At 30.7% G+C, this 60,948-nt stretch overlaps 3 protein-coding genes across 6 annotated transcripts; 1 reads left to right on the top strand and 2 right to left on the bottom strand.

Moving 5' to 3' along the window:
* Positions 1 to 2,741: 2,741 nt before the first annotated feature.
* Positions 2,742 to 4,901, bottom strand: LOC129311754 (L-type lectin-domain containing receptor kinase IX.1-like). The gene has a single exon (XM_054954204.1). The coding sequence runs from the start codon at positions 4,810 to 4,812 to the stop codon at positions 2,863 to 2,865; it is 1,950 nt and encodes a 649-aa protein (XP_054810179.1). The 5' UTR covers positions 4,813 to 4,901; the 3' UTR covers positions 2,742 to 2,862.
* A 21,527-nt stretch (positions 4,902 to 26,428) lies between these two features.
* LOC129311032 (L-type lectin-domain containing receptor kinase IX.1-like) lies at positions 26,429 to 28,554 on the bottom strand. The gene is made up of 2 exons (XM_054952971.1): positions 28,201 to 28,554; positions 26,429 to 28,113 (listed from the first exon to the last, which is right to left on the bottom strand). Exons 1-2 carry the CDS (start codon positions 28,502 to 28,504, stop codon positions 26,546 to 26,548), a joined length of 1,872 nt encoding a protein of 623 aa, XP_054808946.1. The 5' UTR covers positions 28,505 to 28,554; the 3' UTR covers positions 26,429 to 26,545.
* Positions 28,555 to 48,049: 19,495 nt separating this feature from the next.
* On the top strand, positions 48,050 to 59,649 carry LOC129311731 (MADS-box transcription factor 27-like). 4 transcript variants are annotated; one of them, XR_008593386.1, is made up of 9 exons: positions 48,050 to 48,211; positions 48,305 to 48,518; positions 57,582 to 57,660; positions 58,030 to 58,091; positions 58,669 to 58,768; positions 58,852 to 58,893; positions 58,984 to 59,067; positions 59,161 to 59,331; positions 59,404 to 59,649. XR_008593386.1 is itself a non-coding variant. In XM_054954155.1 (9 exons), the coding sequence occupies exons 2-8, from the start codon at positions 48,337 to 48,339 to the stop codon at positions 59,327 to 59,329; spliced, it is 705 nt and encodes a 234-aa protein (XP_054810130.1). In that variant the 5' UTR covers positions 48,050 to 48,211; positions 48,305 to 48,336; the 3' UTR covers positions 59,330 to 59,331; positions 59,404 to 59,649. The 4 variants fall into 4 exon arrangements, 3 of the variants coding, with proteins under 3 accessions (XP_054810130.1, XP_054810131.1, XP_054810132.1); XM_054954155.1 differs by having other exon boundaries at positions 59,174 to 59,331; XM_054954156.1 differs by having other exon boundaries at positions 59,161 to 59,649.
* Positions 59,650 to 60,948: the final 1,299 nt, after the last annotated feature.

Below are 60,948 nucleotides of genomic sequence, written 5' to 3' on the forward strand. Positions count from 1 at the left end.
TTAATGTGTTATGTTGAGTTGGCATCACTTGAACATTATCATGCTCTACTGGACTTCGTTAGATTAACTTTATAATAGATTAATGGACCAAAGACCAAGAGTTTAAATGATTGTAACTGTAGGGAGTGATTTAAAAAAATAGAAACTATAAAGATCAAATTGACAACTATATAAAATTATAAGGACCAAAATAAAACTAGAAGATTATTTTATCTTTTTGTTTAACACTGTGTAGTTAGCATCACTTTTTGCTTTAGTGAGACACCATAATAACTTATAGATAGGATGGGATCAAAGTACGTACTATTTTACTATGTAAATTGATGATGATTAAATTGACCATGGGTATATGGAGGTAACTGATTCATATTAAATGGACCATGGGTATATGGAGGTAACTTAATTAGAATTAGTGGTCGCCAGACTTTCGAAAGTTTACACTTTCTCTTGTAGTTTTCTTCTAACTTGATAGACTTAATTTCTGCCTAATAATTTATTAAATGTCTATTCTTGAACTTAGATGTCATATATATAGGTTGAGTCATGTATAAATTTAACATGCTTTCACGTATTTTGGTATTTTGTGGTGAAAGAAAGAAAATTAACGCTTATGTTTAGTCCGCCCACAGATAAGGGCACTCTGATGTTTTCCCGCGTCGGAACACCGCGGACGCGCTTCTATCAGAGTCGACCAGATCTGTAAAGAGAGAAGTCGTGGACGCTGCTGGAAATGGAGGAAGGAAGTGACGCGAGTTCGACTTGCTTGGCTACGAAGGAGGAGAGAGTACGAAGCGTGATACATAGCGTGAGTTTCAGAAGACAGAACAGAGACAGATGCCCCGAGGAGGGCCCTCGGCGGGGGCGGGGGTTGGGGGTGGGGGCGGTGGAGGAAAAATATTTAAAAGGGGAAGAGACGAAGGGTAATGCGTGACTATCACGCAGAAATCTATTTTTATTTAAAAGCCTCCAAAGCTATTTTATTTAAATTATCCAGAATACTAGTTTTTTAATCCTTTGTTTAACACTTATAAATTTATGTCTGAATTTTGATTAACATAGTATCTAATTAATGGATAAAGCTGATAAAGAGAAAATCTAGATTTAAAGAGATAAATACAAATAACTGAGGTAGAGATATATTTATGAATGTGTGATAATTGGCTCATATTTATAGTGCCTGATGATAATTCGAACAAGATTATCTTTAATAAAAAAAATACTTTTAAATTACAAAAAAAATTATAATTTCATACTTTGATAATAATTTTAGGTTGCATAAGGGTAAATTCAATAATAATTGATAAAAAAGTTAATTCATTAAATAAAAATTAGTAACCTATAGAATAAATCTTCAATTTCAATGCTTCTATTAATTGAAAAATATTTGCATATTTATTATTGATTTTTTATTATTTTTAATTTTCTTCTTTAATTCATAGTTTTCTCTTATTTTTACTATTTTTAAAAATAAAATTTATTGAAATAGAAAAACATTCACCTCTATGTGAGTTTTGACACATGAAATACTCTAAGTTATTTTATTACTGTGATCTCATACAGTTGTAAAACTGATCATAATCTAATGTAAAATAAAGGTGTTCATTGGCTTAATTTAGTTTGGTTTTGGACAAAAATCAAACCAACCCAAATCATTTGGTTTATTCATAATTGAGACTTTATCAATTCTTGTAAAAATTGGTTTGGTTTGGTTTTATTTTTTGTTTGGTTTAGGTTGGTTAAAGTCCAAATCAAGCTTCAATACGCTTATTTAATTTTTTTTCTTTTTTCATCTTAATAATGGTGTTATGCATTAAAATTAAGCCTAATTCTTTTTGGCTCTTTTTTTATAAATAGAGGTATAAAATTATAATAAAATTTCTATGTGCTAACAATAATTAATCATAAAAATTGATATTAGTTTTTAAGATTAAAATTATTTAATATCATGCATTTTTGTTTGAATCCTTTGAAAATGTTTATCTATGTATCTATGTTTTAATATACAATGAAAAAATTATAATAAAAAATTTTAAATAAAATGCTTCTTGTAGATAAATTAAATACATTAGGCTTTTAAATTGTAAATAATTAAAAATATGATCATAGCATATGTGATAAATATATATAATGAAACTTCTCAAGTTGTTGATCCCATCTCGTAAGGGTTTGCTTGATCTCATTCTCAACTCTCTGGTTAAGTCTCACCCATTTGTGACTCTCACCTCTTTCTTTCTTTCTTTCTTTCTATGTTTTTTTTTTTGGATATAATGCAACAGTCACTTCTCAGACTCTTCATCTCCTCTATCTAATTTCATTTGGGCTATGGGAAGTGGGCTAATAGGTTTATTTAATAGGTAATGGGTTTAGGCAAGGGGTTTGGATTTATTTGTAAACTCATATTGGATTAGGATTAAAGTTAGATATTTTATAAATAAATAGTATTTTTTTAATCAAATCTAGTTCAGGTTCAATTTGGTTTTTAGTGCTCAAAACCAAATCCTAAACTAAACCAATTAGTTTCCACATTATAAAAATTGAACCTAACTTGATTGTTGGCAGATGTGGGTTAGTTCTTTTGGTTTTGATCAGTTTTGAACACTCTTAATTGTTGTAAAGGATGTAATAAATTGTATGTACAACTAGGGAAAAAAATACATGTTATAACCATAATGCATTGTCAAGGATAAAAGTAGCAAACATAGAATATTTTTTCATACTAATGGAACAAATTTAGATTTGTCTTAATTAGCAAAATATACAAAGCAACACAACCAAGAATCAAAATACTTATAGTAATTTGTATTCCTATGTATACCACACCATGAGATTGAACAAAAGAGTATTGACTAATTTTGAATATAATCAACGACCAGTTTGTAAAGTTGTAGTTAAAGAAGTTATTTCAGAAATAACTTTTGGTTTGGGAGCATGATATATTGGAATAGGCCTCTTTGAAGGAAGATAGGGCAGGGCAACCTCAAAACACAACACTTGAATTGCTTGCCTAATAGATGGCCTCATGTTCTTATCTGGGTGGGCACACCACAAACCCACAATCATCAAATACTCCACTTCTCTCTTATTATAGTCCTCCTGCAACTTTTCATCCATGGCTAAAGCTAGCTCTCCCCTCCCATAATGATTCCAAACCCACTCAATCAATCCTATTACCCCATCTCCATCCTTCATAAGATCATTTGCCTTTCTTCCTGTAACAATCTCTAAGGCAACTACTCCAAAACTATAAACATCTGATTCCTTGCTGGCCCTGCCTGTACTTACATATTCTGGAGCCATATAACCCATTGTGCCTGCCAATCCTGTTGTTTGGGGTCCCAAATCATGGTCCACAAGCTTAGCCAACCCAAAGTCTCCAAGTTTTGCATTGAAACTAGAATCTAGCATGACATTACTTGTTTTGACATCCCGGTGAACCACACATTGTTGCCATTCTTCATGAAGGTAGAGCACTCCTGAGGCCAATCCCAGAGCTATCTTGTGCCTCACGTTCCATGGAAGAGGAGGCTTCTTCCCTGACAAATGAGCGTCAAGGCTACCATTTGGCATGAACTCGTAAACAAGTAGGAACTCGCCTCTTTCATGACACCAACCGATGAGCTGCACAAGATTCCTGTGTCTTAGCTGACTAATGACCCTGACCTCAGTTACGTACTCTCTTTTCCCTTGCCTTGATCCTCTTGATATCTTCTTCACAGCAACTGTTAAATCTATGTCAGGAAAATAACCTCGGTAAACAGCGCCAAACCCACCTTGACCCAGTTTCCTATCTTCAGAGAAATTGTTGGTAGCTTTAGCAAGCTCTCTGCGAGAGAACCTTCTCGGTCCTGCTTCTCTTTCGAGGACATCATTCATTGATGTTAAGTTCATATCTTCCTTTTTGCTTCTCGTTTTCTTCTTTCTCCAGAGTAAAGCATACGCTACAATTGCTCCTCCAACTATCAAAACAACACTCACTAAAACGGTACTCAGAACCACCGTAAGTGAAGTCTTGTTTTTACTCTGTTCTGTGTCATCCAAAGTTGAGTTGAACTCCCAAGAGAGAAGAGTATGGAGTTCTTTAAAGGGTCCCGTTGCTGCAGAAAATCCAACTGTAACCCATTCTGGTAGTGCCTTGGATAAATCAATTAGATAAGAAAGACTAGTGTTCTCTTGAGGACTATGCGTGTTCTGGTATTTCCACGATACACTAAAGTTTTTCGAAGTAGAGTTGTAGGTAATCCACACGTCTGCAGGATCATTGCTGTGTAGAGTTGTATTCCAATACGTAGATACTGATGAAATAACAGAATTATTGTTGATTCCCACATGTGTCATGGTCTCGCCCCATTCAGCGTTTGCGTAAGAGTCAAATTCCACATGAACAATCTGGCTCTCACGTGATAGACCTGTTGAGGCGTTGTATATGCCCAGAAAGCCACTAGCAGAATTTGGAGGGATTTTAAAACCAAAAGGAGCAAGGAAGAAGCATAGCCCATAGCCATAATTAATGTTATCTTGAGTGTCTATAGTGAAGGAATAGTGAGAGGTGAAGTCAGTGACGCGTCCAGTATTTGAGTCCCAAAGTTTAACCCTTCTGGCATAGATGGCCCATCCTACTTGACAAGTATACCTTGCATTCATGTTGAACTGAACAGCACCAGCTCGAGATCCTGCAGATCCCAGGTACAGTATGTCGGCATCATCAGATCCAAATCCAGACCTTTGAATGTAAACTGAATCAACAAAGAGGACTAAGGAGAAGAAGGACAGCAACATGGGAAGAAGATGAGGATAGCAGTGAGTATTGGTCATGTCTTTTGCTTGGAAAGGAAGTCTACAATGGATAGGAAAGGTTAAAGATTTCAGCGAATTTGTAAATTGGTGTTCACTGGTTATGCACAGATCATTATGAATCACTCAAAGGGGAATCCATCTGGAATGAAGATATAATAATTGAGAAAGTTTAGTGCAGAACAGACTGGTGGGTTCTCCATGCTGTACTGTGGTCAATGATATTATTTTAATTAATTAGGATAATATGATAAGGCAAAGTCCAACTTTGCAAGCGTAGATCCTGGAAAATGTCGGGACAGTTTCTTGGGTTGATCTGAAACTGTTAACATATGAGTGGACTTGAAAATTGTTGTGCCAGATACATTCATGCAGGTTTTTGTCTATTTTTCAATTTTTATTTTCAATTATTTGTTAATACTGAATAGATTTTTAGCAAAAACGGTTAAAAAATGGGGTTTGCTAAACAATTTTATCTGTTGCCGTATTTGACAGTTGTTTAGATAGAAGTTCTTGTTATTTAAATTAAAATTGAAAATGATATTTTTTTTAAATGATTAAATATTCTAAATATTCTTAACTTTAATTTTGATCAAATTAACTTTAAAAGTCGATATCTCGAAAATATATGAAAATCGATATTACAACCAGGATATATAACATATTTAATTAAAGTAAATATGAAATATGACATACAAAATTAAAATAAATATTTAATGTTTTTGAAAACTCTGACAAAGAATGGCAATCACTTCTACGAACTTCATTACAAGAGGAAAGATTTTGCATTATTACATTTTTGTGAATATAGTTATGATAATTAATAATTTTGATACTTTTTTAACATAACTTTATTACACAACAAGAATGTTTAAATCCTAGATCTTTACCCCCACCCTATTTTTATCGTGTAAATTAGTCTCGAATAATGGTGGTTTCATATGTTTGAGAGGGGGAAAAATCAATTTTCTGTTTTTTATATTAATAAAATTGCTTTACAATTACTTAGAAGATTTTTTTTAAAAAAAGCTAATTAATTAAAACATCAAAAAAATTAAACTCTAATTTTTTAAATATATTGATCTCCCTAACAAACATTGCCAAAATCATGTCAACTTACACAATTCTTGTAAACTATCACTACTAGAAAAATGCAAATTAGCAAGAAAATTTAGCGAGGAATCATCTATTCCTCTCTAAAATACCAAGTTAGCGAGAAAATTACTGAGGGATGTTGATTTCGTAGCTTGACTTAAAATTAGCGAGGAAATTAGCGAGGGACTGTCAATCCCTCTCTAAAATGAGAGAATTGGTGAGGAAAATAGTGAGGGACTGTCAATCCCTCTCTAAAATAAGATAATTAGTAAGGAATTTAGCGAGGGATTCTATCCCTAGCTAATTACTACAAAAAAATTACCTTTTGACAATGACTTTTAATTATACATTTAATTATTTTCATTTAAAAATAATAGTTAAATTTAAAAATTAACTAAAATATTCATAATAAAATTATTTAATATTTTCTTTATTTTAAGTTGATTTTCATTAATAAAATACTATTTTATTAAAAATATAATATAAAGAATAATTTAAGTAAAATATAAATATTTTTAACATATTAATAATTAAAAATAAAATTTAATATGTATATGTGTGTATTTTTATAATATATTGTTTGATATATTTATGTAGTTAAATAATATATATATATATATATTTAATTTATCATATAATGCTTGTAGGTGCCTTTTAGTTCAACTAACAAAGAAGGAGAGCACAAAACTTGGAAGGTATGAGGTCAAGGGTTCAAACCTTGGCTTTGGCATAAACATGATGAATATATGATATAGTAAGGAGCAAGTGACATGGCACAAGGTGGACAATGATGTGTCATGAGTTGTCGCACATGTAGTGAGTGATAGGACACGAGATGGTAGGTGACATGGTGGTTGATAAAATATAAGGTTGTTGATGACATGTCACAAGTTGACATCACATATGGTGGGTGATATGGCATAATTATTTTTAAATATAAACATATTTAGCGAGGGATTAGTGAGGGATTCAATCCCTAGCTAATTTTAGCGAGGGATTCAATCCCTCGCTAAATCCCTCACTAATTAGCGAGTGAAATATAATTCCTCACTAAATTTAGCGAGCTCTTTTTTAGTTACGAATTTAGTGAGGAATAAAATTCATAGCTAAAATGCAATTCAACTATGAAAAAGGGCATTTAGCGAGGAATTCATTCCTCGCTAAATTCAATTTTTCTAGTAGTGTATATATCATTCACAAATATATAACACAATTTTATCTTTTTATCATAATTTTATGAATCAGTTACATTTATGTTAAATCAAAATCATGACCGGATGCGCGCGTTAAAAACAATAATTAATGTGAAAAAAAGAATAATCAATGGGTATCAATCAATAATTCATCCTTAGACCCTACATGAGGTGACGCTGATGTACCTGAGAGGGACTTTCATATATGTAACATATTATTTATATTACGATTACTGGTTAACGCACAAGAAAATCGGTAAACACAAAATATAAATAATATTGTATGATAATTTCACAGTAGTTTGTAAAATATATTACTACTTCATTTTCAAGTTTGAAGAAGCATTTATCATATTTTCTTCAAATTGTCCCTTATAAAGTCAATGTTTATTTTCACTAAACAAGTGAAACATATTAATTACTGTAATAATTTAGTCCAATTTTTAAATTTTTAGATATAATAATTATACTTAACTAACTTTTTTAAACTATATGAATTAGTAGGACGGAGACAGTATGCCATTATAATTATATTTATAACACATTATTTTATTGAAATCAAGAAAATTTTTAAAATTCATTAATCAAATCTAAAAATTAAATAAATTTTCAACTTTTTGTCCTGATTAAATATATCTATTTTAATAATATACTTTCTTTACAAAAAATATAAATTTTTTTACTAATATTTAATGAGAATAAAAAAAATTTGTAACATGCAAAAATATTTTTCTCTCCCCACTTTATCAATAGGACAAGAGGGAGTAATTAAATTACTAGGCTGGCCAAAAAAATATTGTAATTAAATTGACCATGGATATAAGGTAACTGAATTCGTACCGTACGTGTAACAAACCTTTTGGACTTTTTCATGGATAAGATCTAATGTTTTTGTTGAAGTTCCGTACGTAGTTTGAATTCCTCGCCGGCGTGACTTGATTAGAGACCTTACAATAAAAAACTGAACAATCATTCTTAATCATGTTTATAAAACAATCAATAATTGTGCTGATTAGCTTACTCGATATGTTCTCAGAGATAGTCTGAATATTAAAATTTTAGGTAAATCATCTTTAGGGTGTAATAATTTTTTGACCGCTGATATAACTTAATTGTTATTTTTGCACAGTTTCTGTCATGGCCTTTCTCATTCCAACCAAATAAAAAAAAAAAAAAAGAATTCCTCGCCCGCGGTGTTTAATTTTTGCTCCCAAGCGTTCCATGTTTATAGATATATGGACAATTTTATTTGTACATTGTATGAATTTTCAATGATCAGCTTTATCATCGATTTGAATGGTTAACCACAAAATTTATTTGAAGACATTTTCTAGAAGCTTATATTTGCAAAAATATAAGGTATTGATTAGTTGTTATACTTTTTTTAATTATATTTCTTTTTTTTTCTTTTGAGATTACAAGTGGAGGCAAAAGCTTAATTATTGAACAAGCAAAATGTAAAAAATCAACCTATATCCGTGGAACGGTGATCGAGATCGTAGTCCCGTGAGAGCAATATACTCATCAGCAGGTGATTCCATAAACGTGCTTAATTATTGGTTTGAATTGTGTGCATTTCGAGCAAGCCAATCACTACATGTATTTATTTATCTAAATATATGGTCGTATAATGCCTCTTTATCTTGCATGAGCAGTTTTCTAATGTCTTTTGAAACTCCAAAAGTAGGATATAATACATCTTGAAATTTTTATGTTCTCAATATAGCTTTCCTTGAATCTGAAAACAATTTAACCTCTTTGAAGCCAATGTTCGAATTAAGTTTAAACCTTTTCTTATGCTCATTCCAGCCGTAATGTAAGGGTAATATCCGAGCTTTATCTTAACTCTACCTCTCCAATTATTGTGTATTCACCTCATATAATTCAATAAGTTCTCTGACTATACCCTACTTCATATATTATTTTTTTTGAAAGAAAATGGTTATTCCAAATTTCAATTATCATTGTATAAAAATATAAATATTTAAAAATATCCTTCATTTAATAACCTTAAATCTACATTTAGTTAGAATTAAATAAGGAGAGATAAAGAATAATATTAAAATAAACCTATTTAATAAAATTTTAATATTCTCAAAATGTCTTATATTTTAGACATTAAATCTCTTTTAAAGTGTCTTATAATTTAGTTTGGAAGGAATATCTTTCAATTTTACCCATGTACAAATGATTAAAGAAAGAATTTAATTCTAATTTAGTGTTTACATTGATTAGTGGTGGACTGAAGACCTTAGCTCAGTGGGGGCAATATTTATCATTTTTTAAAAGATTAATATTAATAATTATTATATAAAGATATATTTAAATTTTATATTAAGTATGTTATAAAAATTATATTTTCCGTTAAAAATTATAAAATTTATAATCTTATACTATACTAAATCATTTTTATCAACTTTTAACTAATTACAAACAGCTATATAATCATAAACTCATGCTCATTCCATAATATTTTTTAATTATATTCTCATTAAATATTTTATATAAGTATCTTAATAATAACAAGTAAAATTGGAATGAACCATCTTTTAAAAGAAATAATAAATAATATAAGGATAAAATTAAAAAAAAAAAACTACCCCATACTTTATATTTTAGATCATGACTTCAAAAGTCCTATATTAAAAATCTACTCACTTATTATCATTTTTTTACCAACAAAGAGAAACTCATTAAGCAAAAGCAAAGAAATCCAAGTGCAACAAACAAAATAGAAGGCGTAAGTAATGACAACTACAGACTGGAAAATTACAGAGAGAAAACAAATCATTAGTCACTGCCTTCTGTTTTTATTTTTAAAAAATGTATTTTGCTTCTCACGCAATCTGTCCCTCGCACACTATTCATCTTCTTCAAACATCATAGTCTGGAATCAACGGTCCCTCCCATACTGTTCTTTTTCTAGCCCAAAAAAAAACAAAGAAAGAAAGAAAGGAAACCAACAGTCTCTCATTTCCAGCCTAAAAAATTAATTTCGAACCTACTATTGAAACATAAATCCTTTGAAAGAGAATCCAATGTATCATTCATCATCTCCCATTCTCAAATCCCCCCTCTCTTTCTTCAATCTTGTTCACAGTGGGTTCAAATTTGCAGAGGAATTGGGGGCATCATGTAAATTTATTACTCATTAACTTGGTAATTTTAGAAATTAAGGAAAGGCACTTGCTCACCCTCAATTGAATGTAGATTCATCACTGACATTGATTATCGAACATTGCGTTTCCTCTATTTAAGAGTAAAATTAGAATCCTTTTTTAATTTTAGGACAAATTTAATGATTTAATCACTTTTTCTTAATTTCAGAAAGGTGATTAAAAATGACTTATAACAAAAATTGAAGAAAATACAATTTTTTTTAAAAAATAAAATTTCAATTAACGTCTTTAAAAATTATAAAATAGTTATTAATGCTCTATGTTATGAATGGGAGGGAGTAGGTTGACCAAGATACTCTTAATTGGAAATAGACTAAAAAAGATACTCGAGTTTTACATGATGGGATTAATACTATTTGTACATGTAATTGAGATGGAAAAAAGATATATGAAAAAAAAAAGTCACTATCAGTATTCATGGTAGAAGCTTTGGCCCTAAAAAAAAAAACTTTAATAATTATAGTCGACTTACTCAATGCAAATGTAATTTTTTGGAGTGATTGTTTGTCTCTTATGAACTGTGTGAAGGAGCAAAGGTCTAACCTTAGTGAATGGATCTGTAGAGGTTTGATCTTAAATTTAATTGATCTTATGACATCAAATGCTAGGTTTTCTCTTTCTTTCACTTAGCATGAAGGTTATAGTCGAGAATAAAGGCTAGACCTGATAAATTGCCCATTTAAGTCACTTTTAATAAGAGTTTAGGCTTGAAAAATAGCCTATTTTTAAGGAAACCAAACTTCAAAGCCCAGCCCTTTTAAAGCCCAATAAAAATAAGCTTGAGCCCAGGCAGCTCGTCAAGCCAAATTCTCTTTTATTTTTTTTCATTTTTCTTCCAAAAAGCAGCATTTTGTTTGTGTTAAAAAAACCCCAACCAAAGCTTAAGTCAGACTCACCTCTCGTCGTCTCTGCTCACTATAAACTTACAGTTACAGCCTCTTACACACAACTCTTGGCCTCTGTCTCACTGATAAGACATTACCTTTCCTCCTTGTCTCTGCTCTGCTCTACTTTCCTCCATCTCTCTTCTCAGTGCATGATGAGTATGACTCGCTTCTCAGCTTTCCTCCTTCCCTAGCCTCTTATCTCTCCTTCTCCCATACTCCATCATGCATGCATGATGAAGGACATACCTAGAGATCTCACGCATAGATTGCTTCAGGTCACGGTGCTTGCTCTTTAACTCATAGATTGCTTCAACTTCACTTGTGATGCTCACTCTTTAACTTGCAGTAGTCAAGATTTAAGTCACTGCTTCAAGTCTCACAGTGCTCCTAATTTAGCCTTTAGTATCTCTGTTTCTCTGATTCAGGTCTCTCTAACTTGAATTACGGCATATCTCTCTCTGTCTCTTTGATTCACATTCAAGTTCGTTCTTACTGTTCATGGACTTCAAATATAATCCTCTATAAGTCTTCTTATTGCTATAATTGTAATGTCTGCCTTGACATTATCAAGACAATGCTTATACACATCGTTGTGATAACTAGGATTAAATAAAATCCTATAAAAAAGTTATCACAACCCAATGATTTAAAGTTAATTAGTTTAGAGTATTAGGATCTCAAGAAAACTCTTTTTAAAATATCGTTTGAACTCAAACCATGGTTAACAATTAATTTAGAACAATTACGGAAGCATAGAAATCAAATCACATCAAATTAAGCTAAAACAAGTCACTTTTCAAAAATTCTAGCCCGTCCGCTACATCGGATGGCACAGAAGAATGAGTCCCTCGAAGGCCCTTTACGTCGCGGCGGGCACTTACTATCATGACAATCCTTTAAACTTATGAAGCATGCTATTTTTTCGTCTGATGTCCGATTTGAGTGGTTCAAGTGTCCACACGACTCTTTGAACCCTTTAGCTAATGACACCGGTTTCATACTCAAACAATTATTCATTTAAAAGATGGACACCCGAACCCAAAATAGTTTGTTTTCACCTTAAAACACACACAATGATGTCTAACTCACAATATCAAATGCCATTAGCCCCAGAGACACTTTGACCACCTCAAATAGACCATACATAACGTGACAACTCATTCATATTACACAAATAAGTATTCACACCCAAAATGACCATTAAAACCCATTTGACAATAACACAAAGGGGTGGATTGTGTTTAACACACACATCAACTTGGTCATTTCAGGCACATAATTCACTTCAAATTCATCACTTGTAATTGTAATTTGGCCTAATACATACATATAATTCACCACATTAACCTTAGATTAAGATACGCACACTTATAACAAATCTATACAAGTAATCTCCAAAATAATGTCATGTTCCTAAGTTGGCATTATATATTGATAATATTCATTACAATACCCAAAAAGAGAAAAGGAAAGAGCTATATAACTAGGCTCTTCACTTTTCAAATGCTCCTTCTTTCCCCTTACCCCTACTAGAACCCTCACTTGTAAAATATAACTAGAGGGTGAGATAAACATCTCAGTAATCAATATAGTTCATCAAATGCTTATTGCTATAAATAACCATGATAAAGTACTAAAACTAAGGTAATATCAAGTATACCATATTTATGAGATAAGTGCATCTTTTCACAACCATTCCATATAATTTCATACTAGCATGATCATCTAACCACTGAACCTCTAATGCTTCCCGACATGAAACTATAGTCTCTCCTAGTCAATTACTTACTATCCCAAGCACACTTTCGGTGGTAGAAATACCCGGCCAAAGGTAATCTAACCCACCTACAGATTATAATTTTTCCCTCTCACGCACTTGTGAAAGAGGCATCATTGACTCCTAATTGTACCCTAATGGGTACTAGGGAGTTGTTAGGCTGCCTAGGTGTCCCTATAGTAACAGTCCCATATAATGTTGTACCAGATGTCCCATGGTGCCAGCTTGACTATATGAATTTTTTACTCACATATCTTCATACATACACATCTCCATATATCTTAGATGAACTCCTACCTTTTATGATCATGCTTTTTTACACTTATTACTGCTTATCCATATTTCCACCACATTTACTCTCATATCATATATATATATATATATACACACATATATACATATCCATTGTAATCAATGACTTTTTGAAATTCATTTCACAAACTAATGTTCATGCTAAAAATTCATTTTTTAATATCAAATCATGCACAAAATTTGTAAACAACAAGTTCATCAATTTTGTATTTATTTCTGCATAGTTATAATAGTTAATAAACATAATAAACTATACGATTACCTCAACCCTTTGTTGCACAAAAGGGTTACCGTGGCTCAATATTAGTACCACACATTTTATACACATGATATAGCTTAAGCAATACTCAATCTACACAATCAAGTGACAATAATCATTTACCACTCCGGTTAACCTGAATTCACTAAGTTCTAAGTGCCTATAACACCCAAATTCCTCTTCTAACAATATCAACCATTCCCAAACACTCTAACCATCCTATTAAACATCCCCACATACTAAAATGACTAATCAATATCCCACATTGTCTCAAAATCTTTAAATTATGCCTCGCGTTTGTTCAAACCCTTACTAAAAATACTCAATCACCACAAAACTCATAAACTTAGGGTTAGAGGCTTGATTTACTTAAATAAACCAATAGGTTCGGTCTAAACCTAAGAGAACTGAAATCAAAGCCCCCATTGCCCTAAATGTCCAGATTTTTGCATAGGGAGAGGAAGAAGAAAGGAAGGCTTACCCAATGTATATGAAGTTTGAAAGGCCTCTAAAATCACGTTGGAAGCAATTCCTCGTAGCCACAAGTCTCCCTTCATCGCTGCTCTTAAGTTCCTTCTTTTTCTCTTCTATTTTTCGAGTCTGATTCGTGATCTAATAAGTGTAGATTTCGCATGTGTGCCGTGGCACATTGACACTCCCACTGTGGTGTATGGCACAAAAAGTCTCACAAAATTTTAAACTCTTTTCCGTGCCATGGCCAACTCAAACATCGACCTAGCCCTTTTCTAAGGCTGTCTAAGGATTTAAAAACTATATTAATCTCCCACAAACCTCACTAAATCAATAATTTATCTAAATTAACCAATTTACCTTTGGAAGTATCAAATTTTATGAATTGAAAAAACTTAAAATATTACAGCAATCATGGCATATTTTATTTAAATTTGATCCACTATATTGTTTAAATTTAATTCAAGTCTCCTTATTTCTACAATTAAGGCATGTTTGTTTAAAATTGATCTAGTGTCTTGTTTAATTAATTTATAGTGTTTAATTTTATTTTAATTTTTTTGGAACAAGGCTAGTAGGCCTTGGCTTGAACCCTTCAAATAAGAGCCAAGCTTCATAAAAGGGGTGAAAAATGGAAAACAAGGCTTAAGGGCTCAAGTCCTTATGGGCTAGGCCGATAAGGGCGGAGCTCACCTGTTTCCTAACTCTAATGAAGGTAACAAGCCAACTGATCATTTAGCTGTTGTTACTTGTAAGGATGCGTGCCCTCTATGGTGGATGGTGACACCATCACTTCCCTTGTCTAATATTCTAGCTATTAAAGTCATGGGGCCTCTTTGAATTTAAATCAACCTTCTTCTGGGATTGACAGACTAGGCATTGGGTGATGATTGAAGCTTCTCGCTTTTATTTCTTTTTGTTTATGCCCTGTCATTTTTTCCTATGTGGTTTTGGTTTCGGTTATCTTTATTTTCAGTATTGCTAATATATTGTTATGATCCCTTTTGATTTGGTTATGGAATGCATATTTTTTTGGTAAAAAAAACCATAGCACTTCATCATCAAAAAGTCAAAAACAAGAGTCGCCAAACAAAGGACACCCTCTATGTACTTTAAATATTAGTAAAACAAGTTTAATTTGAATTCTCTTGCATGAAAAGGGAAAGTCTCTTAATGTATTCAAGACCTTTAAAGCAGCAGTTGAATTAAAATCTAGCAAGTTGATCAAATGTGTGAGATCTAACGGAGGAGGAGAATTTTATGGGAGATATACTGAGACTGGCAGGAACCCTAGACCATTCGCTTTGTACCTTTAAGAGCATGGCATTGAAGCTTAGTATACTATGTCTGGCACCTCGCAACAGAATGGGTTGCAGAAAGGCGAAATTGTACTCTTATGGATATGGTTAGAAGCATGATCAGTCACTCCTCATTGTTGAAATTCTTGTAGGGTGATGCACTTAAAACTACTGTTTATATTTTGAATCAAGTTCCTAGCAAGTCAGTTCTAAAGACTTTATATGAGTTGTATTTTGAAAGGACTCTTGTGTTGAAGCATATGCGAGTTTGAGATTGTAAAGCATAGGTAAAAGCTTACAATCCACAATAGATGAAGCTTGATGCTAAAACTGTTGATGGTTTTTTCATTGACTATTGCATCAGATCTCATGGGTACAGATTCTATTATCCAAATCACACTATTAGGATAATTAAATCTGACCGAGCTTATTTCTTTAAAGATGCCTTAGATAGTGGGAGCTCTGTGCCTAGGTATATTACTTTACATGACGAAAGTAGTATTTTGCCTATGTCTATCTTGACAACCCCTCATATTAACAAAAATAATGTCGTAGATCAAGATGAAGCTAAAGATGAACTATCTTTAGAGGGTGATAGGGATCTGGTTATTGAACTAAGATGGTCCTACAGGGTTCGTAGGTCTGCTATTCCAGATGATTACATGGTGTATTTGTAGGAATTTGATTCAGATGCTATTGATAGTTTAGACTCAATATCTTACCAAGAGGCTATTTCTAACTCATATTCTTCTAAATGGTTGGAGGCTATGAATGAAGAAATCACCTCTATGTATCATAATCACGTATGGGAGCTTGTAGAGCTGTCAAAAGGTTTTAAACCAGTGGGTTGCAAATGGGTCTTTAAAACAAAATAAGGAGTTAGAGGTGAAATTGATAGATATAAAACTAGACTTATAGCTAAGGGCTACAACTAGAAAGAAGGTATTGATTACACAAAGACCTTCTTGTCGATATCCACCAAAGATGCCTTTAGAGTAGTAATGGCTTTAATTGCACAGTTTAATCTTGATCTTCACCAGATGGATGTCAAGACTGCATTCTTGAATGGTGATTTGTATGAAGAAGTCCACATGACATGACCTGATAGTTTTGTTGAATCTGATAAAGAACATCTAGTGTACAGATTGAAGAGATCCATCTATGGGCTAAAACAGGCCTCTAAGCAGTGGTATCTAAAATTTGATGAAGTTATCACCTCGCTCGATTTTGTTGAGAATGTCTTAGATCAGTGTATCTATCAGAAGTTTGATGAGAACAATTTTGCCATTCTTGTTCTCTATATTAATGATATCTTGTTAGCTAGAAATTCAATGAATTTTCTTAATGAGTAAAACACCTATTGTCTTACATTTTGATATGAAGGACATAGGTGAAGCCTCCTTCATTCTTGGGATACAAATTTATCGTGATAGATCTCATGGTATTCTTGATTTATCATAAACCACTTATATTGAGCGGGTACTTAAGAGATTCAGAATGGATTCATGTTCTCCCTCACCTGCTCCTGTATAGAAAGGGGAGCTATTGTCAAAGTTACAGTGTCTCAAGGATGATAAGAAAAGGGCTGAAATGAGAAAGATACCATACACTTTCACTGTCGACAGCCTTATGTATGTTCAAGTATGTACTCAACCAGATATAGCCTTTGCCATTGGAGTGCTGGGTTGATACTTAAATGATCCAGGTCCGAATCATTGGAAGGCTATTAAGAAAGTTATAAGGTATCTTTAAGGTATAAAGATTCATATGTTGACTTATAGAAGGTCAAATTCTCTTGAGGTTGTTGGGTATTCTGATTATGACTTTAAGGGATCAAAAGATCTTGAAATTGTTGGCTTTTCAGATTCAGATTTTGCCTCTTGTTTGGATGATTGTAAATCCACGATCGACTATATTTTCATGTTGTTTGGAGGAGCTATCTCTTGGAAAAGTGTGAAACAGACACTTACAACAGTTTCATCTATGGAAGCTGAGTATATTGCTTGTTTTGAGACTACACATCACGCTATGGCTGAGGAAATTGATATCTAGCATGCACCTAGTTGAGTCAATATCACGTCCTCTAACAATTTACTGTGATAACAAATCGACATTATACTATGCTAACAACTATAGAAATTCTAGTCGTACAAAGCATTTTGATATCAAACTTATGTTTGTGAAAGAGAAAATTGCTAAGTCTCAGGCTCGTGTGGTACACATTCTGGCACGCAGATGTTTGTAGATCCACTGACCAAGGGCTTACCTGTAGAAGTTTTTTAAAATCATGTAACTTATATGGGTATTGTGAATTCCTTTGATGCCCTGGTTTAGTGAGAGTTTGAGAACCTTTTGTATTGTTGTTTCTCTTTAAGCTTTATTTTCTCCTATGAGTTATGTTCAGTTTAGTTAGATATATCTATATCATTTATATCCTTATAGGATTCAATGATTATGTTGTGGTATGCTATGCATGTCACTTGTTTCCCCATAGGAATCAGTGATTTATGTTGTTATCTTACTGAGTTATGTTTGAAATAAAATTTCATATTTTATTTAGATTATGAGACATTATATCACTTGTTTCCCCATAAGATCCAGTGATTTTGTGGTGTTTCATTTTCTGAATTTTGTTTGTGGTTTATTTATACAACTTGCTTAATTAATACAATCCAAGTAGGAGATTGTTGGAATATTTATTTATTTATATATTAACATTAATTAATAAGTCCAAATAGATTGGTCTTTATGATCTTGTGTGGATTGTGATAGGAGGACCACACAAGTGAGCTTAATGGGCAGAAGCCCAACCCACAACCTAGTAGCTATTAATTATTCTCTATCTCTTAACTGACTAAGTCAGAGATAATAAAATATATAATTATTTATTATTTAAAAAAGCAGTTACCGATCTGATTCATATAAGTCGATCAATCGATAACCACCACACACACGACTCATTCTCTACTGCTTCGTTATCTCTACACTCTTTGAAGACTCTAGGAACCAGTGGGTTGTGCACTTGTTTACACTTGAGGTAATCGAGATTTCTCAAGCGCTCATAAATTTTTCAGATACACATATATTCTTTACTTATTTATATGAATTGAGATACGCAAAGTTAACAAATTCTTCTTGCTATGCGCGTTAGAGGCGTACAAATTGTGCCGTTTAATTCATTTACTTAATTGCTGATGTGAGAATTAATAATTATTCTCTTTTTGTACACACACACACACACACACACACACACACACACACATAACGGGTTAATAAGTATTCTAACATTATTTGGCTGCCAGGATTCTGGCGATAAAGGAAGCTCCGTATTAAATTTCAACACGTAAGGGAAAAAAAAATAGAACAAGGCCAATGGTGGCCAAGCCATTAACCCCACCCCCCGGTTTTTTTTTTTTTTTTTTTTGCCTTTTTCCCGTTGTCTTTATTCTGTGAATGATATGACACAATAATAGATTGCGTGTTAAAAAAAAGGGGGCAAAATAAAAGTTGTATATCTCTGTGATGAATCGAATGAAGAATTTTATATGCGCATAGCTATTATTTTTTTATCAAAAATAATTCTATTTAAAATATTATTAAATATTAAATGTACGCATCTTAAAATTAAGTATTAAATATAAGTATTTTTTTTAAATAAGTATTTAAACTTTGATTTATCATGTTACAAAAGAGTATCCTTTTTGTCAGACTCAACCTCTTTAGTAGTGGTTTATACTTTTGGTAATAAACTATACTCAATGTATATGCACAGGAATAATGATTTTAAAACGTTAAATTATTGAACATTTAAAGGCATTGTTGTTCCTCAACTATTCACTCACAACATTTAGTATCTTAAACTTTTATATAGTATAGTTTCCCCCTTCAATATTTAAAAATGGTGAATTGAGCATCACATGGTTAAAAAATTTAACTTTAATTGTTAGTTGACTTAAAAACTATAAAAAAGAACTTTGAAAATTATAGAAACAGATCCATAAAATTACATATAAGTACTCTATAATAAAATTAATATCAATTAAGTCTCCTAAATTGATTATAAATAACATGATATAAATATTATTTTTTACCCATATAAAATGTCAAAATATGATTCTTACCAACCATTATTTTATGAATTTAATTGATATTAATTTTTTTAAAAATTAAGGTATTTATTTGTAGTTTTATAAGTCATTTTTATTATTTTTAAATTTATTTTTTATTTTTTAGTTAACTAATAGTTAAAGGCAACTGCAATGTGTTCAGTATATCATTTTTAAATATTAAAAAAAACATTACATCACATCAAAATTTAAGATACATAACGCTGAGTAAATAGTGGATGGGCAAAAGTAAGTTAATTATTAATGAAGACTCCGGGCATTTACATGCGCCAGGGTGAATTTTTGTATTTATTAATTTAATCCTCGTCACCTTGTTTGCCTAGGAATTATGTGCAGCTTTTTCATTGAAATTTCTGTCCCTCAAGAGATGCGCGCCCTTTGAGGTGGATGGTGACACCATCCCTTCCCTTATTTAATATTCTAGCTATTGATGTCATTGGAAGCCTCTTTGAATTTGTATCAGCCTTCTTCTAGGACTGACAGGCTAGGCATCGGGTGATGGTTGAAGCTTCGCCCTTTTTATTTCTTTTTGTTTGTGCCCCAGCATTTTTTTCCCCATGTGGTTTTGGTTTCGCTTATCTTTGTTTTCAGCTTTGCTGATATATATGTTGTTATGGTCCCTTTTGATTTGGTTATGGAATGCATATTCTGTTGGTTTTTTTTTTTTTTTTAAAAAAACTATAACACTTCATGACCAAAAAGTCAAAAACAAGAGTCGCCAAACAAAGGACGTCCTCTATGTATTTTAAATATTAGTGGAACAAGTTTAATTTGACTTCTTCTTACTATACTCCTCTAATTCAATATATAAATTACTTTTTAAAAATATAATTTGTTCTATTTTATAAGTCATTTATTAATAAAATTATTTTATTTTAAATTAAAATTTTTAAATTATCTTTAAAAAGTAAAAAAAAAGATAGAAAAAATAATATTACATGATTAATTTATTTTTTATTTTTTACTTGAGAGTTATGTTTAGAACTTTTATTATATTAATATTGATGAGATTGACAAAATAATTTATAAATAGAACTAGAGGGAATTCAGGGACATACAAATTGTACCATTCAATTCATTTATTTAATTGCTGATGTGAGAATTAATAATTATTCTCTTTTATATATATATATATATATAACGAAAAATAGAACAAGGCCAATGGTGGCTAAGCCATTAACACCACCCCAACCCCCCGGCCGGTTGTTTTGTTTTGTTTTTTTGTTCTGGCCTTTTTCCTGTTGTCTTTATTCCGTGAATGATATGACACAATAATAGACTCTGTTAAAAAAAATGGGGCAAAATAAAAGTTGTATATCTTTGTAATGAATCGAATGAAGAATTTTATACACCCACAGCTCTTATTTTTTTTATTAAAAATAATTCTATTCAAAGTATTATTAGATATTAAATGTAAGCATCTTAAGATTAAGTACTAAATATAAATATCTTTCTTAATGAAGATTCGAACCTTAATTTATTATGTTGTAAGAAAGTGGTGCTTTTTGCTAAACTCAACCTCATTAGTAGTGGTTAATATTTTTGATAATAGACTATAGTCAATATATATGCACATAAATAATGATTTTAAAACATTAAATTATTGAACATTTAAAGGCATTTTTGTTCCTCACCTATTCACTCACAAACATCTAGTCTCTTAAACATTTATATGGTATAATTTCTCTCTTCAACATTTAAAAATGGTACATTGAGTATCACATGGTTAAAAAATTTAACTTTAATTGTTAATTGACTTAAAAATTATAAAAAAGAACTTTGAAAATTATGGAAACGGATCCATAAAATTACATAAAAGTACCTTATAATAAAACTAATATCAATTAAGTCTCTTAATTGCTTATAAATAACATGATATAAATATTATTTTTTATCTGTATAAAAGGTCAAAATATGATTTTTACCAACCGTTGTTTTAGAGATTTAATTGACATTAATTTTTTAAAAAATTAAGGTACTTATTTGTAGTTTTATAAGTCATTTATACTATTTTTAGGCTTTTTTAAATATTTTTAGTTAACTAATAATTAAAGTTAATTGCAATGTGCCCAGTATACCATTTCTAAATATTAAAAAAAAAACATTACATCACATAAAAATTTAAAATACCTAACGCTGAGTAAATAGTGGTGGGCAAAAGTAAGTTAATTATTAATGAAAACTCCGAGCATTTACATGCGCCAGAGCGAATTTTGTATTTATTAATTTAATCCTCGTCAACTTGCTTACCTAGGAATTATGTGCGGCTTTTTCATTGAAATTTCTGTCCCTCAAGAGACGCCAGACTTGGGCTCTCTGGAATGCTCTTATAAGCTTCGAACATAATATAATTTAAACGTTTGTCCAAAAAATAATAATTTAAACACTAAGGTTTAGATATTTAATCTCCTACTTAACATATTTTTATCCAGTTAAACTAATATAAGTAACTTTTAATGTGTTAAAAATATTAATAACAACAATTTATCATAGAATAAATAATAAATTAATAATTGATATATTCTATTTTAATTGAAAACAAACACCTCGAATATATAGTACATAAGTATATATACAAGTTTTTCCCTATTTTAAATTATTAAAAAGTAATGAATTCATGAACTAAATTAATAAATTCAAAAGTCCAGTTTTTATTAAAAAAAAATACACATAAAAATGCTATATGTGCACAATGAGGTCGTGTCTAATCAGTCTTTAATTTACAGCAATTCATTTTCTACTATATATATATATATATATATATTTATTTATTTATATATAAAGAAATCACTTAGCAAAGAAGGTAACCAAAAATCAACTGTTTCAGGAATTGAAGCACAACGCAGCTGGTGGTAAAGGATTCTGAAAGAAATGTTGATGAAAGCATTGACATATGACAGATCGATAGGGTTTTGCTTGTGTTCTTAAATTCAGTTTGATCCAGCTGATAACGTGCACCAGTACGTTCTGGGTTGTCGCAGAGACCAACATGTACAGAATATTCGAGTTGCTCAGCATGAGAGACAGAGCTCCTTAGTTGTCACATTAGCCCAAACATTGCTTCTAAATAACACAACTTCAAGGTCAATGGGGACAATTATTATGTAATCCTCAATTAACAATTCGGCATCCACTTGCATATTGTCATGCAGTTGCGCTAGATTCATGCTAACTGCTAAGCAATTCAAAACTAGCTAGTTGTGGGTGATGCTATTCTCTCACATTTTTAATCCATATTTAATCATAACAGTTAATAGTTTTCTCCATTTCAACCATCCTTCTTAAGCACAGCATGAAAAACTTCTTGAGGGTACAATCGGATATTCAACAAAGCCCAGGGCCGTGGATTAAGTACTTAAAAATAGAATGCTTTTTTATTACTTTTTTTTTTTTGGGAATCAAAATATATATAGAGAACTGTCACCCCAGTTTTGGTCATTGTTAAGAATAATTTCCATGTTTTTAAACTATAAAATTCCGTAATACAGCAACGTATACTTTTCATAGTGAAACTAAACTGAACTTTTAAAGCTCTTCTTCAAATTGCTTAATATTGTCGAGATTCTACCACCTAATCAGCCATCCAGTTTCTGATGGAGTGCTTCAAGAAACAAAGCATATATGTGTGTGTGTGTTTTAATAAAGGTACTGAAAATCAAATTAATCATTAAATTGATCAAAGTACTAGTTCAAAAATTAATATTCATAATTCATAATTGAATTGTGATCAAATTGATAACAAACAAAACATTAATTTTATTAAATCAATCAAGATATTGATTTAATGACTTATCAATTCAATGGTGCAAGTTGACAATCCAAATTTTCATACTAGAGTTTTAAGAAAACATGTGACACTCTTGGTTGTCATCCGTTGATGTATATGTTTGGGAAAATATCAATTGAGAATCCAAAAAAAAAAAATTATATCAACTGAAGACTTCAAGATTATGATATTATTGCACTGCATCCCCTTAGTACTTATCTAAAAATAAGTTTTTATATTCCTCTTAATGAAAGAGAAACAGCTATACAGGAAAGCATAATGGGTAATAGATACTTATTTATATAAAATTAACACTAAAATTATTTTTGAATTTTTCTAACTTTATTAGAATAGAATGTCCAATTTAACTTGTCTTATCAGTTTTTTTAACTTATTAATTTTTGAATTGTTTATTGTTAATTACAAATGTATTATTGTCGAAATTTAAATTGATCGATACTTATTTATGCAAAACTACACTTGTCTAATTCAACATAGCCTATTTATTTTTTTAACTTGTTTGTTGGCAAACAGGTTGTTATTAATTATGAATATGTTTTTATCAAAATTTGAATGGTTACTTATTTGTATGAAGTTAACACTTATTCAATTTTTTTGAATGGGTTATTGTTACTTACAAATGAGTTATTGTTTGACTCAGCCGAATGGACAATTATTTTAAACTTTAAGAGTAACTGGATCTTTTGTCATACAAACTTATTTTTAGATAAGTACCACGGGGTATAGTGGATCCTCGCTTGACCTTTATAAGCTAAATCTGAAAGAAAGAAAGAATGTAGCAAGGCAGAATGAAGGATAAACGCAGTTTACTTCGATGGAATTCCGTGCAGCACTTAAGTGGATAACTGATTTGGATATCTTTGGCCCACCTGGATTTTCTGATATTTCTTTGGTGTTCATCAAGTAAAAGGCTTGTGTGAATGTTTTCAACAAGACTAACAAAAAGCTTACGAAGAAAATCCTGAAAAAAAGACATCCACTCTCAGTTAAATCTCTTCAAGTTTAGCTGGTGGGAAAGTCTGCCAGAGCAAAGTATGGTGGAAGTCTACTTCTCACTCTTTAGGTTGTACTAATATTTATTTTCCAGCGTGACCTTTATGTATTTTGTGACTTGGTAATTGTTACTCAATCAAATAAAAAAAAAAAAAGTTATGGCTCTAACTGACACTATAATCGAAGCTTTCAACTAATTATGACGTCAATAATATAAAAATCCTTTATCCACCCACACAACGTAACCGGAAACACACACAAGATTTTTGTAGAAATTTTACAAATAAATGCTTAAAAACTACCGCCTATACATCTTCTACTATAATTTTGTGAGTCGTAGAAGTACTTCGATCGACCAAATGATATGTATATGACTTATCTCTGGTTTATACTGTGGCTCTAAAATATTGAAATGCTGCAAATTTAAATAATTATACATAAGTTATAATTCAACTAAAATTCTACATTTAAATAATTAAATTCAAAGCAAAAACGTAATTTATAAAATATTATTATCTTAAGAAATTTTTTTAACAATACTTTTAGTGACAATTTCAATTTTCACACATGAATATCATCACATAATAGCAATGTTCATGTAAAATTTTTCAAATTAAAAGGTTCTTAGGTCAAGTAATTTTGCACAAGGGAAAAGACGTTTAAGAAACCCAATTTTACCCCCAAAAAAAATGTTGTGTGTGTATCATTTTCAAGTAATTTTACTTAAAATGTATATAGTACATATATTTATAATAATATAAGATATATATATATATATATATATTATATAATTTACTGTGTTCGTATATATAATAAATAACTTTAATTTACAAGCCATAGTGATTTTTTTATTTATTTACTTAATATTAAGGCGTCAGTTCAACCAACCCAACTGACGCCATAATGCATTGATTTTTTTTTTAATTTTCTTATATTGAACAAAATAATTTAATACATATTTATAAAATAAATTTTATATAATATTAGATCATTTTTTAGTTGTATATTAGATATTCTAATGTCAGATATAAAAAATTATTTATTTTATTTTATTTAATCTATTAGTTTTTTTTTGGTAATCTATTAGTATATTTAAAGCTAATAATATTTACAAAATTTAGCTCAAATTAAATTTGGCTCTCAGTTCAAATCTTATCCAAATACAGGCATTTTTTTTATGAACCTTAATATCTAAAAAATTTTAAATAAATTAATGTTTTTAAAAGTTTGATTCCATATTGATAACATATATCATCTATTTATATATAATAAAATATACAAAACGTCATATTATCCATATATTTATGATACATACACATATAGTATTACTCTTCACTAACTATTATGGTGTCATTTCCTCTAGGAAAAATTTATGTCAAAAACAAGTTTTTTTTAAGAAAAAATTACGAATAAATCTTGTATAGTATATTTATTTATAAATAATTTTTACAAAATTCAAAAACCATATCCAACTTTCTTGATACTTGAGTTGTAATTTGTGGTTGGGCTATGAGGACAATGTTGCCCCCATTTATTTGGCTTTCATTGACAACTATAGTTTCACAATTTACAAGTAAACTTTCATAGTTCACAAGTTAAATTTCTTATTTAATATTTCATATAACATGTGTTAATTATGTCTATTTAAGGCCATATTTGGTCTAAGTTAGATGTAAAATTCATAATTCACTTTGTAATTATAGCTTAAGGAAATATAATTAACTTTATGGAGACTCCATATTATATCAAGTATAAGAAAAGATTTTGACTTGTGAATTACAAAATTTTATTTATAAATTATGAAGTTATAGTTGTAAGTGAAAGTCAAATTAATAAAAGCAGTATTGTCTTTACACTCTAACCACAAATTACACTCAAGTCCCAACGACTTGACTGCAGTTTTTGAATTTTATGAAATTTATTTGTAAATAAATTTATTATATTTTATATGATTTTTGCATAAATTATTTAACTTATTTATGATATTGCCACTGGATTAATTACTACCTCAATTCTATAAGAGATTTAATTACGTCAAATTTGTGTTATAGAATTAATATTTTAAACTAGTGTTTATAATAAGGATGGGCGGAGTATTATATTATTATCTAGCTATAATAATATAACATGATTAGCAAGGGTGATTCATGACAAGGTAAGCTTCTTATTAAATTTAATGTACGTACTGAACATATCTTATGTTCATATCTAGGAATCTAACTTGTATTGTTTGTCACAAATGCATAGAGATACTAGATATTATCACAACTTTCAAGATATTAATTATAACAACCTAAACAGCAAAATATACATAGAACCACAGTTTTGACCAAGCCTATATACAATCAAAAGAGTATTTACCAATCCAAAATATAATTAACGACCTGTTTGAAGGGTTGAGGATAAGGAAGCTGCTTCAGAGGTAATTTCTGATGTGGGACCACAATACATGGGAACAGGCTTCTTCAGGGGAAGATCTGGCATGGCAACCTCAAAACATAACACCTGAATTGCTTGTCTAATTGATGGCCTCAAATTTTTATCTGGGTGGACACACCACAACCCTACAGTCATAAGACACTCCACTTCTCTCTCATTATAGTCCTTTTGAAAATTTTTATCCATGGCCAAAGCTAGCTCTCCTCTTCCATAATGATCCCAGACCCACTCAATCAATCCTATTTCTCCATATCCATCTGTCATAAGATCATTTGCCTTTCTTCCTGTGGCAATTTCTAAAGCAACTACTCCAAAACTATAGATATCTGACTCCTTACTAGCCCTACCTGTACTCACATATTCTGGAGCCATATAGCCTACGGTGCCTGCCAATCCTGTTGTCTGGGGTCCCAAATCGTGTTCCATGAGCTTGGCCAGCCCAAAGTCTCCGAGTTTTACATTGAAACTGGAATCTAGCATTATATTGCTGGATTTGATATCTCTGTGAACCACACACTGCTGCCATTCTTCATGAAGGTAGAGAATTCCTGAGGCCAATCCCAACGCTATCCTGTGCCTCACGTTCCATGGAAGAGGAGGCTTCTTCCCTGACAAGTGAGCATCAAGGCTGCCATTTGGCATGAACTCATAAACAAGTAGGAACTCGCCTCCTTCATGACACCAACCGATGAGCTGCACAAGATTCCTGTGTCTTAGCTGACTAATGACCCTGACCTCAGTTACGTACTCTCTTTTCCCTTGCCTTGATCCTCTTGATATCTTCTTCACTGCAACTGTTAAATCTATGTCAGGAAAATAACCTCGGTAAACAGCTCCAAACCCACCTTGACCCAGTTTCCTATCTTCAGAGAAATTGTTGGTAGCTTTAGTGAGCTCTCTGCGGGAGAACCTCCTCGGTCCTGCTCCTCTTTCAAGGTCATCATCCATCGATGTCAAGTTCACACCTTCTTCCTTTTTTATTCTCGTTTTCTTCCTCCTCCAAAGTAATGCATATGCTACAATTGCTCCTCCAACAATCAAAACAACACTTCCTAAAACGGTACTCAGAATCACCGGAAGTGTTGTCTTGTTTTCGTTCTGTTCTGTGTCATCCAAAGTTGAGTTGAACTCCCAAGAGAGAAGAGTATTAAGTTCTCCATACGCTCCAGTTGCTGCAGAAAATCCAACTGTAACCCATTCAGGCAGTGCCTTGGATAAATCAATTAGATAAGAAAGACTAGTGTTCTCTCGAGGACTATGTGTCTTCTGGTATTTCCACGATACACTCAAGTTTTTCGACGTAGAGTTGTAGGTAATCCACACGTCTGCAGGGTCATCACTGTGCAGAGTAGCATTCCAATACGTAGATACTGATGAAACAACAGTATTGTTGTTGATTCCCACATGTTCCGTTGTCTCACCCCATTCAGTGTTTGCGTAAGAGTCAAACTCCACGTGAACAATCTGGCTCTCGGGTGATAGACCTGTTGTGGTGTTATATAGGCCTAAAAAGCCACCAGCAGAATTTGGAGGGATTTCAATACCGAAAGGAGCAAGGAAGAAGCAAAGCCCATGGCCATAAAGAGTTTCACCTTGAGTGTCTATAGTGAAGGAGTAGTGAGAGGTGAAGTCAGCGATGCGTCCAGTATTTGAGTCCCAAAGTTTGACCCTTCTGGCATAGATGACCCATCCTACTTGACAAGTATATTTGTCATTCATGTTGAATGGAACAGCACCAGCCCGAGATCCTGCAGATCCCAAGTAGAGTATGTCGGCATCAGTAGAGCCGAATCCAGACTTCTTAATGTAAAGTGAATCAACGAAGAAGGCCGAGGAGAGGAAGGAGAGTAGCAGAGGAAGAAGATAAGGATGAGGATAGCAGTAAGTATCGGCCATGTCTTTTGCTTGGAAAGGAAGTCTTTACTGGATAGGAAAGGTTAAGACTTTAGCGAGTTTGTACATTGGTGTTCACTATTTATATAAGATCATTATGAATCACTTACAGGGAATCCATCTGGAGTGAAGATATAATAATTGAGAAAGTTTAGTGCAGAACAGACTGGTGGGTTCTCCATATTGTACTGTGGTCAACGATATTATTTTAATAAATTAGGATTATATGATAAGGCAAACTCCAACTTTGCAAGGATATACAGTGGAAAATGTCGGGGCAGTTTCCTGAGTTGACTTGAAACAGTAAACATATGATTGGACTTGAAAATTGTTGTGCCAGACACATTCATGCAGGTTTTTGTTTATTTTTGAATTTTTAATTTCGATTATTTTTTAACAGATTTTTAGCAAAAGCGGTTTAAAAATGGGTTTGATAAACAAATTTGCTCAATTTTTTTAATCTATTTTCGCATTTAATAGTTGTTTAGTAGAGAGACGTGATTGTTATTTTCAAATTAATAAAATCCTATTTGTGACATTAAAATTGAAAACCATATTATTTAAAGGGAAAGACTTATATACTATTGTACTTAGTCGTATTATTTACATCATTTATAATTTATCCAATAAAAATATAACTCCCAAATGACATTAAATACAAATTAACTCTAATATTAATGATAGTGTAGAGAGAAAAGGTGAGAAATTAAATATACATTTTATTATAAGAATAAAATTAATTAAAATAATATTAGATAAGATTTTATTTAGAAGATTTGGGACAGTCTAATTGAGTAGATCATAAATAACATGGTACTTCTGGTCTACCTTATAATTTTTCCTTAAACTTATATATTTAATATACTTTTGTCAAATAAAATCAAAACAAATGTATTTTAATGTGTTAATGATATTAATAACAAGAGTTTGTTATGAAATAAATAATCTATACAAGATTCACGTATTTTAATTTAAATAAAAATAAGTCTATTAAGTATATAAGGGTATGTATATAATATTTTTTCCTTATTTAAATTATTAAATACTTTTTATATTCTATAACTTAAATTTTGATTAAATTAAACTTCACAAATCGATATATTTAAAAATGTATAAAAACTGATATCACAACAAGGATACATAACATTGGAAAAAGTAATTTCTTGGTCCTTATAGTTTTATTAAATTTTGAACAATTCCCTGCGTTTTTCTTCTTGTTGTTGAGTCCTTTAAATTTGTTTCGTTAAATCCATTGCCCCTCTTGTTTAAAATTGTCTAATATAAAATATTTTACCTTATTACATGTTTGTGAATATTATTATTATAATTAATAATTCAAAAAATACAATCATCAATCCCTATAATTTTATTGATTTTTGTTTTTGGGAGAATTACATTAAAGGACCTCTCAAAAAAATTATTAACAAACAAGGACTAACAATAAGTTTCATTAAAAAAAAGTTATATTTTTATTTTAATAATAACCCATTTTATATTGGCCCTTGTCAGTGAAAAAATTTCTTGTCGAGACCTTAGATGTGATTCTCCCTTTATTTTTTGTCATTGTAATTTTTTCAAGTATTTAAAATTATAAGGACTAAAAATTATGTATTCTCTTAATAATTTTGAAAACTTTTTTATGTAACTTTATTATGCTTCAAGAAGGTTTAAACTCTCAATATTTATCCATGCCTCATACTTTCGGTAATAATCCCTACCCCATTTTTTTTTAATAAATACAGAGACAGTAGCAATTGCCAAGATTATCGTAGGCCTCTTAATCCCATCCCATCCTTCCTAATAATCCTTGCAAGTGTAGCAGACAGCTGAGAGATCAAGTAAAAGCTAGGCATCGTGTTGAGGCCCAGCTTGGCCAGCAAATCTATTGCCTTGTTGAATTCATGCATGACGTGTCAAATTCGGGTTAGGGGCCTCTAATGTGTTATTCTCTGATACCTCTTATAATGTCCCAACATCTCAATTTTGTTTTTTTATTTTTCTTTCAATCATTAGCTTTTATATAAAATAAGAGATATCTGGACATCTTGATGTCCCAAAATGGTAAAGATTTATATTTTTTATGATTTTTTAAAGAAAAATATCACAAATACACCCTTTTATTTTTGAAAAATTATAAAAAATACAAATCTTTACCATTTTGGGACATCAAGATATCCAGATGTCTCTTATTTTATATAAAAGCCAATGATCCAAAGAAAAATAAAAAACAAAATCGGGACATTGAGACATTTCAAGGGGTATTAGAGAAGGGCACATTAAAGATTCCTAACGCGTCAAATTCGAACCTCCCACTCCTTGTTCATGAGTTATCTAATGCCTGAAGTGAGATCAAAATCAAGATGTTATGGGTTAGGCGCTACTTTCATGGCTTCCTCCACTTCAATTGCATTAGTCTTGAGGATAACTTTCTTGTAGCCCCTATACCAAACCAGCTTTAGCCAGAGTAAACAAGCCTATAGCTCAGCCAAAAAAATTGTCTCTGCATACCAGGTGACTCATGAATGCACTAAGGAAGGATCCCTTATTATCTCGCAAAATACCACCACACGCTGCCTTCATCTCAGTAGTCAAAAAGCCCCATCAACTTTCACTTTCGTCCATCCCTATAAAGGTGGCTGCCAATCTTCCTTGTTCCACTACAACTCACCTTCCTTTACTTGCTTTTTCATTAACTTGCATCTGGCTTCTGTGCTGGTATCCACCATAACCCTCGCATGAGAGACGATATATGAGAGTCGCATTTGCTTATTCTCAAAGACAAAAGGGTTTCTACGCTTCTAGAGGTTACAACAAATGATCGTAAAGAAAGCTATCTGATCAATGTTAGCTCTACTCCTCCTTCTTGACACGTTCATTGCAACCCAATCAACCAAGTTCACGCTCACAAAGCTGTTCCAAGCTGTAGGATGTATCAACTCTTGCCACATAATTTGAGTTTGTTCACAATCACGAAGGACATGAAAAGTATCTTCAATTTGGGCTTGACATATAGGGCAACCATCATCCCTACTCAAACCCCTCCTTTTCCTTACACTGTTAGTAAGAAGGCTACCTTGATACGCTAGGCAGAGGAAAGTCCTGCAACGTTGTGGGGCATTAACTTTTCACATTCTCTCCCACAGATGATTCATGTTCTGAATGGGTGAAGACAGCATGGTATAAGCAGATTTGACTGTAGACAAACCATTGCTGTCTTTACACTAGTGAACATCCCCCCATCATTGAAACATTCAATGCCGCCTTACACGTTATCCCAAGTTGTTTTATTCCAGACCAAATATTTAATCCTGATCGTATTTCATCAATCTTTGGTATGACATCTTCCCCACAACCATACTTGCTGTGTATCACTCACACCCATAAATCATCTCATTGCTTGCAAAGTCCCTACCCCAACTTCATGAGAAAAGCTAGGTTTTGTTTCCTTGCATGATGTAGACTAAGCTCCACATGCTTTTTTGGTTTGTATACATCATCCTAGGCCACCAAGTGAATCTGTTGTTTGTCCTCCGAGCTTCCCCATAAAAAGTCTCGATTACATTTGTCAAGAGCCTTACAAGTAGGAATAGGAAGTAAGGCAATCTGCATGATGTGTCCAGGAATTGCTGACATAACTGAAGAAATTAAAGTATTTCTTCCAGCGAGGAAGAGGGAAGTTGGCTTCCATCTAGCAAGACGAGACCGTACTTTGTCAATAGTATCTTGAAAGTATCTCTATTTACTCTCTGATGAAGGAGAGGCACTCCAAGTTATTTTACCAAGTCTACCGTCCTCATGAATTCCAAACAAGCCCTAATCCTTGCCCTATTTTAACCAAACGAATTAGTCTCAAATGGCGGTCTTGTATGCTTGAAATAAAAAATAAAATAAAATTTCTGCTTTTATGTTAATGAAATGGCTTTACTACTACTTAGAGGAGCTTTTAAAACCTGAAAAAAAAAAAAATTAAAACTTATTTTTTAAATAGATTGTTCTCCCAAACAAACCTGGCCGAAACCATGTCAACTAGCACAATTCTGGTAAACTATATATTATTCACAAATATAGAACACTGTTTTAAACTTTTTTTTTTTAACTTTATGAATCATTTTAACATGAATCAAATTCACTCAGAAGAAAAAGTATAATTCAATGGGTATCAATCAACAATGCATCACCAATCAACAATGCAGATGATAGGGACTTTGATATCGTATGCATCAATCAACAATGCACCTGATAGGGACTTTGATGTCGTATAAGATATTATTAAGTTTATTATGGTTATTGGTTAGCACACAAGAAAATGGGTAGGCAAAATATATAAATAAAGTACATAGTAGTACGATGATTTCAGAAAAGTCTACAAACTAATATGTTATAATTAAATCATATTTCAAGTGGAAAATATGTTATTATTATAAAGTTAACCATGAGTGTGTGTGTGTGTGTCTGTGTAACTAAATGGGTCATATAACCGTGTATGTGAAAAATATAAAAATAATATTTTTGTTGAAGTTGTCCTTAGATGGAATTCCTGGCCGGCCGCAGTGTTGAATTTGCCTTTGAATGGAGTTTGCGGTTGGGCAACCAGATCATGCGCATGCCCAACTTGGCTTCGCCCTATTCATGATTAGTTCTGACTTCTGACTGATGCTGCTGCTCAGAACTTTTTTTTTTTTTGGTAGAAATTGCTCAGAAGTATTAATAAGGGCTAGCTTGACCTTAAATTGATTATGCTTTTCAAAATTGGGCCTCATTAATAAGGTTTAGAGTTGAGCCTGGTCTCGTGCGCGTAAATTTTTATTAATTTTTTATTTAAATTTTTCATTATGTTAATATATAATTTAAAAAAATGTCAATTTCATATATTAATTCAAAAATAAGAATAGTTATTTTGTAATATTAACAATTTCAATCAAATAATTTTTAAAAATAGAGTTTAAAATGACTAATTCGAACCTGTATTTAAAGAGTTAATAAAAACTGGGCCTAAAACTTTTTTTGTATAAAAATTTTCCTTTTTTCAAACCCGTGATAAAAATATATAAGACCTAGAAACATACTCCCTTAGCCCTTATATATAAGGTATTTTTTAAAAGCTTATTTTATTTTTAAATATAAGGAGTGGCAATAATATTTTTGAGTAATTAAATAATTTTACCCTTATCTTGAAAAATGAAATAGATCATTAATTATATGTTTTTTCTACCATCATCATGATATTAATTATGATATTATTAGGAGTAAAATTAAAAAATTATTATATTTTTATACAAGTTCAACTAAATAACAAACCTTTATTGATATGTAGAATTCAGTTAAAAATATCTTATATATATAGACAGAAGGAGTGTGCTTCAATGGGCTCTGCCTTATTCACTGCTCTAGTGTTCTTATATATCATTTTACAATTAATATGAACAAGAATAACCAATGGGTTTCAAGTGTCCATCAAAAATACATCATTAATTAGGCCCTCCAGGTGAAGATGATGTACTCTCCTCATTTATAATTGTAGAAGAAAAAACTGTATCACATAATTTAAAAAAATTGATTCACTATATTAATTGTATTTAAAAGTAAAAGAATTAAATTACAATACCCTTCATTAATTGTGTTAACTAAACATTCATTAATTATTTTTTATGAAAATGAATGATAAAATTATGAGGGATAGTTTAAGAAATTTGCAATAAAAGCTTATTAAAAAAATGTGATTTTGCTTATGTTAAAAAATAAGTTAAAAAGTGATAATTTATTTTATAAATAGAAACAGACGGAGTACCTTTTTTTAAAGCAAACGGTGAAGATGGTGTACCTGATAGGTAGTTTCATATGTAAGATATTATTAATTATGCTATGGTTACTAGTTAGCAATAGAAAATCGGTAAGCACAATATGTAAATAACATTATACGATTATTTCACAGTAGTTTACAAACTATATCATAGTTAAGTCATATTGCTAATGGAAAGATACGTTACTATTAATTTGACCATGAATATATGATAATTAATGTTTTAAAAATCATACCAAATTAGTTTGGCCAATTGGACCGGAACTGGTCACCAGTTCTATCGTTAGTTCGGTTTTGGTGACTGTTTTATAGACAATGCTTACTCCAACTTTTCTAACATTCATCGATGTGGGGCTTAGGTAGGAGCAGTAAACATTAAGCAGGAGTATGCTTTTTTTACCTTCTGCACGAAGGTTGTGGGAGTCTTTTATAAGCATTGAGCATCAAGCAGTATGTAAAACAAGAGGAAATTTTGCGTTTGTTTCTTCTTTATGTGTTTGGGTAATTCACTTTTGATATTTGAGAAATACTTTTTTACTTTTAAAATGTGAGACGTTGTTTAAAAAAAACATAAAGGGATAAAAACATATCATAAAAGTACTTTAAAAGTGTCATTAAAAGAGTGGATGTAAGTTAATGAATTTAAAAAGTGGAGTATAGTTTGATCATGATATTTCAAATATAATCTATTATTATTTTATTTAAAAAAATATTATTAATCATTTAAAATATAGTAATAATTTAAATAATAATAATAATAATAATAGTTAAAGATCAAGTTTTCAGCATTATACATCAAATAATTAATCATATTAAGTTTTAGCATTGATGTATGTTCAACTATTTATAAAAAAATTTTAATAAATTAAATTTTATGTTTTATATTTTTTTATTTAATATATTAAATTTTATGTCATTTAAAAAAATTTTTATCAACTGACAAAGATTTGTCTAGTTGATTAAATTTTTGTGAATAAAAAAATGTATTATATATATTTTTTGAATCATGTTAATTTTCAATGTTACTGTATATTGAACTATTTTCTTTTTATTTACAAGAATTTACAATAAACTAACTACCCAAACTAGCATTGGTATCTAAGGCTCTGTGATCTAACTCTATATTTATTATATGAGTTAGAATTAATTATTATGTTAAAATTTTATATTTTATATTTTTATTATTTAACATATTAAATTTTATGTCATTTTAAATTTTTTCACATTTTTAAATATTTTTAATATATTATATTTGTATAACAAAAATTATAAATTATCATAAATTAATATTTTTTATTATATATTCAAAAGTATATTTTAAAATATGAATCATTCATTGATCTAAATAAATTTCAATTTATAAAAGTGACTTTTAAAAAGGTATTTGAATATAAATTTCGTTACAATGATTGATTCTTATTGAACTGACTTTTATTAAATAAAATTTTAAGAAATATACCTTTGAAAAATTAAAAACCAAACACACACTTGTTCTCATTAATGTTTATTAATTCATTTTACTTGATCGTTAAACTATTATTATAATCTGAACACAAATCTTTAATTTTTGTGCTTCTAATTATTTATCTATCTGTATTTTTATATAAAGTTTATCTTTGAAATTCAGTTTTATTAAGTCTCCTAAATTTAGTCTTAAACGTTTCTTATCAATATTATGTACTAATAAAATGATATTTCATTAGGAAAGAGACAAAATTACTAAATGTTATTTTATAAATCTAACCTTATAAAATAATATTTTTAAGATATTACTTATAATGTAATACTTAATATATAAAATTTTACATACAATAATTTAATTATAAACAGCCCAACCACAGTCTAACCATTGAACTTTGAACTAACGGCTTACCCTATTTAATGACTGATTTAATTTTTAAAACCTTAAGAATAATTAAATTAATCATGTATCCGTATGTGCGGAAAATATATAAATAATATTTCGTGTTTAAGTTTGCTTGGTTTGAATTCCTGACAGGTAGAGGGGGCTGAGTTTTAATTTATTCACGAATTGGGATTTAAGATTGGACAACAGGCAACTATCCTTACTGATCATGATCGATCATCTTTAACTAGTAGTTTTACTAGACATTATTCGCAAATAGATAACACCATTTTAGTTTTCTTTTTTTTAATCTTATGAATCAGTTTCGCATAAATCAAAATCATTCAGACGTGCATGTTAAAAACATAATATGAAAAGGTATCATCAGAGGGTATCAATCAACAATACATCATTAATCAGACCCTGCAGGTGAAGATGATCGGGACTTTCATATATAATATATTATTAATATTTATATTAATTGTTACTGGTCAGAACACGGGAAAATCGGTAAGCGCAACACAAATAATAATATTGCAACAATAATTTCACAATCGTTTACACGCTATGTTATAATTAAATCATGTTGCATGTGGAAAAATTTGTTATTATTAAATTGACTGTGAATATACGATAACTAAATTGATCATCCACCCCTACATGTGAAAAATATATAAATAATATTTTTGTTGAAATTTTGTTTAGTTTGAATCTCTAGTTAGCAATAGGGTTGAATTTTATACCTGGATGGGGTTTAGGGTTGGGCAATAGATGGCTATCCTACTCAATTTGGACTTGTCCATGATTAGCTTTAGCTAATAGTAGGGGTGTAAACGGGCGGATACGGGCCACCCATGGTCGTACCCGTTATCTGGTCGTTTATGGGTAAACGAGTGGCCACCCGCCCGTACTCACTTATACCCGTTTGCAAATGGGTATGGGTGGGTCTGGGCGACCCGTTCACCCACAACATCTATTTTCTTAAAGAAAAAAAAGAGAAAAGAATCATAACATATGATTTTCATCCCACTATAACTTAATATAAGTATTTAAGTGGCATTATTCTAAAAGTTTAAATCTTTGAATAATACAAGGACAAATATTTTAACAATAAATACTAAATAAACAAGGATCAATAATTCTAATTTTTAAAGTGAAAACCCATTTAGTCTCATCAATCTTCATTTATCTTCGTCGGAGTCACTTGATGCGGCAGAAGATTGAACTATTGACTCTTCCTCTACAAGACAAATTAAGACAATTAGATTAGTGAGTAATAATATATATTATATAATATGAAGAATTAAAATGAATATAAATAAAATAACTTATTCATATCATTATTACCATCAACAGCACATAAAGCCTCATCAAAATAATCAAAATCAATCTCTTCCAATAGGGTGCATGATGTTGATGATAGCCAATTCTGGGTGCAAATGAGTGCCTCGGCCATTTTTTAAGATAAGGAACTTCTGAAAGTATCTAGTACTCAACCCCCAGTACTAAAAGCAGATTTAAGACACTGTAGAGACAGGCATAGCCAACAAATCACGTGCAATCAAACCCATAACTTTATACTTGGAAGAATTCACTTTCCACCATGCCAAAATGTTAAAACTATCATTACAAGCATCAACTAACTCTGCATTTAAGTACTCTTTCACCTTTGAAATTGGTTTTTTTATACGCTTACTCATTACAGTGGCTAAGAAATCTTGCATTGCCACATCAATAATTTTTTTAGAAGATGGAGGAAGTTGCTTCCCCCTACTACTGGTACTGTTATCCCCCACCTCTGTACCAATTTTAGATGATTCACTATTACTGGCTGTAAGAGTTGTAGAGTACTCATCAAACAAGCGATACAAAAATCCCATAATCTTCTTTTTCATCATTTTCCTCTTTATGTAATCACCAATAAAATGTTTAAAAGCAACTTTAACATAAGAAAATTTATATCTAGGATCAAGAATCATAGCTACCACCAATAATGTATTCATGTTTTCTGCCTTTTCCCAGTACTTGCTATACTTACTTTGTATCCTTTTTGCCATGTCACTCAACAAAGAATTAGATTCAATTGCAATTGAATCTAATCGTATCTTGATTGCAACCATATTTTGAAAGCATGTGTTTGATGTGACATAATTTGATCCAGAAAATTAAAGAGTCATAGTATAGAACAACTCCAAAAAGGTGAGAAATTCCTTTACTACACTCCAATCATAGGCATTAGGAGGCTTAACTGTACCTTCATCACTATCATAATCACCAAGTTCATCTTCATCCTCCTCTTCCATCCTATTAACACAGCTTAAGCTGGAAGATAGTTTTAACTTTCTTTTTGAAATAGTTATTGTAATCTTGATCCTCATCCTCCATTCTATCAAAGACCTTGGTGAACTTAACGGCATTTTGTAACATGATGTATGTTGAATTTCACCTATTAAGACAAGCAAAAGATTTAAATGTTAGGAAAAATTACATATCATAATGCAAACAATCATAATTTAACAATAATGTAAATTACCTAGTGGGACAATCTATGCTAAGAAACTCTTTGAATCAATTCTTAATTTTTTAATAAGCTCCTTGAATTTTTTAAGCCTACTAGGAGAAGATCTAACAAACTTGATTGCATGCCAAATAAGTTCAATAGATTGATTCATATCTTTAAGGCCTTCTGAAATGATTAAATTCAAAATATGACCAGCACAACACATTTGCAAGATTTCTCCATCACAAACTAGACCTCTCAAATCCTTCAAATGCTTTTTTAAAAACACAATAGTAGAATCAAGAGAAGAAGCATTATCAACTATAATTGCAAATACTTTCTCAATACCCTAATAGAATAAGCATCCCTCAATTTCATTGCCAATGGTATCCCCTTTATGGTTTCTGTAATGTCCATTCCTTGTCAATCTAATGAGCTGTCAAACACATATAGTTAGAATTTTGAATTGAAGTCTAAACAATTTATGGTAAGTGACACACGAACTTTAGATTTCTTCAAATACCTTTTCAAACATTTTGCTTCTTCTAGATATATCTTGTAGTACAATTTAGCCATAGTGGTGCAAGAGGGGCATATAAATCTCGGTTCAAGCACTTCTAATATTTTTTTAAAACCTTGCCCTTCCACAACTCGAAATGGCATCTCATCTAAAATGATGAATTCAACAATTGCTTTTTTGCATCGTTCTATATTATACGAGTGATGAGTCATTAATTTACTAAAAGAAGCAGACAATAAGGATTGTCCGACCTTGGCTTTGTTTGGATTCTTTAGGCAAGAATTAAAATGTCCCCAAAGGTTCTTAGTCTCGATTTTAGAAAAATGGCCAACAAAATCCTTTCCACAATAGTTGCATTTAGCCCGATGCTCACCTTTTTTATTTATAAATTTTTCATAATGATTCCACATTTCAACTGTTGCACTTCTTTTTCATTTAGGAGATGGAGCTTCTTCAGCTTGGGAAGCTCTAGGTTTAATAGGTGCTGCTAAGAGGTATGGTGGTACTAGTAGCTTTAGATTCATGTGCCCCTTCCATAGCTTGCACATTTTCTATAGTAACTTTAAAAATAAAAACTATACAGTAGCCAAACTAAATCAATCACAAATACATTTGATACTAGGTACATCACATTAACCAAGATAGAAACAAAATTATAATTTTTCAACAACATAGATAAAATCTAAACACTTAAATAGCAATGGCACAAGCACTCTCCTTCAACCAAACAATAATTATAACTTCAAAATTGATTGCATAAATTAACTAAATACATCAAAGCAATTCTTTTATCCATCAGATGATATCATGATAGAATCAGAACTTCAAAGTTTAAATAAAGTATAAATTTAATAGCTTCTACCAAGGTTAGAACTTGAAGGCTATATATTTAGATATCTAGGCTCGTGAGAAGAAGTAGCGAAGCAAGGGGGTTTTTACATGATTCAAGAAACAAGGTCCATAACTCTAACCTCAGAACACTAGAACAAAACACTAAAAAGCTCGTTTGAATTTGATTATCATACAATACATCACCGTTCATACTTATACATTCCATTAATTTTGTAATTTTTGGTAAGACTAAGAACTAAAAGTATCAGACAATCAGTTAAGAACCAAACAATATTTATAACAGAGGAGCTTGGAGGTCGAACCTGGAATGTGTTGCTGTGTGTGTGTGTCTGCTAGGCTACTAGCTATTAGCTAGAGTAGAGTCGAGGTTGATGTTGTAGGTGGAAGCCTTGAGCGTTCGTTTGCTAGCTGGAGCTGGAGGAAGGACGAGGATCTCACACAAGCCGCGATGAAGATCAGGCGAACAATGAAGAAATTGGCCAGGTGAACTTGCGAAGTGGTGGATGCCGGACGAAACGACGGAGCTAGGTCACGGGTGAAGGGCGCCGATAATGCTAAAGCAACCTCACGAGCGAAGATGATCTCATGAGTAGATGAATGAAGAGTGAAGACTGACGAGGGTTCTAAAATTGTCAAGTTGGATTGGATTTGGCTCTTTTTTTTTTCAAATCATGTTTTTTGCAAACAGATCACTAATATATATATATATATATACACACATAATATACATGGGCGGGTGTCGGCCACCCGAGGGCTAACCCGTTACTCGCCCGTTTATACTTATACGGGTATTACCTGCCTGTACCTGTTTTCCTTCCCTCACTAAATGGGTATGGGTTGACCTGTTTATAAACGGGTTTGGGTGGGTTGGCGGTTTCCAGATATATTGCACACCCCTAGCTGATAGTGTTAATTTTTTATTCACAATTTCTCCATATTTACGTTTTTAATATAGATATAGACAAATTTAAGTGTGCATCGTACGAATTTCGAATAATGAATTGTGTTATTCATGTGAATTGTTAATTGTAAAGCTTATTTTATATTTAATTATATATATTGATGATTAAAACGATCATGATTTTATTATAATTGAATCGGTCATCCGTGTATATAATTTTTTGTCACATCCGTATATATAGTTATGACTGAAGTTTTAGGACTTTTACAAGATCCAATGTTAATTGAAAAAAAAAAATCCCATATTGACAGAGATATTTTTAATTAAAATTAGACGAAAAAATAGTTGAATTTGACATTGTACAATTATGTCGAAAACGTAGAATTACATATCTGGCTACAATATAATATGATTAGATGCGTTTAGAAAGAAGAACCAACCAGTAAAAACTTGGAGGCTAAGCCAACTTCTTGGCAAGAGGAAACCAAATTAGAGATCCTTCTGTTGGTGCCTTTTTACTTCTGTCTTTAAATGGTAATATTCAATTGCAAAAAAGTTGCCTTAAACCAGGAACGTTTAGCTTAACCTGCACTGAGGCTTCCTCGCCATGCTCACATCGTGGGTTCGAATTGTGCCAGCAAATGTTTCGACATTTGCCAACTTGAAAAAACTTGTTTTGAAGTTTGGATTAAATGATACGACTCAATAATTGGGTGCATTTGGATGGATGATGATTTAAATTTGGATTTGAATTTACACCAAATCTACTGTTTGGATCTATAAAATTTTATATATTTGGATTGGATCTGAATTCAGATTCATATTTTAACATTTTTTTTTATAATTTCAAATCTCCTTTAGGCTCTAACTATTTAAAATACTAGCCACACTCTATTCCTTTTATTTTCTTCCTATTTTCATTTTACAGCTCTCTTTTTATTTATTTGAATTTGAAACTTTCTATGTTTGAATAATTATCTTTGTGATGAATCGAATGAATGAAGTAGCTTGTTTTTTTTTTTTTTGGCCGGAGCGGGGGGATGAAGTGGTTTATAATTTATATTTCTTGCAAATGGATAGCTACTAACAAATTGTAGCATTTTGGGCCTCTGCGTGAATGTTCTTGGCAAGATTTTGGGCTTCATCGTGGCTTAACGACATGACCGACTGGGAATCCATAGTTAACCAATATTGGCAGTATTAGGCTCAAAGTGACTTTTTAAAAAAAAAAAAAAGTTGTGTATAAGTGTCATGAAGTGGATTTATTTATAAATAAATCATATAAAATTTAAAAATTATACTTAAGTTTATTGAGACTTGAGTATAATTTAAAATTAGAGTGTAAAGACAATAATATTCCTATTAAAAATATATTATATTAATTAAATAATTTACAACCACTTTATTAATAATTTACAATCACATTTTAATTTTTTATAACTGTAACTTCACATATTCAATAATTAAATTGATCATGTATTATAAGTTTGATACTAATTGAATAAAGCTATCACATATTTATTAATAACTTAAAACTATCACTTCAATATTTTATAACAATACTTCACATATATAATAATTAAACTGATCATGCTTTGTGAACAAAGTTTAATATTAACTTTTTATAGTTATCACATTAATAATTTACAACTCACACCTCACTATTTTACAAATGTAATTTCAGTATTTTTAATATAGTATTGTCTTTGTATCCCAAATTCAAATTATATTTAGATTCTAAGATACCTGACTGTGGTTTTTAAATTTTATAAAATTTATTTGTTATGAAATATGCTCCACATGATCTATACATGATTTTTCCTTTTTCAAACAAAAAGGAGATCACCGTCACAGGAAATTAAGATCATTAATTAATAATTAATTATCAAAGTAATAAACATTGGTCGATATAATAAACATTAACATATAATAGATTGATAGTCAATATATATTATGAATTGTATGATTTTGGGCCTCAAACTTTAGAGTAAAGTCTATTTGATAATTAACTACTATCTTTCTTTTTCAAATGTACTTGCTAATTGGCCTGCCTATGCAATTACGTGGAATCACCGTTCCATTCTTGGAAAACAAAAAAACAAATACATTTGTAATTCAACTGTATACTTTAAATTAATACAGTTGTGATTGAAATTAAATTATCAGTATTTTAATTTAATATCTTTATGGAGCTAATTAAGAAATTTTCGTAACAATAAAAAAACAAAAAGAAATCAATGTCAATATAAGTAAAAAAATTATATTAAATTTCACTATCAAACCAATAGGAGTATTTAACTCATTTTCCATACTGTATGCAATACTCACACAAAAACATGCCAAACCAAGTAACTAATAATCATTTTATAAAAAAAAGTCATAGCAATCAAACTAAATATATAGCTATGTATTCCTGCATCAAAAATTTTTCTCAATGGCTGAAAAACCATTTATTGACAAAATCATATCAAAAAGGCCTCAGAATTCTAATGTGACTGCAGGATATCGTTAACTATTCATATTTTATTTTATAGCTACAATACCCAAAATTATTCATATTTTATAGATATGCATGTCTAGAGTCTTATTGTGTCTCAAATAAGATTGTCTTCAATAAGACAAGGAAATACCTATGCATAAGAAAAAAATTGTTTGACTCTATTCAAATATCAGTCCTAATTAAGTTGGTATATTTTTATTATTAATATAATTATTGTGTAAACAATTATTTTTTCCAGTTCTTTGTGGATTTATATCTAATCTTGATTGAGGTTTATGGCTTCTTAACTGCTCTTGTTATTAATTTTTATTTTTGAGATATTTGATATTCTAAACTAAATTAGAATTCAATTCATTTTCATCATATTGTTTGAAAAATGGCCTGATATATATATATATATATATATATATTTATTTATTTATTTATATTTAATGAAGCCTGATATGATTTTAACACTGCCTATTATGGAGACCTCAGACCTAAACACATCCCTTCAATTGGCCACGAGCAAGTGTACACAACTTTAAATTAATTATTAATCTTATATTAGGAATTTCTTTCCAAAAGGATACATATAATGATGATAAGAAAAATACTATTGGCATATTCTTACAAATAAAATTAATGGTTATTAGTATTATTATATTCTCCACCATGGGTAAGAAGTGGTTCATTCTGTTTGTCTTGCTTAGCCTTCGGTATTAATATTATATATTGAGAATCTTTATATTAAACAAAGAACAAATCAAATGTTGCATCAAGGTAAAAAAAAATCAAATGTTGTATGGGAACGGCATCCGATGATTTTGCTTTATTAACAAGAATAACAAGAGGGGGAAAAAAGGCGTGTAAGTATAATTAAGAGTAAAAGAGTTAATTGGCTTTTGAGACTATTTAGGAGCATTTGAGACTCTAAACTTATTTTTAATATAATATTTTTTTTAATTTTTAAAAATAATACAATCTAATATTTTCTGTTAACAAAATTTAATTTTAACTGTTAGTTGACTAAAAAATAATAAAAAAGAAACTTTAAAAATTACATAAAAGGGTCAATAAAATTTTCTTCATCATTTTCTGTAATTTTTTGGATCCTCACTTCTAATTTTTGAATAATTTACTATAATTTTAATGTCACTTTCTTTCTTTCTTTCTTTTTGTTTATCAACTAATGATTAAAATTAATTTTTATTAACGTAGGAGTCAAATTGTATCATTTTCATTGAAAGAAAACATTGCACCAAAAATGAATTTAGAGTTTTAAATATTTTTAAAACTATAGTTTAGGGTCAATTTCTTCAATTAGCCTATAACTAAATGGGTAAGACTTATATACTTAACATTATATATTTAATATACTTATATCCAATCAAATCATAACAAGTAAATCTTAATTTACTAATAAAATTAATAATATGAATTTATTATAGAATAAATAACCTATTAATAATTTACATATTTTGATTTAATTAGAAATAAACATTAAGGATATAAGTGTAAGTTTATAAGCTTTTTCCAAATTAAATCTGGTCACACGACAGGAGTATCAAAGTTAAAATTTAGTTCTATTATGCTCGACATGACAACACATATATGGGGTTGTGTAAGATTTCTGGTAATCGATTACTTAAAATCTTTTTCATAACAAAAAGAGATTCTGTTCGTAGACTCTTATATGTTGTCCCAATAAATCTAGTCATGCACACACCCACACTCGCCCAACATTTTATTAATTTAAATGTTATTTATGTTTTTTTCAATGAACAATTATTGTTTGGCCGAATCAATCAGCGGGTCATTAATGCTTTTATATATCCTTTATAGTTACTGTTAAAAACACTCAAACTTGCCTTTCAAAAAAGCACTCAAACTTGAATTTTTAAAACTCTTCATTTCCATGAACATGTATATACTCCTAAGAATGTGATTTCGACATATTCATATTTAAGGTTATGGTATATGAATTTCGAAGTCACATCATTTGAAAAATAATAAATCGTTACTAGTAGACAAACATCTAAATTAAACTAAAACCCTAGCTGGCTAGTTGTAAACCCTCCAAAAAAAAACCTACATAAAACATTTAATCTAAATCGTATAGCCTCAATAAATCAAAATAATTAAATTCGACCACATACATATATTAAACCTCGTAATGCTTTGAACTTCTAACCCTAAATATTAGAATTAATTTTAAACAATCAAACCCAACAAAAACCTCCTAATAAAATCCAAAACCCTAAAACATGTTATATATATTAAGAAAATATATTGAGCAACGAAGGTGGTGCCTTCTGATGAACCCCGAGCATCATGATTCACACAAGGGACATGTATCTCCTACTTCCAATTTAAAAAAAGCCACGGCTTCTTCTTTCCCTTAGAGCTATGAACTTGATGGAGGAGTAATAATGACGACGTTCATGTGCGTCCTTGATTACTTTAAATTAATCGCTACTGTTATTTTCCATCAAAAACTGGAAAGTAATTGTCAACATCTGGGCACGGAGGCCCACTAAAGGCACCATTGTCCGTTAGTTGGAATTATAAACTAACATGACACTGGTCGAGAAGCCTATGATCTTGCTTGGTTTCTGTAAACATATGATTTACTGATCATTGACACCTGGCTAAGATCCTCGATAAGTGCACCGAATTAGGACTAATGAAAGATGAGTTAACATTAATCTAGCATGAGAGTGCCGTCTTATAAGCTATAGTACTGTAAAGAGAAATCTTATTGGTGGAAGAAATCTTGTTCACGTGGGTTTAGCCAATAGAAATATGGATTCAGAGACAGTCACCTTATAAAACTTTATATTTATATTTGTATTGGCCACCAGCTATAATATTATAATCATGCAACCAAATCATGTATGCTTTTGTAGAGTTTCTAAGTGACCAGTGGTGGTAATTGCAAAGATTAGATTATTTTTTTCTGTGGGGGTCCCTGCCTTTATAGGGTACGGATTAATGTTTGTTTAGCCTTTAATTTGGCTTTGGTTTCAGCCTCGACATAGGCGTGGTAAGGCTAGCTTCCCTCGATTGGCGAATGAAATGACATGCTAATTAGAGGGGGAAAAGCGTTAAACACTCTATTCAATGAACCCAGTTTACAGATCAAAAGGTAGGGGGGGTCGGGGGAATCAATGAAAAGTATAGCCAAAGAAATTTCATATATGAAAAAGGTTACTAGATTCTAAGCTTGTCCTGTAAAACCTGAGGACCAAATTGTAATAATACCTTGGGCATATTAAACCTTCTTAACAAGTTCACTTAAACTTGTGATAATGTACGTAGACTTTGACTTATAATAACATTTTATGTATATTAAACCTTGTTATTAACAAGTTGTCTTATACATATGCTATAGTCTAGCAGACTATACATCGATCAAAGATGAGTTTACCCTAGTCTATTATAGATCAGAAATTAAAATCATGTGTATAAGTACATATGATGACTAATTAACATCATAGTTAAATATACTATCCGCAGCTGACCTTTAATTTTAATACATACATATAGTATACATGTACATGCAAAACAAGTTATTCTAGCACATACTAAAAAGATTTTCACACTTGTTATACATATAAAACATGCTTGTATAGTTAATTAATTAAACAGAGAAAGTTGATACAGAGACATCGATCATTCGATCCAACTTTGAACTAGAACAATGGACAAATATCCACTTAAATAGTTGTCATATATATATATATATATATATCCACTTGGATATATGTATTTGTACATTTGTACTAGTATAATAACGTGTCAGACGCTTATATGCTGACGGTGTCATAAAAATGCTCAATTATTAAAAGTACTAGGATATCGACTGGATGCTCAAGTAATTCAATAATATTCGATAATATTGTGTGAAAAAGTACAGTACTATATTATTGGAAACAGTTATTTTTTGAAATAAAATTTATATCCTAGTGTATCCATTCATATAAATATGTCGTAACCCGTATTATTCAAAAAATATGCAACACAAGTTTTGTTATAATTTACCATCACGCATAAATGCTTTCTAGCTTGTATCAGGACGGTAATTTTATTTTTATTTATATATACTATATGTTTTTAGTATTTGAATTTAAACTTTAAATTTATTTGTTTTATTCAAATTAATATATATTTTTAAGTTGTGAAAAGAATTCTAGTTATTAGAGAAATAACTAGCCAGGAAATAACTAGAACATACTATTTTTATGATGTACTATATAAATGTCAATTTACATTCTTAATTTGACCTGCAGATCAGAATGATTTTTGGATCTAGTGTTTATGTATAAAAGGTTAGTTATCTTATATAAAAATTATATGGTTTTGTAGATATCGATTGAGAACACATGAAAAAAAAAAAATTAATACTATCAGTTGACATTCGCCTGAGTCCTGACACACACAAAAAAGGCATTATTTTAGGGATCAAATTCATATGATTAATGTTCTTATGGATCAAATTAGAAAAAATGACCAAAAAAGGGTCAAATTATAAATTAATATTTTAAAAAATAAATTTACACACTTTATAGTTTCGAAAGAATAAATTAATGGAGAGTGAATGTTCAGGCATTAAATCATCAATTTAATCTAATAGACCTTCTCCTCAAGTTGCTTCTCTTTCATCTCAGGTACTTTTTTGCTTATAAAGGTGTTACGGGACAGAAATTAGAAAGGCGCAAGAAGTTATGGTTGCAGTACCGAAACCACTGATCTGATATATATATATATATGAAAAGCCAGAGGGGTTTGCTTCGGAGTAGGCTCTAACAAGTAAGAATTCATCTTCACCCGAAAACTTTATTTCAATTATAGTATTATACTGATTTTCGTGATGTATTTGCAATTCGAAAAATCTTATTTTAGAAACCCTAAGTGAAGAAGGTGTGAAGGAATATATGGGAAGAGGGAAGATTGTGATCCGAAGGATTGATGATACAGCAAGCAGGCAAGTGACTTTCTCGAAAAGGAGAAAGGGATTGATGAAGAAAGCGAGAGAGTTAGCAATCCTGTGTGATGTAGAAGTTGGACTCGTTATCTTCTCCAGCACTGGAAAGCTTCATGAATATGCCAGTTCCAGGTTCCTTATAATTTAACAGACCTTCAATTTTCGGTCCAAATAAAATATGCTTAATTACTTTTGTATTTAATCAAACTGCTTCATCTGCCCCCTGTTTCCCTAATTAAATGGTTGAAACTGTTGATAATGAAGTTCATTTCTTGGATTTTCTGAACTGATAACCGTGCTTATGCATATTCTTTCATTCTTTTCACAGTCCTGGAGTGAATACATCAGTTTATGGATAGAGAAGAACTGATTACTAGACCTAGATGGAAAGAGAGGGCGAAAAATGAGTTTTTTCTTTTTTAAATGAAAAGGGCTTCTATTTAGACTACTGTATTTACATTTGGGGAAAAAAAATTACTTCTCTTTATCATATCCATTTCTCCTAAATCCAGACCTATGTTAAAGATCAGAATATGATATTTAATTAAATTTAATTGAAAGCGTTGAAATGAAATTTGGCTGCCTTTTCCTTCTATTCATTTCAAACACCCATGTATAGGCCCCCTTAAAATTCCAATTTTCCAGAAATTACAATATCACCAAAAGAAAACTCCCTGACATCTCTTTTTTGCATCTTGGTTATTTAAAAAATGAAGTCCTTCGAAATCTTGATTTACTAATCCATTTTAAGACTTGTAGTATTCTTGTAAAATATGTCACCTGAAATATTTTTTTTCCCAAATTTAGAAAGGTTTGGTAAGGCATGGCCCAATTTTTCCAATTTTGACACATTATTTGTAGCCGGCCAGCTATCAATTTAATAGTGTCACGCCACAATTAACTAGTCTTGTCAAGACTTTAGACAATTATTTAGGATTTCGGGAACTGTTAGACAGAACACCACCCCTAGTGTGTCCCGAATATTGTTTTCAAGTCCCATTTAGAATTATTATATAAGGCAAGTTGCTCATACAATCATGTCGATCGTCACTGCTTTTGGGAAATAACCTTGTAATATAATCAACATAACTCAATCTTAATATATATTCCTAATACAAAAGATTGTTCATCAACTTGGAATTTCAATTTGTATGACAGTATCATGCATAGCCTTTATTAGCAATTCCATTAAGCATGCAACTGTTGTCAAATACTTAACTTAATCATGTATATGTAATTAGCCTTCTCGAGATACATAGAGCTTCTTAATTGCTGGCTAGCTACCTACCCTTTGTATTATAGTAAAAAGGATGACTATAGTTGTAGGACTGTAAGATCCGGGACAATGTTAAGCGGCTCGATGGTGATGATATTGATATGAGATTGTGATGCCAGTTTCTATTGGTTTGTTTCCCTTAATAACAGGGGAAATAGAGGTTAATTAGCAAGTGTAAGGTTTTAAACAACTTGATATATATTCAACTATGTATTAGCTAGCTAGGCTTTTGCAGAGTAAATAATATGATATGAGGTGGCTAAACGATAGTTGACAATAATTCAAAATCCCATAATGTGTTATTTCACGATAAACAACACTAATTAAAATAGCCTCACAACAATAACAACAAGTCTTATCCCACTAGGTGGGGTCGGCTACATGGATTATATGACACCATTGTGTTCTATCATTTATTAAGTTTTTAGGAATATTATTAATTAAAATATCTCGCTCAACAATCTCCAAAAGTGTTTTCTTCGGTCTTCCTCTACTCTTGTTGACAGGTTCAAAGTCATCTATTCTACTCTCCTTACAGGTGCCTCCTGTGATCTTCTTTGTACATGTCTGAACCACCTCAAATAATTTTCTACCATTTTTTCTTTAATAGGTGCCACACCCATTTTTTTCTATATTCACTCATTTTGAATTTTATCTTTACATGTATATCCACACATCTATCTCAATATTCTCATCTCTACTACTCCAACTTTATGCTCTTGCTGTTCCGTCAAAGTCCAACATTCACTACTATATAAAATTGCTAGTCTTATAGTAGTTTGATAAAACTTTCCTTTAAACTTATTAAGTATCTTACGATCGTAAATAACTCATTTAGCCTTTTCTCCAATTAAACCACCCTACTTGTATCCTATGTATAATATCTCTATCAATGTCTCCATTTTGCTGAATAATTGCTCCCAAATATCTAAACTTTTTCATTTGAGGTATGGCTGATTACTCAATTTCACTTTCAAGTTACTACTTATTAACCCCTTATTAAAATTACAATGTAAATATTCTATTTTACTCTTACTCGAGCGGAAACCTTTTGACTCTAATATCTTCCTCCATAACTCAAGTTTATAATTTATCTCTCCTCTTGTGTTTGCAATAAGAACTATATCATCCACAAAAAGCATGCATTTAAGAATTTCCTCTTGAATATGCTTAGTCAAAATATCTAACACTAGATCAAATAAATAAGGACTCAAAGATGATCCTTAATGCAATCCAATCTTTATAAAAAAAATCTTTTGTTTCACCACCAAGTGTTCTTATACTAGTTGTTGTCCCTTCATACATATCTTGTATAACTTCAATATAGGCAACCCAGACACGCTTCTTTTTTAAAGCCTTCCAAAGTACTTCTCTTGGTACACGATCATAAGCTTTTTTTCAAATCAATAAAAATCATATGTAAATCTTTGCCTTTGCATCGATATTTTTTCATTAATGCCCTTAATAGATAAATCTTTTCTATGGTCGCTCTCCCTAGCATGAAGCCAAACTAATTCTCCGAAATCTCAGTTTTCAATCTCAACCTATGCTCAAACACTCTTTCTCATAATTTCATAGTATGACTCATAAGTTTAATCCTTCTTTAGTTAGCACAATTTTAAAAATCTCCTTTATTTTTATAAATAGGATCTAAGATGCTTCTCCTCCAATCGTCCAGCATTCTCTTAGATTGTAAGATCTCATTAAATAACTTAGTTAACCACCACACTCCTTCTTCACCAAAATATTTTTACATTTCAATAGGGATATAATCAAGTCTATTGGCTCTACCATTTTTCATTTTCTTAAGAGCTTCTTTCACTTCCCAAGCTCGTATTCTTTGATAAAAAGGCAAATTTTGCTCTCTTTCAAAAGTTACTAAATCTTCCCAATTAATTGACGACCCCCCATCATTAAAAAGCTTAGAAAAGTATGTTTCTCATATGTTTTTAATATCATTATCTGTGACTAAAATATTTTCCTCTTCATCTTTTATACACCTTACTTATTTCAAATCTCTTAATTTTCTTTCCTTACTCTTAGCAATCTTATAAATTTTTGTTCTCCATCCTTTGTCCCAAGACTATTATAAAACTCTTCAAATGCTTTAGAACAAGTTTCACTCATGGCCCTTTTAGTTTTCCTTTTAGTCATACAATACTTTTCCTAATTTTTATCATTATTGCACAAATGAATGGCTTTGAAACACTCATCTTATACTTGATTTTTTCCTGTATGCTATCATTCTACCACCAAGACTCCTTATCTCTCAGATCAAAATCTCTTAATTCTCCCAAATCTTCTTTTGTAACCTTCCTTACGTTCATAGCCAAATCTTCTCACAAGGTATTAGCACTTCCTTGACACTCTCAAATTCCTTCGGCCAAGAGATTTCTCTTGAAAATTTCCCTCCTTTCACCTTTTAATTGTCACCACCTAATCTTTGAAGTTATTACTTGTCGATGCTTTTGGTTTTTACTCATAATACATATATCAAGAATAAGGACCCTATGTTGTGTCGTAACAACATCCCCAGGAATCACCTTACAGTTTTTACAAAGTCTTCTATCCGCGTTTCTTACCAAAAAGAAATCAATCTGTGACCTTAAAGCTCTACTTTTATAAGTGATGAGATACTCATCCCTCTTCTTGAAATAAGTATTAGCAAATCTTGAAATCATATGCCAAAGAGAAATCCAAGATATGTTGTCCTTCATTATTTAGTTCGCCAAAACCCACACTACCATGCACCCTCGTATAATGACCTGCCTCCCTTCTGACATGTCTATTAAAGTCTCCTTTAATAAAGATCTTTTCATTATGTGGTATGCTTTTAATCAATCCCTCCAAGTCTTCCCAAAATAATTCTTTAAGACTGGCTTCTGTCCCAACTTGAGATGCATAAATGCTAATAATATTGATAGTCTCTCGTCCGATGATCAATTTTAAGGAAATAATTCTATCCTCAATCCTGTTAATTTCTACCATGTTCTTCTTCCACTCCTTATTGACAATGATATCCACCCCATTGCATGTGTTTACTTTCTCAATATACCAGATTTTGAAACCTTAGATATCCTTAGCTTGTTCTCCAGCCCATTTAGTCTCCTGCAGGCACAAGATATTAATTTTTCTCTGAATCATAACTCCTACCAAGGTCCTAACATTCCAAGTACCAAGTCTGATCTTGCTGACATGGAATAACTTCTTTAGCCGTGCTCATCCAAAATAACATGATAGCCCTTACTCATTTAATACTACATTTAGGCATCAATGCAGCAGCCTTAACTCACCTATCACTGCACTCGAGCCATGCAGTGCATTACTTATAGGTAATGACCTAACATTAGCACAAAAACGTATATTGTCTATATCTATGTGTAATTCAATAAAGTTTTACGTTAGCTGTTGAGGGCCTAACACAACCCTCCTCCTTTATCTAGGCTTGAAATAGCCTCACAATTAAAAGAAAATTCAACTCATAAATTTAATCAAGTCTTTGAAATACAAATGGCTTAATTGTTTAAATAGACTTTTAAAAACCTAAATGATGTAATCCTAGCTAATTTAGGATTCCAAATGGATAGATCATATCCTAATAGATATATTTTATCCTATTTGAATTTAAAATAAAATAAACTTATTTCTGTAAAGTTAAACTTGAATTTAAAATAAGATAAAATAATTTTCTAAATTTAAAAAAGAATATTAACTAAACTAATTGGACTCATGGGCCTAAGCACAACATACTAAGAGTCTTTCTTAAATCTTGAAATACTCCATTTACTTTTAGAACTTCTTGATCATGTAGACATCCTTAATTAATGAATTTAGGGCTTCTTTTGTCCTCTTGGCTCTAGATTTAGTCATTGGTCCTCCAATGCCCTGTAATAGATTAAAGATATTAAATGTTGGATTCTAACTTATCCCTTAATTCCTATTGATCATTCCCCCTCTTGAAGAAGATACATCCTCGAATCAATGTATTAAATGAAGAAAGGTTTATCTTGTAGGCATTGTCATTAATTCATTCCAACACTTAAAAAGGTCTATCACCTGTTGGATGTAACTTTGTCTTCATTAAATTTGGAAATCTCCTATGCCTAAAATGTGTCCAAACCCAATTTTCAGGTTTAAAGACAGCTTTCTTTCACCTTTTGTTAGCTTGCTTATCATACTACTCATTTCTCCCTTCAATTGAAGCCTTCACCTCAAAAGAAGAATAAAACATAGAACATGCATTTGGGCTTAAAGTAAAATTATGGCCCAATTTGCTTCCTCTAAGTCTATAATTATGTATTGGGACTTCAATGTGTTGATTTGGGATCCTAACACATATTATAGCCTCTTAATTATAAATATATTTACTCGGATTTTTCTCTACGTGAATGACATGACTTTGGGTAACTAGGTGACATGGGATACCACCTAAGACTTGATTGTCACATATACTATCATCTAAAACTTGATTGCCACATAGGATGCCATCTTGAATTCACATAGGATGAAATCATTCTCCTCCTCTTGAAGAGGAGTTGTCCTTGACTCTTGAGGATCTTTAAATAGTGAGCTTACATATTTATCATCAACTTCCATCATTTCATCATCAAATTCCCATAATGGAGAATCAACATAACTTAAAAAAGAATGATTAAGAATGAAAGGATGAAAATGAATGGTACCAAATGATAGGGAGAAATTGAATAATAGCTCACAATAATTCAAAATCTTATGGTGTGTTATCTCAAGAAGAACAACACTAATCGAAATAGCCTCACAATTGAAAGAAAATTCAATTCATAAATTCAATCAAGTCTGAAAAATACAACAGGCTAAATTGTTTAAATATACTTCTAAAAACCTAAATGACGCAATTCTAGTCAATTAAGGATTCTAAATGGATAAATAAGATCTTAATTGATATATTTTATCCTTATTTGAATTTAAAACAAAATAAACTAAAATTTCCTAAACTTGAATTTAAAATAAAAATAAGAGAAACTAATTTTCTAAATTTAGGAAAAAAATAACAACTAAACTAATTGGACTCATGGTCCTAAGTATCTTAGGTTAAGCTCAATATGCTGAAAGTTTTTTTTTTTTTTTTCATCTTGAAAAACTCCATTTGGTTTTAGGACTTCTTGATCATGTATGACATCCTTAATTAATAAATTTAGAGCTTCTTTTATTCTTTTGAATCTGGATTTAGTTATTGATCTTACAATGCCCTACAACGGATCAAAGATATTAAATATTAGATTTTGATTCGTCTCTTGCTTCCTATCATAATAGTTCAGATGATTTGAAAATTTAGTTTGAAAAATCTTATTTTATAATAAGATCAAAATATGACTGATGACATTGTGATGAGTAAAAGATCTGAGTATCATTGCGGTAATCGAAATTGTCTGATTTACAATTTAAATTTATAATTTTTTTAACGAGTCACTAAATTAACATTACCAACACATCTAGAATAGCGAGATTTTCCCATTTAGAAATATGAGAAAATAATAAATTGGCATGACATTGCTATATTGTTAAGTAATGTCTATGCGGCATGTCTCTTGTAAATAAATAAAAATATGTAGATAATTTCAAAAATTGATTGCTTACAAAGGACGAATGAGTTTACATTTAATCTGTGTATTTAGGTATGTTTCTCAACTTTTAAGTTTTCTTTGCCTGAATTTTAAATTGAATTTACAATTTAAGTATTTTATACAGATTACAAAACAATATCATATATGAAATTTTATACTTTCCATATTATTTTTCATTTATCATTAATTGAATCTTACCATTACTATTTACTAACATAAACATGTTTTCTTATATATACGGCGATAAATATGATGGGTATATATATATATATATATATATAGTTTATCGTCCTCTTTATTTCTTCAAGGATAAATATGGCTTTCGCTCTTCATTTTTATTTAGAAAATGTTCAAGGCACCGAAAAGGAAACGATTCAGTATACTAATATATATATATATATATATATGGTTTATCGTTCTTTTTGTCATTTCCAATTAATCATATCATTTTCATCTCCAAAAGTTGGCATTTTTATTTCTGGTTCCCAACACCCCAGTTGAGATTTGGTGGTTCCAAATATAATTAATTATTTGTAGAAAAATATTTAGGTCTTCAAATATATGCTTTTACTAAGGTATCAATTTATTTTAAATTTGAAAATAACTTTAAAATGTTAACAACGAGAGTTATATAGTGCAAATAAAAAATTACCTGTTCTTTTGATTGAAACATAATGCTTTTTTATGCAAGTGGAAAATAATGCTTTTAAATATATATAAATTTTTGTATATAATTATCTAACTATGTCAAATTTAAGTATTATCGGACTGAATTAGCTTTCAAAGATATTTTCTACATTCATATGAAGTCAAATTTAAAACCTTATCTTAAGCAATCATAGCCTATTCCACTAAAACTAATGTATGTTGATTTAAGTATATAAATTTTGGTACTTTAGCTTGTTCATTATTTTTAATTTTTTGATAGGTGGTTTCAATTATGCCTTGGGAGTGGGATGCAAAATAGAAATTGCAAGCTGAATAATCATTTCAAAATGCTTTGTGTGTGTTAATAGAGAAAGACAAGTCCCACATATAAAAAAACTAAAAATAATTAAAAACGTGTGTGTGTGTGTGAGAGAGAGAGAGAGAGAGAGAGAGAGAGAGAGAGAGAGACCTATAGTTAATCCATTCAATAACTAAAACTTTTGGTTAACGGATAGCTACAAGCATAATCATTCAAATCTCAAGATGGCATATAAGAGCATCATGGCCGACCATGACATCAGAATTTCAAACCTAACAGTTAAAGTTCGAGAGCCCTATGAAAAGAAAAGAAAATGAGGAAGCGGAAAAAAGTAGGAAGAAAATTGCGTTTAACTTGTAATGTTTGAATTTTAAGAATAATGTGCTTTAAAGGGTAACTACTTAAACAATAGTTACATTTATATATTTTTCATTATCACTTTTTCTTGTGTGCGAAATATTTTTCAGAACCTTTTCACTTACACACACTTGCAAAGTTTAACTAAGAAACGTCTAAAGGTCATTATAAAAGCAGAATATTTTCATACAAAAAAATTTAATGTTGAATAAAGTGAGTCTGAAGCTTTCGTTAGGTCCTGCCCCCTTCAAGTGCAAATTTTAAGTTTAACTTGTATTTTTAAGGTGAGCCAAAATGAATTTTAATGTTCAAGTTTAGTATTTTTTTTAAGAATCTGGAATTTCAATTAATAAAAAAGAAATAAAAAACTACTTATAAATATAAACAAAAATAACTGAACTAAAATCTTGATTCTCTTTCAAATCTCTTCGTTATATTTGAAAGTAAATCAACAGGTCAACGAGTAGTTTATTCTTTGGTACTAACCAATGTCTGGCTAAGGGAACTTTTTTTTTAAATCTAGAATATACATGAATAATCAAAAAGCTTATTTAGCATTAACCCAGGTACTTGTCAAGAATTAATAATCAAGTCTCTTTCTTCATTCCATCTTGCCCTACATTTTGCAAATGTTAGGTTGTCCAAATGTAAAATTTAAAATGATGTAAGAAATTTTACTTTAAATATAGTTGAATTTAATATTTAATATATAATAAAGAGGAAGAACTCATAAATTTAAGTTTTGAGATTTTGAATTAAGATGTGATGTCGCTAATTTTGCCCGTTTCTCTCCCAATTTCTAAAGAAAAAATAGAATAAAAAGAAAAGTAAAAGGAGAAGAGAAGTTCACACTTTGTCCTTTGTTGTTTCATATTCCCTCTAGTAAGATGGAAAGGACGAAGTGTGAACTTCTGTGGCCGCGCGACATTTGTTCTGAGTATTTTATTTGCCATCTCTGGTAATTGTGATATTCTTTTGTCTGTGACCTGTAGCATGAAATCAGTGGTTGAGAGATATAACAGCTGCAAGGAGGAACATGAACGACTGATGAATCCAGAATCAGAGGTCAAGGTATATATTATATTCTGTCTGTCATGTCAATTACTCCATTACTGTCCCTTCATGATATTGTTGAATAAGCCTACAAGAAATTTACCGTGGATAGTGGGGAATATTACGTGATCTGCATAAAAACTTTAATCTAGCTATAACAAGGATTGTATTTATTAACATTTTTAAGTTTTCCAACGGTAATTTAATTTCTATGTCCAGATTGGATATTGACATCATGCATACTTCGCCTGTCTCATCGTAGAACATACTGAAACTTTCTCTCATGATCGATTAATCAAAATGATAAACCTCATTTCCTTTCACTTCTAGTTTCCGTTGTGTTACTTATTCTAATTGCATATATCGATTTACTTTGGTACTTGATAGTTCTGGCAAAAGGAGGCAGAAACACTAAGGCAGCTGGTACATAATCTACAAGAAAACCATAGGTACAAAATTTCCATTTTCATTTTTTTTTTGTATTTAACAGTTTCATAATTTTATTAAGTAAATTGAAGAATCAAAGTTCTGGAGATTAAAGCATACTTCAATGTCTGACATGAAAGTATTAGCATGCTGCAGTCAAGGTATATATTATATACTGATTGAATCTTACCAATTTTCTGCAAAGTAAGTTACCAAGACTTTGTTGTCACTGCAAACTCCACTTATAATTAGAAAAAATCTGCATTACCTGCTAACATGTTTGTGTGTGGGGTGTATTGCTACAATTCTGTCAATCTATGAATTTAATTAGTACACCTACTTTGAACTAGATATTCACGAGTCACAATGATGGAATTGATTGCAAGTTCTGCTACAGTATACTACCAAAAGGGAATTGTAGTTGGACACTCATAATACGTCAAGCATCAAAATTCCAAATAGTGACAAGTTTTTCTTTCCCTTAATGCATATGGCAATAAAGGATTGAATGAACCGAATGTATATTTATATATATATATATATATATATCTCATATTATGCCTTATGCATGATGAGAACACTAACGTTTTAGAGACACAGGAAATTAATGGGAGAACAGCTTTATGGTTTAAGTTTCAAGAACCTACAAGATCTCGAGGATCAACTAGAGATAAGTCTCCGAGGTGTCCGCATAAAAAAGGTCAGCTTCCTTCAAGTTTATTCCAATTCTACAGGAACAGTAGCGAACAAGCTAACAAGCTTAATTAGTCGAATTATATGCAGGAACAAACTCTAGCAGAAGAAATCCGAGAGCTGAGAAGAAAGGTTTGTCTGAGTGGAAAATCTTCACAAAATTAAGGTTGCCTCCAATGTTGTCATTGAACTGAACTGGCCTTCTTAAACTTTGTTTTACAGGGAGACGCTGTGCATCAGCAAAACGTCGAACTCTGTAAGAAGGTAAACCTCATTCAACAAGAAAACATGCAACTATACAATGAGGTACGTACCCAGCTAATTATTCTCAAACTTAGCCACAAAAAGCGACAAACTGACAATAGAAATCTGAAATCTCACTTTGGATAACAAATGAAGCTTGACGTGTCAGGTTTATGGCACAACAGATGCGGCTGTAGGAAGCAGAAATGAATTCATTTCATATGGCGCGCATGCAGGACAAGAATACCCACGAGCAATGACCCGACTTCAGTTATCGCAGCCTGAACAAGAAGCTCACGAGACATCAGGCAGTGGCCCTGGATGAAGGTCATATTAATTAGTTACATATTTTAGCTCACCATTGGTTAAAGAAAGATGATATGTGACATCATATTGCAGGATATATAATAACCACAAAGCAAGAAGTCACTTCGTTCAATTGCCGCAAGCATATGGTTCGTCAAGAGAGATCACTGAAGCAGAAGAATCGGTACAGTCACGTTAACTAGTCAAAATAAGATGTGCATGAAAGGGGCATATGTAAAATATTGGGCAGTATCACATGGACATAAACTTTTCCCGCTTCTGTAACCAATTGCTTTTTTAGCGATAATTTTCTATCTACCAAGGTCTGAGAGTTATATATATGCATAATCTAACCCTATTCTTTACTGTCAGCCATACAAGATTGATGATTTTCAAAAAAAAAAAATAAAAACTCAAGATTACAAATTACTGCTAACAATAACTTCGGAGTTAAATCTCTACCTTCTTCAGAGAAAACCTTGGCAAGGGGAGAGAGACAACTTCAGGAAATTGTTACAATTAATTAACAGTCTCCAGAGATAAATGAATTCTGATTGACAAAAATATGTTGATAAATGAAATTATTGCAAAAAAAATAAAAGAATTGCAAATTTTGTTAGATAAATTTTTCAAATGTAGGGCAATGTTTTAAGACTCAGATCATAAGATTGGTCAAATTATTGTCTGGTGAAAAAAACATTTTAGTTTAACTATATATTTAACCCGTTCTGGTATAGTTGGCTTAAGTTAGCCTGCAAAAACTTGGGACTCAGAATAAATGGTTGGACCGTTTTGAATCGTTTTCTCTTTTTACTCTTATTTAATAATAATTTTTTATTCAATTTAAAATATTAATGTCAACTTACTTTTGGGCTATTACAATAAAATCTAAAGTGCATGATTTTTTATTGACATTATATAAATAAAAGTGTAGAGAAACTTAAAAACTCATTACTTAAAAAGAAGAAAAAGGTAAGTAAAAATTTATACATACGAAAAAAATGAGAAAAATTAATGTTAAAGTATATTTTTAGTCTTCTAACTTTATATAAGGTTTCACTTTCTTCTAACTTTATATAAGGTTTCACTTTCATCCTTTTTTTGTAAATTATTGTTTTAGTCCTTTAATTCTCATATCGCTAGTTTCAAATGTTATTTTTTATATCAATAATTTTTGTTTTAAAAAAATTAAATTAATATGTCAACACTTGATGAAAATGTTTTGTCAGTATTTGAAAGTTTAATATAAAAATTTATTAAAGTAAAATTAACAATATTAGAGTTAAAGGGTTAAAAAGACACTTTATAAAGTTAAGGAACTAAAATGAATATTATATAAAGTTCAAGGACTAAATGTAAACTTTAGCTAAATTTAAAATTTAATATATTATGATTGAACAACTCTAAACCAAAAATAATATTATCAATATTTTTAATGTTTTATTTATATATATGCATGTAAATATTATTTTTTATTTAATTATTATACCATCAATTTGACTATTAATCTAACAGATTAAACCACAAAAACTGTAATTTGTTTACCTTTCCAATTCATCATGGTTTGATTTTTAAAACCTTGTAGAGTCTTATACAACTATCATGTTTGAAAGGTGACTCTCAAGTCCCAAACTATGA

Source organism: Prosopis cineraria, unplaced genomic scaffold (genome assembly GCF_029017545.1).
Source record: "Prosopis cineraria cultivar Desert tree isolate PC_DT_omini unplaced genomic scaffold, ASM2901754v1 PC5, whole genome shotgun sequence".
NCBI lineage: Eukaryota > Viridiplantae > Streptophyta > Magnoliopsida > Fabales > Fabaceae > Prosopis > Prosopis cineraria.

What these genes read in the sequence shown, in the direction of transcription:
- LOC129311754 (XM_054954204.1), bottom strand. Translation starts at nt 4,812, where the DNA reads ATGACCAATACTCACTGCTATCCTCATCTTCTTCCCATGTTGCTGTCC.
- LOC129311032 (XM_054952971.1), bottom strand. Translation starts at nt 28,504, where the DNA reads ATGGCCGATACTTACTGCTATCCTCATCCTTATCTTCTTCCTCTGCTA. An exon ending in CTTCACTATAGACACTCAAG is followed by an intron (nt 28,114 to 28,200) that starts GTGAAACTCTTT and finishes GTGGCTTTTTAG; the next exon opens with GCCTATATAACACCACAACA.
- LOC129311731 (XM_054954155.1), top strand. Translation starts at nt 48,337, where the DNA reads ATGGGAAGAGGGAAGATTGTGATCCGAAGGATTGATGATACAGCAAGC. An exon ending in AATCTACAAGAAAACCATAG is followed by an intron (nt 58,092 to 58,668) that starts GTACAAAATTTC and finishes TTAGAGACACAG; the next exon opens with GAAATTAATGGGAGAACAGC. An exon ending in TCCGAGAGCTGAGAAGAAAG is followed by an intron (nt 58,894 to 58,983) that starts GTTTGTCTGAGT and finishes TTTGTTTTACAG; the next exon opens with GGAGACGCTGTGCATCAGCA.